General features: G+C 38.3%; 1 protein-coding gene and 1 long non-coding RNA gene across 2 annotated transcripts; both read left to right on the top strand.

Moving 5' to 3' along the window:
* Positions 1–30004: 30004 nt before the first annotated feature.
* Positions 30005–30822, top strand: LOC106967073 (ATP synthase F(0) complex subunit C2, mitochondrial-like). Its single transcript, XM_053204271.1, has one exon. The coding sequence runs from the start codon at positions 30158–30160 to the stop codon at positions 30767–30769; it is 612 nt and encodes a 203-aa protein (XP_053060246.1). The 5' UTR covers positions 30005–30157; the 3' UTR covers positions 30770–30822.
* Positions 30823–39744: 8922 nt separating this feature from the next.
* On the top strand, positions 39745–45284 carry LOC128312020 (uncharacterized). Its single transcript, XR_008290778.1, has 4 exons — positions 39745–40076; positions 41071–41304; positions 42256–42432; positions 43962–45284. It is a non-coding gene; the product is annotated as an uncharacterized LOC128312020 (long non-coding RNA).
* The last annotated feature ends 26805 nt before the right edge of the window (positions 45285–72089 follow it).

The raw sequence follows: 72089 nt of genomic DNA on the forward strand, positions 1-72089 counted from the left end.
TCAGTTAAGCGTCCCACTTCAGCTCAGGTCATGATATCACAGTTTGTGAGTTCAAGCCCTGCATCGGCACAGAGCCTGGAGCCTGCTTTGGATTCTGTGTCTCCCTCTCTCTCTGCCCCTCCTCTGCTCTCTCTCTCTCTCTCTCTCTCTCTCAAAAATAATAAACATTTAAAAAATGTTGCAGATGTTCAAGTATTAAAAAAAAAAAAGAAAAAAAATTCAGTGAATTAGCAAACTGTGAAAACTCACTATTATTTTTTGTAATTCCTGCTAAATATATGAGCCCAGTTCCCAGGGATAAAGTATACATTTATTATAATAGATATAAGGTGTAATGTGTGATGTATTTGTGTGAGAAATTTCCCTTTGTTCAAAAGATATTGTTACTTTCCTTTTATTCCTTTCCGATAACCTTCCCTCCGTGATGTAACAGAGTTGGGACTAGAGATTCCCACGGTCTTAGGGGAGGCAATGGATGGGTCAGAATGCCTCCCTCATGAAGTCACTGCCCTGTCATGCCTACAGAATTGTAGCTAAAGATCAACAAATCCCTTAGTGCACATCCCCAGAAATGTGATGTCCAAAACTTCTTGCAGTCGAAAAGAAATTTATCTTGCTGACAAAGAGTAAAGATAAATTTTGTTTGCATTATTTTAGATAAGGAATAGCTGAACAGCGAGATAAATGTTTGGCTGATCTTTGTCTCTTGATGTCCTAAAGTATTAATATCATGAAAATATTAAAAATATTTTGGCTACAGTATCTGTTATCTGGTTATCTCGGATTTTGACAGGGCTCTAAAGCAACCTATTTCACTTCCCTATTGCAAGACAGATGTAACTATAATGATAACAGTTGATGCTTGATTTTTGCAACAACACATCACATTTTTTCTCCACACACCATGATGGCGTGGAATTTAAGACCAATTTTAATAACTGAATGATTTGAAATGTCTTGCAATGCCATAAGTGTAAAAAAAAATATTGGAAGTGACTTCTGTGTAGCTAGCTAGTATGTAAAAACCATTCTTTTAATTTTTTAGGTATTTTATATTTTTATACATCCATACAAATATGGAAGATCATGAAACTGTCCTAAAATAAGCATCAAAATATAAGATTAAAAAAAGTGGGGGTGGGAACCATTGCACACATTTTATAACCAACCAAGATCATCTTTAAGCTCAAAGCCAAACATGCAAATTCTAACATTTTCCCTAAATCTGCTACATAACCAGGAGTCTTTTGGAAAGACTAAAAATAAGCAAAATGTGAAAAAAGAAATAATTCTGAATTCCTCAGGTGATAGCTGGGTTCAGAAGAACCCCAAGAAATTTAAATTCAGCTAATGGGGTTACAGTGAACCATCCAGAGAATTAAAATCCTGACGCTTCATCAATAGCTTTTCTTCCTATTTGAAACTATATCCCTGTTGCCTGGTTAAGGTTCTTGCATTTTTAAGAGGCTCTGGCAGGTGCTTACATTATGCACATTGCAGTTTAATTTCCATCTGGGTGAACAAGAAGTCAGCTGCCTGGAGCTGAGGCATATTTGCTGTGAACACAGGTAAATTTGTTTAAAGTACTCTCAGTGTAAAGAGAATAGGGGCTTAGATGGGTGATGAGGGGGCACAAAAAAACTCACCAGGATTAGAATTGATGGGTTAGGCAAACATTCTTTATAGCATTTGATATTTGCAATATGGAAATGAAATGAAGATCGGAAGAAGAGCCTCATGGACTTCTGAAAACTCAGTATCTCCTAAACTTCCTTTAAACCAAAACATCTAAGTTACATTTCTACGTAGTTAGAGTGCACTAGGTTCCATATCACTATGAGATATTTTTAAACACTCTATAGATAGGGTTTTGTGACAAGTACTGCTTTGACAAGAACTGTCGTATAATGAAGGTCACTCCCATAAGAGACTTGCTGAGGAAATAAGTCAAGAATCCAGGGGCACCTGGGTGGTTCAGTCGGTTGGGAGTCCGACTTTGGCTCGGGTCACCATCTCACAGTTAGTAAGTTCGAGCCCCACTTTGGGCCCTGTGCTGACAGCTCAGAGCCTTGAGCCTGCTTCAGATTTTTTACCTCCCTGTCCCTCTGCTCCTCCTCTGTTCACGCTCTGTCTCTCTTTCTCTCTCAAAAATAAATAAACCTTAAAAAAAATCCATTTTGTGAACAAACTTGCTTTGCCGAAGGAGTTACTAAAGTTCAGGATGTGTAACTGTGGTTTGATGAGTCACAACTTTAAAATTTGCCCCCAAGGGGGGGAGGAGGGGAGGGAGATTGGCACGGCATAGTCCTGTCAGCAGCTAAGTAATGGGAAAATAATATCATTCCTTTGCTCAAAATACCTGTATTTTTCTTTAATCGTCAGCTCAGGGTTAACATGGCAGATGCTTAAAATGGAAACATGAAATCTACAAAAAAAAAAAGAAACTTTTTTTCAAGTGACTCATTTCACTTTAAGGAGAAATAGTAGAATAAGCACATTTTTCCCCTTGGAAGGGCACTCAGAACTGCTTAAAGTGCTTGCGTCTTAAAGAGACTGTAGTGCTTAATAAATTATAGTAAAGGTAGTTCAAGTATCTGAACATACTATGTTTTATTTCTGCCGGTTTTGTGGAGACTTAGAAAAGACTTTAAGACTGATGTGAAGGGTGAGGCATTCTCTGACTTTGAGCTTCTCTCTGTTGACGCGTTAAGACCTATTGACGTGTTAAGACCCAGCTCAACAGCCAGTCCTCTACAACATAAGTTCAAATCTCTATAGAAAGGAGTGCTGGCTTCTCTGGAAAGCAAACTGCATATTGGTTAGATCTTGAATGCAGAACCGGTTCATTTGAATCGTCAGTATACCTGTTTCTAATATTGTCTCCTTCCTCTATTAGACTAAGTTTCTTCAAGATGAATTCGTATTCACACCCAAATCATCCACAGGGCTTTTGCACACTGTAGGAGCACACACCCAACAATTAAAACAGTTTTTCTGTCATCTGGCAAAATGATTCGGCCTCCAACCAGTCATGTGTTAGCTCTCCAAAAAAAATGTTAGTGGTCCCAAGTTCTAGATGCTCTCTCGGGCGTGGGAACTTGGTTAATAACAACGTGAAAATATACCACCCTCCCAGAACTTACAAGCTAAACACACAAGTTGTTGCACTATGTTGGACAATCTATTCTGGAAAGGAAGCTTACTGTTCTTCTCCCTATGGAATTTACAAATAGTCTACTCTTAAATAGTCCAGATTTTGAAATTGTACTTTTGCCTCATGAGATGATTGCAGTCAGTAGATCATAAATGGAAGATTGCCTGATGGCTTAGGTCATACTCTTGCAAGCATAGACAGTATCTTCCATAAAAAAAAAGAGAGAGAGAGAAGATTGATAATATAAGGCAATAATAGTCAAACCTTTGAAGGCATCAAAATTCAATTCTCTGCCCCTTGTGGACATGCTGTGAAGAAATCACATCTACCCTTCCATAATGTCAGTAGCAAAAACGTTGTGAGAAAAGGAGACCTTGCAAAAGCCATTCATTTTTGTAAATGTTTATTTATTTTTGAGAAAGAGAGAGACAGAGCATGAACAGGGGAGGGGCAGAGAGAGAGGGAGACACAGAATCTGAAGCAGGCTCCAGGCTCTGAGCTGTCAGCACAGAGCCCAATGCAGGGCTCAAACCCATGAACTGGGACATAGTGACCTGGGCCAAAGTTGGAAGTCAGATGATGCTTAACCGACTGAGCCGCCCAGGTGCCCCACTGAAAAAGCCCTTAGTAGCTTTATGCCCAAGGGTGAAAGTCACATTCAGGAGGAATAGCTTGTCCTACATGGGCCAATAAAAGCAGGAGCAGTACAAGAGGAAGATTGGAAGACAAACCAACTAAAGCCAACTGAAGTAGCTCTCAATGGTAAAGGGGCAAAAGGCCAGACTGTTCAAATTCTGTGTAAAGGGCCAGATAGATACTAATAAGGAATTCCTAATACTTACCGAGCTCTTCTAGTGAGCCACATAGGCTTTACTAGGGAGGGTTCTCAGAACTCACCAAGGGGAATACATAGCATTAGGAGCAAGGGAAACTTCTCAAATAGCTTGTATCATTTTACTATTTAATTAACCTCTCCTCAATATTAAAATAACCTCTCAATATATACTAACCTCTTATTAATATAAATAATATTGTTGACTTTTGTTTGGGGATTATTTAGGATTGCTAGTGCAGAAGCTGAACTCTCACAAATTTAGTCAGAAAGAGAGAAGCGTACAAGAAAGACACTAGGGTATCTTTGCAACTCAACCATAGATCTGGCCCTCAGACTCCTAGAACTACGAATTAGAGAGGTATCTGGGTGGCTCAGGTCATGATTTCCCAGTTCACAAGTTCGAGCCTCACATCGGGCTCTGTGCTGACAACTCAGAGCCTGGGAGCCTGCTTCAGATTCTGTCTCCCTCTCTCTCTGCCCCTCCCCTGCTCTCTCTCTTTCTCTCTCTCTCAAAAATAAATAAACATTAAAAAAAAGAACTAAGAAGTTGAATGCTATTAGAGGTTTCTTTCTCTTTCTCTTATCTCTGCACTGATTAGAGTAGTTTCTCTTGTAAGAGAAGGAAACTTGACAGCCAGCATTCCTGTCGTTCACACTACCTGATGCTTCTCTGCCAGAGAAACATTGTTTCTTCTGTTTAGGAAGAAATATCCTGGAAAAGTGTTCTGATTGGCCTAGTTTGGATAAGAAGCCTTTATGTAAAATAGTCCACTGTGGACAGAGAGTTGATGTACTGTGACTGGAAGACCTTACTAGAGCGTGTTGGTTGGATTGATCCAAATGAAGATACAATTGGCCTTAGCATCAGGTGGAACACCTCTTAGACAAAATAACAAATGCCCACGGCCTTCCTCAGTACCTCCTTTTATTGTCTGGAAAGGTTTAAAATCCTTAAGCTTCAGTCTAAAATTGGCTGCAGGAATGTAGCTGAAAAAAGTCTTCTGTAATCTACACAATGACTTGTGGGTAATAGGGAATTTTAAAATATGTAAACGTTTTATACATTGCTCCCATCACATAACAATAGGCTCAGAATAAATTCTTCCTTTGGTGCTGACTTAACCTGAAAAATATCAAATCCCACTTACAGTATAAATACCATCTCATTGGCATTCAAGCATCAAGGTTAATTGGTTTAATGTTTATGCATTCGATGTTTTTGCAAAAGTTGTTCTTGTCACAAACAGCTATAACATGACAAAATTTGAAAACTTACATAACTAGGGCCTTTTTTCTTTTTACCATTGTCATAGAATTTCATTTCCTTTATTATATAGCTTAGTGAAATATCGTAAAGATGGGACAAATATGGCCCACGACCACCAAAATGATCTTTTTGTTGCTCTTTCATTTTTGTTACTCTGATCACATTCCTTTTCATTTCATAGTACATCACTGTTTGCAGGGTCTCATTACATAATTTTCTCATTTTACCATGCTTGACTGCCATGGACATTTTTAGCTCAGCTCAATCCAACATAACATAACCTTTGGGTTAGAGATTGATTAAATAAAATATGCTTTATTGTAGAGGAATAGACAGAGATAAAAAGAAGGTTAGAACAGAATTTTCATGACCTTCCAAAAGATAGACATTCAGATTGCATGTCCTCAAAGGTACCAAATTTGAGACAATTTCACGGCTGATTTGCAGTGCCCTCAGTCTCTGCCAGTTTACTGCTTAGCTTGGTGGCCCATTTGTAGTCAGAAGGGATGAGAAATTTCAACTAAGGTTTATAATCTACCCCAAATTCTAGAAAAATCCATCCTGATAATACAGACACAGAATGCTTAGGGATATCCATCATTTTATACTTAGTAAAAGCACCATTTTTCATATGGAATCTGGGATTTATGCTCAGATGAGTTCTTAGACGTCACACTTAAGTCAATAGTGCATTTTCCAGGGATGCTTGACTGGCTCAGTCAGTAGAGCATGCAACCCTTGATCTCATGGTTGTAAGGTTGAGCCCCATGTTAGTGTAGAGATAACGTAAAAATAAAATCTTAAAAAAATAGTGTATTTACCAAAGGTACAGATTCAAATCATTTTGTAGTTATAAATCTATGTAATATATATGTCACCAATAGCTCCAGAAGAAGGTTTGATCCAGGTTCTGGAAACTAGAAAACACTTGCCCAAAGCCTTGGAAGCTTCATGGGCAAAATTGCATTTAGATTTCCTTTAATAGAAAAACAAAATCTAATGAAATAATTGTTTCGTTTTCAGAAAACAGAAAAATATTGTTCCATTAAAAAGAAAGCAATAGGGGCATCTGCATGGCTCAGTTCATTGAGCGTCCGACTTCGGCTCAGGTCATGATCTCCCAGTTAATGAGTTCGAGCCCCACATCGGGCTATGTGCTGACAGCTCAGAGCCTGGAGCCTGCTTCAGATTCTGTGTCACCCTCTCTCTCTGACCCTCCCCACTCATGTTTTGTCTCTCTCTCTCTCTCTTTCTCCCTCTCTCTCATAAATAAACATTAAAAAGAAAGAAAGAAGGAAAGAAAGCAATATTGGGACATCTGGATGGTTCAGTTGGCTAAGCATCTGACTCGATTTCGGCTCATGTCATGATCTCACAATTTGTGGTTCAAGCCCCATGTTGGGCTCTATGCTGACAGTGTGTAGCCTCCTTGGGATTCTTTCTCTCCCTCTTTCTGTGTTCGTCCCCTGTTCGTGCTCTCTCTTTCTGTCTCTCAAAATGGTTAAACTTAAAAAAAAAAAAGACAGTAATCTTTTTGTGAAGATCGGCACCATGAGATTTCTAAACAACATCCCTTATTTTAAAATTTTCTTTTTCTTCCAATGGTCGATTTTTTTCATGTTGTTTTTTTGATTCCCAAAATAGTGATCCTCTTTCACATACATTCATAGATGGTAATTTCACTATTATAAAGGAAAATGATGATTTCAGGTAGAAGTCTGTAGAAGAAAATAGGTGTGGGTATGTGTATATATATTATACATATTCTATCAATGCCAAGAATATATTATATTATAATAATTATTATATAATTATGAAATTTATTATAATTATTAAATAATTATATAATTATTATATAAGGATATATAAGGATATAAGGTTATATAAGGATATAAGGATTATATAAGGATATATTATATTACAATAATTATTATATAATTATAAAATTTATTATAATTATTAAATAATTATATAATTATTATATAATATATTATAGCATATAAAACATAATACATAATATATATTATATTATATTATGAAATTATTCCTATTTTTTAAGTTTATTTAGTTATTTTGAGACACAGCGCGCGCGAGCAAGTGGGGGAGGGGCAGAGAGAGAGGGAGACAGAGTATCTCAAGCAGGCTCCACACTGTCAGCACAGAACCCGACGCAGGGCTCAATCTCATCGACCGTGAGATCAGAACCTGAGCTGAAATCAAGAGTTGGAGGCTGAAGCAACTGAGCTACCCAGGCACCCTGAAATCATTCTTACTTCTAATTGACCGCTTAAGCAACCTCCCTATTTCATTAAGAGCCGATTGTCTTAGTTCTGTTCCTATTCTTCCAACGAAAGCTTATTTTACAGTTTCAGGAAGAAATTCTTTTCCTCACTATCATTTTCAAAGAAAAACACATTCTTATTTAGAATTAGAAGAAAAAAATAGAAAACCTTAATTATGACTTAAGAAGATTGTGCTGAACTTTTTCATGAATTTGGTGTGAATATATAGTTACTTGGGTGATTATCTATGTTATTACATGTTTGGTATCTATTTCCCCCAACAGACTGCAAGTTTCCTCCTTTATTTCTTTGTTTCATTTCCTAGCACAGTGTCTAGCGCATAGTAGGCTCCCAATAAGTTTCTTAAATGAGTAATGAACAATGAGCTACCTCTATATTAGAATGAGCTAATTTGCCCAAAGAATTAATAATAAGTAATCTGACCGGACAAGCTGGCTTACTCACCATGATTGGGAAGTCAATAGTATTCTCTTACACTGGCCCAGAGGAAATCTACTGGGAAGGCTTGTAGAGGATAAAGGTGAGCCAATACTGACCATGACATAATACAATGCAGGTTCTGTGACTGAACAACAGATATGGAAAACTGATCTCTTAAAATCAATTCTAGCTTCAGCTCAGTATTCTCACATTTGTCTCCCTTTCTTCATCTTCAGATGAAATCCTTCCCTATTAATTAATGATCTGATGACAATAATGAAGAATGGCTTCCTTGTCTAACAACCCATTGCAGACCTGTTGTTAATTAATATAGTTTGTAGTGATCTGAATGGGATTTAGAATGATCTCACCGTGAGGAAAAATAAATATTTAGGTATAAATAAAAACCAAAACAGGACTGGGAGGTAGGGGAAGGTGGAGAGGAACACACTAAGGGTGAAGCTAACAAAGAAAATAAAAGATAAAAGAAGCATTGTTAATACCTGCCTGACTTGGATAAGTTCATGAGTAAATAAACTTTACATGGGTCTAGTGCACAGCGATTTGAAATTGAATGAGTAAGGAGGAAATTTAATCTTCCGTGGTAAACCTGAATTAACCCCCTTTGTTTCTTTAATGCTCTGGGCTACTGGTGATATAAAGGACATCTAAAATCAATCGGCGGTTTTTCACCACCCATGACCCTGAAATTCTGAAACATAAAACTTTGCTGAGCATTTGCCGAGGTGGGCGGATGGCAAGGTACTGACGTGATTGTGTTTATTTATACAGTTGACAAGCTGACATCTTGTGGTTTAAGACTGAAACTCAATAGATTCCAGTCTCTAGTGTACAGATGGCATGTACTAAGATCTCTGAGGCATGCTTGAACTTTCCCCGAAAGGGCAAATTAAAACCAAGAACGGTAGAGAGGGTTATTAGCAGCCCTGTGTCTGTCTCTGGTAAGTTTCAGAAAATAATCAGCTCTCATTCTCCAAGGTCCATACGTTGCGTGATCCACGCTGCGTAGTAGAGATGTTTTACGTTCTATAACAAGGTTTGGTCATTTAAGTTGTAAAGCTCAATTGGTTCTGTTCTGCTGCAGTAGAGGTGTGTGTGTGTGTGTGTGTGTGTGTGTGTGTAACATTTTACTCAATGTCAAAGTTCCTAGATAGCAGTAACTTACATTTTCCTATTATTTTTGACCAAATGATGATTGAAAGCATTGCATTTGAGAAACCCTAAACACATTGAGGTAGTGGACTCAGCTACTGGATCTGGATCAAAAGGGACCGTAGTTATCACATTGGGTTCATTTTATTTTCACGTCTGCATAGAAGCTTCATTGGCATTTGGTTGAACAATAGCATGTAGATTTTTCCAAGAATAATAAGGCAAAATGGCAATTCAGAAAGGTAGATCTAATCATGGTTACTATTCAATTTAAGGCCATTTTATTTAGAAAATACATTACAACTATACTTACCAAAACTAGGAACGGGTGTTTATGAGTAATTTGCCACATTTATAAGACATCTCAAACAGTACTTCAAACTACTTTGTTGAATGGAACATATATGTGTATGTGTATTTATATATAAATCTATCTGTCCACTTATTTTTGAGTGTAGATGTAAAGTTGTCTTCATGTCACTATGCCAGTAAAGTGTATCACTGATTTTATGGAGCTTTATCATTTGTTGACTGCCTGATTCTTGAACTGAGACAAAACTACCGTAAGAGTAAGGATATTAAAAAGTGCCTAGGAATATTATTCAGCCATCAAAAAAGAATGAAACCTTGCCATTTGCAATGATGTGGATGGGGCTAGCATATATTATGCTAAGCAAAATAAGTCAGTCATAAAAAACACAAATACCATATGATTTCATGCATATGTGCAGTTTAAGAAACAAAACAGATGAACATGGGGGAAGGGGAAGAAAAGAGAGGGAAACAGACCATCAGAGTATCCTAACTACAGAGAACAGAGGGTTGATGGGGGGCGGGGAATGGGCTAAATGGGTGATAGGTACCAAGGAGGGCATTTGTGATGAGCACTGGGTGTGATATGTAAGTGATGAATCACTAAATTCGACTCCTGAAACCAATATTACACTGTATGTTTGCTAACCAGAGTTTAAATAAAAATTTGGGGAAAAAAAGGAGAAAGTGCCTAACATTTTCCTCTCAGACATAAAAATATTTTCTAAATCAAAGACATAGAAGCAAAATCCTTCCTACTACATACATCTGTCAGTGGTAAAACTCCCTATTGGTTTAATAACTTCAGCAGTTACAAAACTTTTTTACATCTATTTATTCCATTCTCACAATGATGCTGCGGGAAAAGTAAGAGAGATGACATTATCATCGTACATATTTCAAAACTGAAGCCCAATGAAGTTGAGATTTATCTACTTAAAGTCAGTGGTTAGTACATAGGGGAGTCAGGACTTGAATTTAGATCTTTTATTTTCTTTGAGTGCAGACCCTGGCGCCTACCTTAGCTTAGACATTTGGAGCCATAAAATTATCTAAAATTCTAGTTTATAGACTGATAAACCATTATAAGAAGCAAGATTACAGATTGACAATAAAATCCAAAAATGAGATGGGAATATGAGGACTTGAGTGACGATGGACCTGTATACAGTTACCATTTAATGCTGAAAAGTCATTAGTATACCCTCGTATCTATTAGTCCCCATTCTCAAAGTACATAGAACCACAGGCATCCACTTTGTTTCCCCTCTTTTGGGAGGGTGTGGGAAACTCAACAGGACCTACACTTAGGTTCTAACTGCTACATCATTGTTTAATTTCTGGTGTGATGCCTGAAAAACCAGCTCTCCTGGAGTTTGCACTCATGGTGTGTTCATAGTATTCAGTTTTCTTTCTTTTTGGAATTGTGTCTTTCTCAGTAATTTGTCATAACTGACAGTTGAAACAAAGCAAGGTGATGAAATGTTGAGACGGTTTGATTTATTCATTGTCATCATAATGAAGGGAATGCAGTGCATTCAAAAAACCTCCCAGCAGAATACTAAAACATGAACTAAGACAAATAGATAAATGTCATGGTTTACTCTGATCTCCAGTTCAGTGAACTTCTAAATAGTCTGCCACTCTGTATCTGAGATGTATTTAAATTACTGATGATACTATTAATTGGAATTCATGTTTTATCCATCTTTCTAGAAATTTAGAAAACGTTATGATGTAAAATACTTTGCTTGCCTTGATGACACAAATGACATAATTTGGTAGAAATATTAAAAATTCAATCTTAAAGACCTTACTGTTAAAGAGTGAAAAATAAATTAATTTTCATCATTCTCAAGCTACCGATCTTAGATTTAAAAAAAAATCGCCAAGGTGATGATGCCAAAAAAAACAAAAAACAAAAAACTTAGAATTTCTATAGATTCTGCGATTAAAATATAGAAATGATTTTTAAGAAACAAACTTTAGAAAACCATGTATTTCTTCTTTAAGGAAATGAACTTAGGGAGGATAAAACAAAATCCAGTTTACCATACATTTATCACTTTCAAATGAGAGATTTAGAAACTTCTGATGGGTTCTTGGTAGATTTTTTTTTTTTTTTTTTTTTTTTTTTTTTTTTGCCCTAAGCGTGTGGTCACTCCATAGCACAGTTTCAGAAAGAGAAACAATGCAATTGGGAAATGTTCCAGGAAACATCCTGTCCCCTTTCACATGACACATGATTGGTGTTCGGGTGGCATAACTCCTCTCTGAGCATATGGCAGGACATTTGCAGAAATATAAGGAGTAGGAGTCTACAAGTCCTTTTCGAAAGTATCTGGATTGTGGATGGTTTCCTCAGGTGTCACGGGCACAGAAACCTGCTTTAGTGAGTAAAGACAAATGTTGGGGCTTGCTGCCACTGGCCTGTTGGAGGGCCGTAACAGTCAGCCAAGGCAAAAATTCCATCACACGCAAAATGCAAACATCATGCCAGAGTCCTGAATAGAGTCATTAATAAGATTATTAAGAAAGAAGTATCTTCATTCCCTGTGGGTACAGTGTTAATTACAAGTGCCCATCAGTGTGGCTAACTTTTTTTTAAGTTTTTATTTTTTTAAGGTTTTTCATGTTTATTTTTGAGAGAGAGGGAAAGAGACAAAGTGCAAGTGGGGGAGGGGCAGAGAGAGAGGGAGGCACAGAATCCGAAGCAGGCTCTGGGCTCTGAGCTGTCAGAGCCTGACGTGGGGCTTGAACTCACAAACTGCGAGATCGTGACTTGAGCCGAGGTAGGCCACTTAAGTGACTGAGAGGGTGGCTAATTCAATGGGCATTATGTGAGTCTTACTTATTACCAATAGAGTTGTAAAGGTAAAGCCTGTTCTGTTCCCTTACTATTTTGATGATGGGCCTGGACCCAAAGAAAAACTCATATGTTAGTAACTGATTTACCTGAACGCTACCAATATGTAATGAAACATCGAATTATGAAGTGTTTTTATTAAATCATTTTTTACTGAGACTGTAACTTACAGTGCTAGATAAAAAACTATAAGTAGCAAGGAAAACACAAAGAATCAAACAAAAATAGAGATCATGCATGATCCAATTTTACAGAATCAGTCATTACAAAGTACATCTATAAGCAATGGGGTTAAGTGAAGATTTAAAGCTAAAATTAATTAGGGAGTGCCTGGCTGGCTCAGTTGGTACAACATGGGACTCTGGATCCTGGGGTTGTGAGTTCCAGCCCCGTGCTGGGGGCAGAGTTTAGTCAAAAACAAACAAACAAACAAACAAATAAATAAATAAATAAATAAAACTTAAAGCTAAAATGAATTAAACTGCTTCCACTCGTACCTACTTCTCTTATTTCCCAGACTTCTTTTTTTTTTTTTAAGTTTATTTATTTGTTTTAAGGGAGCTAGTAGGGGAGCGGCAGAGAGAGAGGGAGAGAGACAATCCCAAGCAGGCTCCGCTCCGTGGATGTGGGGCTTGATCTCAGGAACCACAAGATCATGACCTGAGCCGAGATCAAGAGTCAGACCCTGAACCGACTGAGCCACCGGGGCACTTCTGAATCTCACGCATCTTATGTAGCGCCTGAACATTTTCCACAGAGAAATCCTGTCTTCCGTTCAAAATCAGCTTTCATATTTTCTGTCTTTCAATTTTGCTTCCTGTCCATCTTAAATATTAATGGGAAAAGATAACATTTATTGCTCACATAAGCACTGTCCAGCATTATGCAAAACATTAGTAACATGTATTATCGGAGGTGATTGTCCTAACAGTCTGCAAAGGGGATACCATTGTTCTCCTTACCTTGCAGGAGGCCTCAGGCCTCGAGTTGGTTAAATAACTTGCTGAAAGTCTCACAGTCCCTAAGAGGAAGAATTGGAACTTAAACTTCGGGCAATTGTTCCCTAAAAACTGTGCTTTGAAAAACTGTGCGGTTAGCCATCCAGGAGCAAGGTCCTTTCTTATAGAATTTGAATTTGAATCTGAATACAATTTAGTGTTAAGTGGGCTTCAAAATTTATGAGAAAATCAACTATACCAGGGGAGTAAAACTATCTATGTTTCCTGCCACCCCCCCCCCCACAGTTTTTGTTTTTCTTTTTGTGTAGCTATGTTTTTTGGAGGTCCTTAGGCAAGTGACTCTACATCATTTACTTCATCTCTGAAACCGAGATGGTGTCACTGACCTTTTTGTAGCCATCCAAGATGTGCGAAAGTGATGATACACATTTTAAGAATGATGAGGAGCAAATTACCGTAAGAGCTAACAGCAGAGATTCTGGAATCCAATTGTTGGACAACAAATCTGATTTGTTACTTACTAGCTATGTAACTTTTAGCAAGTTTTTAAATCTCTCTGTGCCTCAATAACCCATCTGTCAAATATCCATAGCAGTTAGTATTCCAGGTAGTTTTTAGTGGATTATAGGAGAAAATCTGTGTACAAAGTTTAGCGTAGAGTCTGGTACGTAGGCATCTCTTGATGAAGATCAATTTTCATCTCCTCACATCAGATGAACTAAAGACTAGCTTGTAAGAATAAGAACAAAACTGGTCCCTAGTTAGACCATATTAAGGAAAATAGTTTATGTAGTTTTAAAACAGGACAAGTTTAGGTTTTCACTTGAAAATGGTTCTTTGACCATTTTTGCATTTTCTCATAATGAAAATGAAATTATTTGGTGGAGTGGATTCGCTTTTTTATACTTCTTCGATGTTCTCTGAACCTCTTTCTGTTTTTAAAGACACAGATTCAATTTCCCCAGAAGTTTGACCTTTAAGGAAAACAGAGTAGACGAGATGTGAAGAAGCCGAAAGAAAATAAATGAATTATCATTCCTTCTCCCAGTCGTGATTATGAGTGGTCATTCAGAACAAGCAAAATGTTTATAATACTATCAGAAGACCGTATGTCATAGAACCAGAATGAGGGGAGTATCGAAAGTGATTCTAGGAAAAATACTGAAGAGGAGGGAGCAGCCTGGTAGGGAGAATCACCAATGATGCTGCAGTCATATTGGTCCTCCTGGAAGCCAGGGAGGAGGGAAGGACCACAGTCAGGGCTTCGGCAGGTGTGGTGTTTAACACTGGGCACTGGAGGGAATACGAGGTCTGTGGCTGAGCTCTAAGCCTGTCACAGCACGTTTTCCATTTGAGTCCATGTGCCGTGAGGGCACTTCCTGTGCCGGTTGCTACAGGAATAATTACCCTATAGAACTTCGAGAATCCAAAGCAGATGATTGGCAAAGTAGACGTGCTGTCGTCTTTGTGCGGTTGCTCTAACATCCTTAGGACTCAGAAGGAGGTAAAAATAAAAAGCATCATAACTTAAACTGAAAAATTAGGACTGTGGGCTTCGTAGTTTAACCAAGCATCTCATTTCAACACAACAGAACAGTCAAGTGAGGGCCATTCACAGAAGCCCTCACAGTGACCAGCAAATGCTAAAGAGAACAGGAAGTAGGGCCCATGACAAGTGGAGAGATGTCTGATTTGAATCAAGAAGCTGAGGATAAGTAGATCTTTGAAGAGATTATATCATCCTGTAAATTATCTCTTTTAAGTTTGTGGTATATGACGGGATAGCGCTACCTGAAAAAAAGTACTCAAAACAATTAGGCTTTTTTCTTTTTGCTAACACCATATGTACTCTGATTCTTTTTAAATTCTTTTCCTGTGCGATTTATCATATATAAAGAAGATTTTATAAGCTACAAACTTATGTGTCCATGTATGTGTATATGTAGGTAGATACTCTATTCTGCTCCATCTATATCTTGATCTTTTTCTTAACCAGCACCAGAGACTCTTAAATTCTAAAGTTCTGTCCTGCATGTGGATATTAGAGAGGATGATCCCAACATCGTCAAGTCTCTCTAGACCAAGACACTTTGATGATATTTAGCAGTTAGGAAACAGCTAGTCACATCTCCCAGTATGGCATGATAATTTATGGAACAAGTCTATAATAGGTATTGGGGAGTTTTAGTCATTATGAAAAAATAGATGACAGAGTTACAAAAGGGCCTGAGTTGCAATACTGTGTATCTGTTCTATAGTGGCTATTAATTTTCCTTTGACTCATTTGATATTAAAAGCTTATAGTTCCAGATTAAAAAATAAACAGCCTTAAATTTAATCTACACGTATGTATCCGCAAGTTAATCAGTCCATGTTAAGTGCACCTACTAGGTTTATTTCAAGGATTTCAAGTAATGCTGTCAATGAAGAATCTAAGATAAATATATGGGTGTAATGAATGTTTATAGGCAGTGATGAACAGGTCCATTCCTAGTTCAAAAAATGGAAGAAATTAAAATGCTAAATGGAAAATTCTAAATAATATTTTGTTACACATACAGCATTGTCCTAAGTTCTAGGGTGTAAGATTAATCCTGTTGGCAAGAGTCTAAGAATCAGGTTGGAAAAATGGACTGTCCTTCATATATGAAAACTTCAACAACCAACTAAACCTGAATAGTAAATGTTTAATGAACAGGATTGTTCTTTAGAGGGAGAGGTGTTGACCAAGAGACGGGGGCCATCGGGAAGGACTTTATTGAAGCCCTAAAACAGAGTAACACTCGCATAGGAGATGCAAAATGGTATTCCAGACATGGGAAGTGTCACTAGCCAATATAGAGAGACTAGAATGTTCATAGAGGACTTGCCGATTGTAACTTCAAATTATATGCAAAATATGTACACTTGTGTTACAGAAATATATGCGGTATATGCTTATGCCATTGTAGGGATCTTCTGTGGGTATATGGACTAGCTGAGCCTTGTAAACTGGATGAGGAAGTGATATCCCTTAGGCAGTAATGATATCAGGCTTCTGCTCATCCAATTTTAATAACTTTTTATAATGTTTATCAAACCATGCTTTTGTTAGTTGTCCATCTAGTGTTCCTTTAGAAACACCTTGGTATATTAGCCATCATCCTAGATCCCTGAAGGTTTAGTATTGCCCTTGCTGTCTGCTATTCTGGAATCCTGTTGTGCCCACTGACAACAGTTCTCTAACGATATTATCTGTCATCAACCTTGCTGAGCTGCTCAAACATGCCAGTAACCCCATCACGAGCATATTCTTTATGAGCTTAGTGATGACAGCATTTCTCTGGCCCTTCCAAGAGCATTCTCTGGGTTCCAAAGAACCCAGCCAGTTGGTGGGCTCTAAGGGTTATACAATAGAACCATTCTAGCATATTCACTCCTCTGAGCCTTTTGATCTTGTCCTCAAAACTCTGCCATGGCAGTTCTGTCATTTAAACTTAATTTAATATGAGTCTTTGTCCCCCCACAAGCTTCTTGCAACCATCCCAGCAGTATATTAGGACCATTCCAGGTGCTCTCATCAGTCATGGGAGAATGCTCTCTTATTGGCCAATTCTCCTTTATTAAGCTTATTTTTCACCACCCCCACCCCCTGCCCCAGTCCAATGCTATCAAGATCTACTTCCTGGCATGCTCTCCCAACCCATAATTTCTTTTGCTACGGTTAATCACGTACTGAAATTCCTTTGGTGAATAATTCCTTTTTTCCTCCAGCAAGAAAGCATTTCCCCAGCTGGCCCCTGCTGAGATGTGATCCTAGTTGCTGAACTAGAAGACAGGAGAGGAAGTGGGTCAGATTTTGAAGAGAACAATTATTATCTTCCAAGGCATCTGTCTCAGTTGATGTTTTGGCATGGTCTTCAGGCAAGAGGAGGCTGCTTCAGCAAAACAAAGTAGTCCCTACCTACAGCTCCAGAGGGACCCTCTGGGGGTCCCCCTTCTTGAGTACATCCATCCATATGTCTCCATTCAATGCCTTAAGCCATGCTTCTTTCCTATCAGGGTTTTGATTTTAGCATTAAAGACTTGCCAAGGTTGTGAATTCAGTGTGCATTATACTCCTATTTTTACAATAAAGTGCATGTTAAATAATAGAAATAATAGAAAATAGAAAATAAAAAATGGATTTTATGTATTTATATACAAATAATTTTGTATGTTAATATATGTATATATTTCATTATTATTTACATATTACTATAGTAAATATATAACTATATTACATATAGTTATATAATATAAATATATAAGTATATATTTACACAGAAATGTAAATATATAAATAAAAATAAATATATATTTTTATGTATATATATATATATATAAAATAATTTTAATGTTCTTTAATGAATTATAATTTAATAATATTATATATACATAAATTGGTTTCTGCCCTGGGGTCCTGACACAGAGCTCCTAAAACTTTGATTTCCTAAGTGATAAGAGCACTAGGAGCATCGTTTGTTCTAACCTTTGTTCTTTGAAACCGGTTCCTGACGGGGCTCCCAAATCCCTTGGAATTTACTAGGTGACAGCAGTATCTTCCTTCTGATGAGGTGACTCCTGGTGAGCTGCTAGATAGGGTTGGTCACCAGAAAGACCCAGCCATGATTAGAAGCTTGGAGTCTTCAGCCTCATTCCCCATTCTCCAGAGAGGGCAGAGGGGCTGGAAATGGAGTTAATGATAGATCATTCTGATGTGATAAAGCCTCCATAAAAATCCCACCAGGATGGAGTTCAGAGAGCTTGCCTGTCCGTGAACACACAGAGGTGCTGGGAGAGTGGTATACCAGAGAAGGTACCTCCCACATACCTTGCCCACACGTCTCTTCCATCTGAACATTCGTCTGTGTCCTTTACTAAATCTTTTATTGTCTAATAAACTATTAAACGTGACCATGTATTTCTCTGAACTCTGTGGACTAATCTAACAAATAATAAAGTCCAAGGGGGAGGAGGCTCTGGGAACTTCTGATTTGTAGCCAAAGTGGACAGAAGTTGTGGGCAACCTGGGGACCTACTACGTGCAATTAATTGGCACCTGAAGGAGGGGAGAAAGTGTTGGGGGCTAAGCATTTAGTGTGTGGGATCTGGTGCTATCTCCAGGTAGATGGCATCAGAATTGAGTTAAATTGCACTTCATCCAGTTAGCATCAAAGGGAATTCGTTTGTGTGGAAAAACCCCACACGTCTCACACATCTGGTGTCAGAGCATTGTGAGTACAGGGGTCATGTGAGAAGGAAAGAGAGACACCCGGGAGGAAGAGTGGGTTTTCCCTGTCCTGTGCATCATCCAAGCACCAGCTCCATCTGCCCTCTGGTGACAGAAATTGCGGATTTCTTGAAATGCTTTCCTGGAGGCTAACTTGCACCCGGTGCCCCTGGTTTGCGATCAACCCATCTGAGCATGCCAGTTTTCTTCCTCAAAATAACAGCGGCACTTAGCAACAGCCAGCACAGTCCTTTTCATTGCTGACCACCCCCCCCCCCATACCTCTGAAATGCTCAGTATCAGGGTGGCTCCTGCCACCTGTATCCTATCCCACCTTGGCACTGGTGAACGTTCTACCAATTGTAACGTCAGGGTGAGCGGGAGGTTCTTTAAGTTATTCATCTACAACAGTGGGATCCCTGGTACCATCCAGCTGGCAAGTAATCCAGTTCCAGAATCACATCCTAAGGGTATGCTTCTGAGAGGGGACAGGATACGGGACCCCAAAACATGCCACTTCAGGGTGTGGATTATCTTGAGCTGAAGGCAATCAAGGCCTAAAAGACTTAAGGTTGTTTCTTTGCTTTTACCTCTTCCTTAACTGCCTAAAAGAATTTAGACGCCCTATACCAGAAAGAGAACTATTACCAGAGATAACGTTTTATCAGAAAGACTTATCAGCTTGATGGCATGGCAAATACTTGTTTACCAAATACTTGTTCTTCCCATCTTCCTGTGAACCATCTTCCTTCCCTTTGAATCCCAAAGCCCCGTCCCTTCTCCTTGGCTCAGGAAGACAAATAAGCCTCAGTGGCTTGACTGCCTGACAGCCTGATGTCTTTGGGGTTTCCATACCTATGAAATTAAAGGGTTTTTTCTCCCCCTCCTCTGAAATTATCTATTTTCAGCTGGGTTTCTGAATTAGTTTCCTAGAGCTGCCATACCAAAATTTCACAAAATTAGTGGCATTAAAAAAAAAGAAGAAAAATAAAAATAAAACAAAACAGAAGTTTTTTTGTCTCACACTAGCAGAGGCCAGAATTCCAAAATCAAAGCGTTAGGATGGGTTCCTTCTGGGCGCTCAGAGGGAATTTGTCCCGTGCCTGTTTCCTGGCTTCTGGTGATTTTCTGGCAATCTTTGATATTCCCTGCCTTATGGACACATCACTCCACTCTCTTCACATGGTTCTCTCTCCGTTTGTCTCTGCAGTTACATGAGATTCTCCCTGTGTGTCTCTGTCTCTATCTCTGTGTTCCATGTTTCCCTCTTCTTATAAGGATGCTGATCATATTGGGTTTAGGGCCAGGGTTGGACACTATGGCCTCATCTTAACTTGAGCACGTCTACAAAGACCCTACTTCCAAGTAAGTTCACATTTACACATTAGGATTTCAGCATATTTTTGGGGAGATACACTGCAACCCCTAATGATGTCCTAAAGACAAATAAAGTTAATTCTTGTGATGAGATTTGTGCCTAAGTGGTTTATTAGCATATATTCGCAAGAAAATATAGTGGGAGAGTAAGGAAATGGGTAAGGGAGGAAGGGAAGAAGACCAATCAAGAGCCATTATCAAGCTCTGCAGATAACTTTTGCTCATTCCAGTCATGGAGTTCCGGGCTCTGAGTATAGAGGCGAAACTAGACTGTTTTCATCTCTGCACCCATCACTCACTCGTTCAGAGCTATGGCTGGTAGAATGTAAATATTCCAGGCATATTTAATTCTTGTTTGTATAGGAAAAGTAGCTGTGACAGCTGAAGAAAGCTGTTATGGGCTGAATTATGTCCTCCAAAATTCACATGTTGAAGTCTTAAGCCTCAAGACCTCAAGATATGACTGTATTTGGAGATAGGGCCTCTGAAGAGGTTAATTAAGGTAAAATGAGATCATCCCTAGTTCAATATGACTGGTGTCCTTATAAGAAGAGATTAGTACACAGACTGCACATGGACAGCGGGACAGCCATGTGAACAGACACAGCAAGAAAGTGACCATCTACCAGCCAAGGAGAAAGGAACTCACAAGAAGCCAAACCTGCTGGCACCTTGATCTTGGACTTCAGCCTCCAGAACCTTGAGAAAATAAATTTCCGTTGTTTAAGCCACCTGGTCTGTGGTGTTTTGTTAGCGCAGCCCTAGCAGACTCATGCTGCCAAACACGTGCGTGCAGGGTCGTGAAGTGAGAGCACAATGTGGGCAACTGTGCGTGGAGTGGAAGATAAATCTGAGTGCATGTGGACAGAGCATCCATGGTGTCTGCTTTGGCCTGGGGCCCTGACTGCCATTTCTACAATGTGTGCTTCCTGCCCCTAAAACTTTGGCTTTTGCTCCATTAGACATTCTGGTTTCCAGAAAGGACATAATAGAGGTTCTAATGGAACCTGAAGGTGTGACTCATCCTTTGTCAGTGTGGGCTCTGAGACATTTACTAAGGCTTGCTTTTCTATAATGGAGGCATAAACACATATATCTGGATCTTGGGAGATTCAGTTAAATGGATCTTATATTTCTTCACCCGGAGATAACAATGGATGGGTTGATGCAGCAATGGTGTAGGATGAGGGAAATGTATAGCCATATTTGAGGCATTATTATCTACAGATCGGAGAATACACTAAATAATCACACAAGACAGAACTTCTTTGCTTCCATAAAGGACTCATTGTAAGACTCAAATTACAGTCTACTAGGTTAAATCGAATTCGATGTTTTTGTTTCCAACTCTAATTAGTGTGTGTCACTGAAAAGGCATTCTACTATATAACACAATATTGACAATGCAAAGTTGATCTTACTTTAGCCATTTCTAATCATAGCTCTCTTGCTGGCACAATTTTTAACTTTACTTGAGGTTATAATTGTATATTTTCATTCCCTATGATAAAGATTTACTATGGATGTGTAACTCCAAAGTTAAATTACATTTTAAGTATCTTATTATACATTTAAAGAGGTAACTCAGCTCTCAAACTTTTGAGAGTAAGATATAGAAGTTGAGTTCCTTTTTCAGAAAAGGGAACAAAATAGTAAATGTAATATTATAATGCTGTTCTTTTTCAAATTAGGAATACTTTGAGTAAATGTGTACAGAATTGGGCATTTATATTTTTGATTCTGTCAAACAGAACAATGAATGTGAAATCACTTGGTATAATTTTTAATCATAGAAATTAAACTTTTTGCATAGGACTTTATAAGCGGTATAAGAAAATTACAGCTTATCGCCAGGATGAATCCATTTAGACCCATTGTTTATAGCCATCTAATGGAAAATATTTTATAATAACTCAACCTATGCTATAATAATCTTCAATGTATTTTCAAAGCTAAAATAAACATCTAAATACATTTTACAATATGTTCTATATGAATAGTTATTTTGATGTTAGTTTAACAAATGGTTTATTCATACCCAGTGTTAATTGACTTCTAAATCTATTAATTAAAATAGCAGAATTCCATATTTTAATACAAATATAGGGACAATTTTCCTCCCAGGGAGCCAAGTTAAGACAAAGATATTAACTTCTCAACTCAGCCAACCTCCGGTGAACACATATAGGAAATAATGGATTAAACAAAATTCTTAAAACTGAATAACATACAGGGCATTCGTTCGTGATGGAAGATGGAACAAGAATTGCATAACTCTCACATAATTGGACAAGCTATGGACTGATGGTGGAAATATTTTGTAAAAACACAAATTAGTATACTAATACTATCTCATTTAAACCTACTCTCACTCATCCCTACCGTCATCCTCATTTTCTCTGACCTGCAGCACCTCTCTCTTATTCTTCATCCCTCAATATCTCTGGTTGTCCATGGGCGAAACCACAGAGTCCAGTGGCTGGGAATAGTTACTCAGAGGACAGACATCCACCTACCTTCTCATCTAGGCAACCAATAGCAATCAGCCAGGCAGTAATTAGGGTACTGAAGATATACGTGTGAACAAAAATCCACTCACCTGTCTTCATCAACATCATATTTTCATTGGTGTGATAGACATAAGTAAATTAAGAAGCAAATAACGAGGGGTCCCTGGGTGACTCAGTTTGTTGATTTCAGCTCAGGTCATGTATCTATTGACTCTTGATTTCAGCTCAGGTCATGATCCCAGGGTCATGGGATTGAGCACCACATCAGTCTCCATGGTCAGCACAGGGCTTAAGATTCTCTCTCTCTCTCTCTCTCTCTCTCTCTCTCTCTCTCTCCTTCTGATCCTTTTCTCCTCTTGTGCTCGCTTTCTCCAAAAAATAAAATTAAAAAAAAGTAAATAACTAATGATCTTAAAATCTTGAATTTTATGGTGCAACTTTGAGTAAGTTATTTAACCTACTAAGCCTGATAATATTGTTTACAAATTGTGTGTGTGTGTGTGTATACACACACATATATACACACATACATATGTACATAACCTTCTTTGAGATGTGTGTTATATAATATTACCTATATTATATATAATATAATATGTTATATATAATTAGTCTGTATTAAAAGGGAATTATAACTCACAATTAGACTGGGCAAAGAGCCTTATGTAGACAGAAATCAAGCTCATGGAACTAAACATTCCTTACTCAGATTTTGGGTACAAATTGCCTCTGTTGACATGATCAATTATAAAGAAGTATATGAATTATGGATAATCCAGTGAACAAAGAACCTTGTTATCTGACGGGTTGGACTGAGGCAGTTTCCCCAGAAAAAATTAAAACGTGTCCTGTTCTTCATCGTTGGTTGCAGATTCTTTCTCTATCTTTCCTGACATTCAGTGTGAATGTGATCAAGACTCTCCAATGTATTCAATCATTTTACTAAGGAGACCATCATTTTGTGTTAACTCCAAATCTCAGAAACCTTAATTTTAAAAAAAGGTATTAAAATCATAACTGTATCTACTGTGTGAAATGATGTCCACAGATTTTGTCTTTTATTAATCATTGAGCTTCTGAATTACCTCAGAGTTCTTTCTTTTCCTTTGAAATTCCAACCAATCTGAGAGCTCTTAGAGGAGAGAAGGAGCCCCTTGTCTCACGCAGGTATGAAAGTCAGCCTTTGCTTGCTGACTCTCTACACAGTGGAAAGCTTTGTTTCTTCCGCTTTATCTCAAAAGCTTGTTGTGATGTTAAAATTAGATAATCCGTGCAAAATTCTTTGTACGCTGCTGAGTATATAGTAAATGATCAATAAATGTTAGCTACTATTATTATCTGATCCCTTTCTCTATCTTACTGGGCTTACCGTAGTTTTGAATCTTAACACTTTTTTGCCTTGTTATAGTTACAATAGCATCCCAAAAGGTTTTTCCATGTATAATATAACCTACTCCACCTTCCATACATGTTATGACTTGCCACCAGATTAAATATCCTGATTAATAACTCTGGAATTTCTGGAATTTGGGTTCCTGATCAAATGTCTTTCATAATTTCGCACCTTAATCAGGCATTCAGCACCTGCCACCACCTCAATCCACTTTGCCTTTCTTTATTTTATTTTATTTTTTTAATGTTTATTTCTGAGACAGAGAGAGACAGAGCATGAGTGGGGGAGGGGCAGAGAGAGAGGGAGATAAAATCCGAAGTGGGCTCCAGACTCTGAGCTGTCAGCACAGAGCCCGACACGGGGCTCGAACTCACGACCTGTGGGATCATGACCTGAGCCAAAGTCAGTCACTCAACCAACTGAGCCACCCAGGCGCCCCCACTTTGCCTTTCTTTAAAAAAAAAGTTTATCTATTTAATGTAGAGAGAGAGAGAGAGAGCGTGTGTAGGGGAAGGAGGATCAGAGAGAGAGAGGGAAACAAGGAATCCCATGCAGGAACCATGAGATGATGACCTGAGCCGAAATCAAGAGTCTGATGCTTAAGTGAGCCACTCAGGTGCCCCCACTTTGTCTTTCTAATTTTAGTTTCCCTTATGCTTTTACTGAACACTATATTCTGGTGCAAACAACTTGTTTGCTGTTCTCTTAAGTGACTCAACATTTCCTTTCTACCCACTCAATGCCTCATCCCCAAACGGCCCACATCCATAGCCCTCATCCTCCAAATGTCTCTTCCTCATAATCTACTCCTCTGAAAGCACATTTTCTCCCTTCTTTTACTTTCCTTATAGTCCTTATCAGTTCCTACCTCTCACTTTCTAGCATTGTTATTTGTGTACCTGCTTTATCTTTTCTAGTAGAGTGTAGGTCCTTAAAGGAAGAATCCATATCTGGTTCATATTTTCATTCCCAAAGTACCCACACTGAGTAAATATTTGTTGGTTAAATGAATGAATTAACTTTCCAGTTCTTCAGGCTAGAAGGTTATACATTTAACCAGCAGTTTAAACATCAAATATGAATCATATTTTACTACAAGGCTGGCTTCTCAACCAGAGAGGTGCTGACTTAAAATTTGTGATATGATTTCCAGAGAACAATGGAGACCACCCTGTTTCAAACTATCTTTCAACCCTCAATATCCTACTAGTAGAAAGCCACTAGGAGTTGATTTTCTTAGTCTTCTTGATGGCTTTAGGTCAGTTTAGGTTTCAAGAGACACCTACTTGCTGAATAAAATTGCTTGCTAGATTTCAGAACATGTAAGAGACAAGGAAAGGTAAAATGGCACTGAAGGTGGACACCAAATGGTGCAGAAGACACATTTTGCCTACAATGAACTTTTTAAATAGATAATCCTGTTTTAGTATTTGGCAGCAATCTAGTTTCTCAGTAGAATGTGTCATAGTTTACCCACCGTGAGCCTGACTACCAGCAACTTCCAAGAACCTGCCAAGGGCCAGAAACAGGAAGGTGTGGCTGTACCTGGAGATCATTGGAGGGAGTTCAAAGGCAGGAGAGAGTCAGTACGAAGTGGGGAATGGCAGGGCCAGGAAATAGAAGATGAGACTCGAGTAAATCATGTTGCTTCACCCATGCAAATTCAGAAGTCACTGCTGAGTCAAAGCAGACATAAGCACTCACATGGTACCTTGGGAAAATCCTCAGCCAAGGAAACAATGATGTTAAGTCAGGAAGAGAGAATCACTAAAGCAGGCTTGAGAGGGAAATAACCCTGTCAAACTGGAAGAAACACTGATAGTTGCACAGCAGCAAAGGAAATGCGTGAATAGGACCCACATGACCTCATGTTAGACATGGTATCGCTCCACCCTACTTGTACTCCTGCTTATTCCACACACAAAGGTCTTCAGTATGCCTTCAGGAATTGTTTTAATTATGACAGGCCCAGGCATCTCAGATTTCACTGACCTCAGACCATAGGGAAAAGAATACTAGAAACATCCCACTATTCCTAAAGGTAGGAAATACTGTCTTCCTAATCCTAAATCACGATGACAACAGTCCATCAACTTGGTTGGTGGAATATAATGACCATGAAACTTTCAGGTCATCTAACGTGCCTCACATGCATCTTAAGTCAGTTTTCAGCTACAATCGGGATATGGGGTCTTTGACCAGTGTTGTGCCAGGGTGTGTTCCCACGAGCTCACAAGAGTCAACTGTGCATATCTCTTCTCAAATCCGTGTTCGGTGAGTTTATGATGGTAGCTTGACATTGGCTATGGGGGGCAAATACTGCGAGCCTTGCATTTTTCTCACCCCTGGAGAGCTGGTTGTTAACCATTACAAGCACACCAGCACATTTGCACTGGTCTTTTTTTCCCACCAGTCCTCATTAGTGGTTTATTTCACTGCCCATGAAGCCATCTGGAGAAGCCACACCGTTGTCACTTTTCTTTTCTTTTTTTTTCTTTTGGGGGAGGGTTTCTCATTTAATCCTCCCAACAAATACGAGATAGAGTTTATCACCCTCACTTTCCTTTTTTTTTTTTTACTATTATTATTTATTTTTTTATTTAAAAATTTTTTTTAAATACGAAATTTATTGCCAAATTGGTGTCCATACAACACCCAATGCTCATCCCAACAGGTGCCCTCCCCAATACCCGTCGCCCACCCACGTTGTCACTTTTCTATGAGTTCAATAGTCGTGCCCAGAATATTGTTTCCAGATGTTTCAAAAATCTTCCAATCTTGGGATTGCCAGAACCCTCTTGGATTCCATGCAAAGATGGGGAGGATAACCTATCTCCACTCTTCATTTTGTCACCTGGGCTCTACGAAGTCTTAGCATTCCCATGGTTTCTCATCTATCTCACTGACTTCTCCATGGTATCTCAAGACGAATCCAGCAAGCCCTATAGGAGATAAACACTATTTCACCCCTTCTCTGATTTGTTTTACTCCTTAAGGGCCTCCTGCCAACTATGAAAATGTGTTTCTTTTTTCCTAGGGACAAAATAAAAAACTTGATGACAAGAGGGACAGATGGAGTCCAGCTTACCCGAAAAGCAAGGCTGCCATTTAAACTTATTTTTGAAAACTAGTTGTGCTAGATCTATCTTTTGCCTCCTTCCCCAGATTGGCGTTCCATCTTTTTTCATCCTGCTCTGTGTTCTGGGAAATTGGTACACAGAGGCTTCCTCACTGGCTCCCTTTCCCTGTAGCCTCCTGTAGAGTTAGGTCAAAGGAAAACGCTATCAGGAGATTTGGAAGTCATTGTTGAATGTCTTCTCCATACAGCTGTTCTGTCTGGGTTCTCATAACTATTCTCTCCCTTGTCCCTCTGACCCAGGGGGAAAAATAGCTCCTTGTTTGTTAACAGTCCCAGGAAGCACCACTATCCCTCACTGTCTTCCTAAAGCCTCACCTCTTATACCTTTTATTTTTTTTAATGTTTACTTATTTTTGAAAGAGAAAGAGCACACAAGTGAGGGAGGGGCAGAGAGAGACAGAGACACAGTATCCGAAGCAGGTTCCAGGCTCCGAGCTGTCAGCACAGAGCCCGACACGGGGCTTAAACCCACGAACCAGGAACCGTGAGATCATGACCTGAGCTGATCATGACCTTTTTTTTTTCTACCTTTAAAAAAAAAACCCAAACCTTCTCTATTAAAATCACATTAACTCTCCAGTTTGAGGGGCGCCTGGGTGGCTCAGTCGGTCAAGCGTCCGACTTCGGCTCAGCTCATGATCTCACGGTCCGTGAGTTGGGGCCCCGCGTCGGGCTCTGTGCTGACAGCTCAGAGCCTGGAGCCTGTTTCGGATTCTGTGTCTCCCTCTCTCTCTGACCCTCCCCTATTCATGTTCTGTCTCTCTCTGTCTCAAAAATAAATAAACGTTAAAAAAAAATTAAAAAGAAAAAACAACTCTCCAGTTTGAGTATGTTATCCTTTATTCTGCTGGCTTCCTGGCTGATATGCTATTCATACAAAAGCATAGCCCAATGAAGCTTAATGTTCTTCTCACTAAAGAAAGGTATTTCTATTTGGTATATTTACAAAACAACTCAAGTTGTTTCAGCAATTGAAAAGAATATTTGTGCCAAAGATAGCTGTTTATTTGACCTTAATTATTATATTTCTGCCCCACCTGTCATTTCATGAGATCTTGTCAGAGTTTATTAATTTTTTTTTAATGCATAACTCCGGGTGAAATAAATAAGTACTTGAAGAAAAAGTTAGGGATAATGAAGGAATATTAAGGACATGGAATCTTATAATACATGTAAAAATATTGTTGCTGCATATATTGGTGTGAGAAAAATCCAGTAATTTTATCAGAGTATGAAATAAATATACAGTGATGACTTGGAATAAGTTATACCTCACAAACATTCAGTTCAGTTACATGAAAGTGAAAATCTGGTGTGTAATTTTGATTTAATATGGGGAAGTGTTAGAAAATGCACTCTGGGGGCGCCTGGGTGGCTCAGTCGGTTAAGCAGCCGACTTCGGCTCAGGTCATGATCTCGCGGTCCGTGAGTTCGAGCCCCGCCTCGGACTCTGTGCTGATGGCTCAGAGCCTGGAGCCTGTTTTGGATTCTGTGTCTCCCTCTCTCTGACCCTCCCCCGTTCATGCTCTGTCTCTCTCTGTCTCAAAAATAAATAAACGTTAAAAAAAAATTAAAAAAAAAAAAGAAAAAAAAAGAAAATGCACTCTGATGTTAGCAGGACCTTGAGTCTCACATTATTTGGTTGAGTACATTCTGGAAAAATATTTTCCTACTCACCTATCTCAGAAAACCAACAAGTGGGACGATTCAAATGAGGAATTAACCAGGATATGTTTTAGACTGTCTCACCCTCTACCCCCCAGGCTGTCCTGACCCAGTCATCATACAAAGGTGCTGCTCTAAAGCTGAAGCAGTGTCCAGAGTAAGAAAGAAAAAGCACCCCCGCCCTGACCTGCAACCGGAGATTAAGCGCAAGGTGGTATGACATGACTGACTCATTGTGAAAATGTGGGAAAGGAAATATTATTTCATTATATGGTGTCCCAGTGACTACCCAGATTGTAAAACCTGTGTATTCAACTGAATAAGGATTATGGTACCTTAACATTTCCCTTCCTTATGACATGTTTTCTACTATCTTACTTAATCACTCTAAAGAATGTGCTCTCATAACTCTGTGTTTAAATGTAGTTAACAGATAACATGATAAAAATGGAAAACAAAACAAAACAAATAAGAACAAAAAAGAAAGAAAAAAGAAAATAGATTAAAAAAATGTGAATACATGAAAGGAAAGGCCTAACTTATTACCTTACCCATCCCATCCCCCAAAGAGCTTGACGTAATGATTTGAACAAAATAGGCCCTTGATACCTGTTTATTAAATTTAATGCAAATATTCAAAATAAAGTTAAAATCAGACTGGCTATTTCTGGAAAAGTTCCAAACTTAAGCATTTGGTTTTCTTTACACATAACAAAAAATTAATCTGCTGGTAGAATCTTGGCGACTCCAAGAAATCCAGTGAATCTCTCCAGATGCCCAAGATTACCTAAAAATATAGTCTTTAGAGCCATGACATAGGTAGTCATTGTCCCTGACACTCTCTTGCTGGAAATGTTCCTGATGAAATGCAATCTCATCCACCCTGTGTGACTAAAGCTATTAAAAGCAATGAAGAATATGGACAGGGTAAGCCATGATTAATTGCTTACTACAATGAAACTAATCCAAAATGTACATGAATCCTAAATTTAATGCTCATTATAAAAAAGGGATCTCTGCTATTTTAACACACCTACAAAGCCACCGATTCAAATATATTACCTTCCTAAAAATTTCCATTCATGAGCTCTCAACTCATGAACAGCAATAATTCTAGAGAAATTAAACAGTCTAAATTAATCAGGCATAAACCTTCCCAGGTTGTCATATTTATCTAGCATGAACAGTTCTAATGAGATCTAATCACACCGCTATATTTTTATTTAGAGTTGCATATAGAATGATAGGTTAAAATATTTTCTTGCTTCATTTGAGCATACAAAACAAAACAAGGCAAGAAACACATTCTTACGTATAAATCAAAACATCAGAGACCATTGAACCCAGAAGTGCCAGGACAAAGCTGAGAATCCGTACAGGGCCAAGGCTGTAGAAGTAGTTTCTGATAAAACTGAGGGGGTGATTCGAAGATAGAAATGGGAGAATTTGTAGCAAATTTGGTGATCTGGATTGGCCAAGGAAGACAGAAGACACCTGCAACCTAATTGAATTATTCGGGGTAAGACAGGCTATATGGTAGTTTGTAACAAAATAACCCCTGAACCCTTCTCTGTCTTCTCTGCACTGAAAATGTATACCTGTGCAAAGTTTGTCTCCACCCCCTTCTTCGTCAGGAGCACCGTGCTAAAATCACCAGAGACACTGACCGATGAGAGCCTCATCAGCCTGGCAGACCCAAATCTCCTGACCTCGCTTATTCCCAGCCATAGCTTCTCAACCAGCACCATTTTAAACGACATGGACATAGCAGCCAAGTTCACTGGGGCTGGGGCTTCCAAGGTAGGGGTGGCTGGCTCTGGGGCTAGAATTGGGACTATTTTGGGGAGCCTCATCATTGGTTATGCCAGGATCCCCTCTCTGAAGCTAAAGCTCTTCTCCTATGCCATTCTGGGTTTTGCCCTCTTGGAGACAATGGGGCTCTTTTGCCCGATGGTGGTCTTTCTCATCCTTTTTGTCATTGACAGAGTCATCTCCACCTCTCTGGGTCTTTCTCCAATGTCTCGTCTGCCCCGTATGTTCCCAGGCAGCCTGGGGAAAGTGATTGGCTCAGGGTTTGAAGAAGGAAGACAAATAAACACTGTATTAATAAGGGGGGAAATGACCCCAGAAAACTTAGGAGCTTAATATATAATAGTTGATTTCTTGGCCATCCAAGTAATATATAATTTGATAGCTCTCTAGAGCAGTGTTCATCCACTGATCCTTCAGATATCCAGGCTTTTTCTATTTTATAGCCTCACCATTGAAAATCCTTGGTTTCCAGGGTGGCTGTGTCAGGACAAAAAGAGAGCTGGGGAACATCTGGACCTTTCACTGTGGAGGGAGGCTCCAAAGTGGCATGTGTACTGAGGCACAGACCATAGACTTTGTCAAATATTGCATATGCTTTCCTCCATATCCCAGTCTCCATTTAGACTCCTTTGGGCCAGTGGGTTATGAGCAAAAATGGTGTGTCACCTCTGGGATGAAACATTGGGGGTGAGAGTCAGTATGGGGTTCTTCAAGCTTTTTCTCCCTCTGCTGTATGACTGCAGTTCCAAATGGTAGAACTACAAAAAAAAAAAATAAATAAATAAATAAAAAAAATAAAGAACCTTATCCTCAAGTAATTGGAAGGTAACTGCCCTAGGCAACTATCAGACCCATAGATGGCTTTGTGTGGGCAAGAGAGGAAGTAAAGTTGTACGTGCTAAATCTTGAGATTGGGAGTTTGTTTCCGCTAACATAACCCAGCTTATCTTTACAGATGCCCCAGGGAAGATAAGCTCTTCAGAACCAAGTCTTCCAATGGAGGGGGTTCTGTGGAACTATTTTCTAGAATCCTATTGTTGTTGACATAGGAGAGCTATAACTCAAAGTCACAACATCACATGAACAAGGATAATGTTATGGGACTAGAAATATGTCTATCCAGTTTAGAAGCAGCCATTCATTTTAAATGCAATGAAAGAGGTAGTTCTCCCAAGAACAGTTTTTATCTTACCCCTAATCATTTTTTCCCCACTGTTCCTTCAGGATCCATAAGAATCTGGGTAACATGGTTTTTAACTGATGGCCGGTAGATGTTTTCACAGAAGATCTGAGCGGCTGTTTTCTCACAGAGAAGAATAAAAAACACTGAGTGAAGAGACATTCAGGTCTTTTTATTAAAATAAGTCGTCCTATTGCCTTTTCTGACACATCAAAAATATGTTCAAGTGTATTTTGTAATTGAACAGGATATAGATTATAGAACTGTGAACTCCTAATCTCCTTATATTAAAAAAAAATGTTAGTATTTTTTTAATATATTAACTTTAGATGTGTTTTCAAATATTTAGAAGTAGAAAGGGCCTAACCCTCTCTAAGATTAGAAACAATTAGAAAGAGGGTGCAGAGAATGTAGAGTGGCCTCGAGAAGACAGTAGAAAGGCTTCTGTGTCATTCAACATCATCTATTTCAAGTTTGATTTCTAGGGATATACCAGAGAGAGCACTATTTTTAGCTGTTTATGATTTACCTGTCAATATTCTCACTATTCAGATATTGCCAATTAGCCTCATTAACGCCAGGTCAAAATCAGAGTCAGGGAACAGAGGGCATATCTGGGCCCCGAGGCATGACTTATCCCTTTAATCCACTCTCCTCCCCAGATAAAAATCTTTTCACAAAACAGTACTGATTTAAGCAATTTAGCTTATATTTGCACTACTCAAAAAATCAGGCTCTTTGATTCTCAGAATGAATGCCTCTTGGAGAATAACAGAGGGGAAAGTTGTATCTCAAGAACATTATTGGTAGCGTGAAGTAGCTAGTGTATTTTATAATTCTGAGATCTTTAACAACAGGGGAAAAAAAGCTGAAAGTTCTATAGGCACAGATTGAGTTTAGCTTGGGTCATGCCTCACACTTTTTGTATTTCCACCTGGATGATGGAGATCCGAAAGCCTGAGGTGTTTCCAACAAACAGAGTGAAGTCAACATAACCCATGCCACTCACTAACTAAATGTGCTTTCAGGCATGTTTGAAATAACGCAAAAGGTTAAAGGCAACAACATTTTTTTCTATGCACTGTTCTGGTAGAATTGCTTTCATCTGTCCCTGCTCAATGGCTATAAGCATCTTTCATCTGAGACATTGAAGTCTTGAGACATAGTAAGGAAGTGTTCATTGCAGGAGTATGTATTTTTGTCTTCATTACTGTGTGGGATTTGTTACCACATCTCTCATTTAGGGTTGGTTTGAAGTTAGACCTTGATCACTTCCAGATACCTTCCCATGAATGTTTTCCACCTGAGTGCACTTGTCTCTTTTGAAGTGCAAGAACTGGGAGTACCCTGGGTGAATGGATTTGGCATCAACAGAAAGCTGAGTTTTTTCAGGTGGCTCATTGGATAGAAAGAAAAGACTACAACTGTGGAAAAGGTATTTTTATTACACAACATGCAAATATTTGTATTAACTTGTAGAACAAGCTTGATAAAACACACCCCAAAGCAAGATAAATAACATACAAATAGCCTATTCTTTCTACTAATTCTAGCACAATAAAGAATGTTTTCAATTTCCTTATCATTACAGGGAGTATTCGAATAACAGCTTTTGTTGTTGTATTGATAAAATCTAAAGATGGCAATAATTGATATAATCTAAGGGTGATAAGAATAGGAATAAATCACATACAAAGAGGTGTTATACTGACATTAGTCAACAAAACATAATCTGTTTTCAAAAAAAATGAACATAATCTATTTATTATTGATAATGATAATAATAGCTACTTTTTAATGAATGGCTTAATAAATGTTTGGTGACAAATAGATTTTATTTAAAAAAATTTTTAACTACTTTATTGAGGTATGATTGACATACAAAAAATGGTATATAGTTAATGCCCACGACGTTTGGGTATAAGTATATATTTGTGCAAATATCACCACAATCTATGCCATAAACATGCCCATAACCACCAAAACGTTCCATATATATATATATGTTTAATTTTCCATTAGCCCATTTAATCCTCATACTGACCCTCAGCAGTCAGTAGGTATTGCTTTCACCAATTTACAAATGTGGAAAATGTACCCTGTAAGGAATACTCATTTGCCTGAAGTCAAACTGATTGAATGTTGTAGAGCTAGGAATGGGGCACAGGTTTTTAATACTTCAAAGACTCTTTATTTAACTATAATTATTATTATTATTTGCTTCTCAAACTTTAGAATATATTCAAAGAAAAAAAGTAAAAAAGTGTAAATATGTATGTTTGTATACATATACCTTATTTACAATAGAAATATTTTGAATTAAAATTTGTGAAGCATGTATCAATAAATAAAAATGTTTATAGTAGGATGGTAAGTGAAAAAAGCTCATTGTACAACACATAGTTGATTCGTAGCAATAAGTAGTAATTCTTCTCTGGACAGAGATTTGGAGACACATCAGTAAAAGAAAAAATATTTATAAAAGTGAAGTGTTTATAAGATTTAAGCATTTTAAGCTATCTTAACAGTGCTTTCACTGTCTTATATGTGGACAGTGGAACAAAAATAAATGCTAATTATCTTATTTTTAGAAATATAGTAATAGGAATTTTCATTCATACATTCAAATTAAAGCAAAAGTTTCAAAATAAAAAAAAAAAACCCTGTTCCTTTACTCTCTCCCTCGTGTCATGTTTCTTGTGAATCATCTTCTAGATTCTTAATGGTGAAAGGCTCACAGATATAAATTATCAATTGCAAGTTTAGACTAGTGTTTTGGAAAAGGGCACTCCACAATGGGTGGATTACCTAAACAACCTGAAGTGAGCTGAAGAAGGGCATCCACATCCTGGGAATTACAGTGACATTAAGGTGGAATAGAGGAGTATGGACAACTTCTGAGAAATAGGAGAGTCTTTGAAGGAACCAGATAAATAGCAAAAAAACGAGGGCCAAGACCTTGGAGAGAAGAGAGAACAGATATATTCAGTTCCTCTTTGCAAATTCACAAGCAGCAATGGAGAGGTCAAGATACCAAGGAGATATTTTATCTGTTTGTCTTATGGGGCTGAAGGAGAGGAGTGATGAGATACAGTTTGGGGACTCTTAGGAAAGAGAACTCTGGTAAACTTCCTTGCCTGTTAGCTTGAATTCTTATTTCCAAGAGCAATTTCTGAGGAATAGAGGTGAACTGGAAAGAGATCATGGAGGCCAAAGTGAAGCTTTATATCATGTCAATCTTTGGTTGGAACGAGGTAGTCATCTCCTACCCTAATAGCCTGCCAATGGCCAAATAAATCCACCATGGAGGCAATATCATCAAGAGACTTAAATTGTCACCTAAATGTATCATACTAAATTTCCAGCCTTTAATAACCAGATATGCTAGGGTACAAGACCAAGTAACTAAAAACCAAAAGAAAAAAGCTAGACAATAGAGAGACACAGAAGTTTTGGATGTTGAAATTTAAAATAGGTGAGAATAATAGTCTAAGAAATTAGATGGCAGAGATTTTCAATAGAATACTAGAAACCAGAAAAAAAGTCAAGTGAATATCTTCGAACAAAAAAAAAATAGCTAAGATTAAGAAATCAATAGTACTTTAATAACAGATTTTTACAAATGAAGAAAAGAGACAGGAACTGGGAGACAGGCCAAACAAAAATATCCCAAGGGGGTAATATGGATGGGAAAAAAATTGTGAAAACATACATTAGTGACATGGTGAAGAGGTCTAACATATTGTGAAATAAGAGTTCCAGAGAAGAGAGAGGGGGTGCTGCAATATTTGAGAATATAGTGAGCAACAATTTATCAAAACTCTTGCATGGCTTGGAAAAAGAGGATATATGTCCCAACTTATTTTATGAGGTTATTCTAATTTTGATATTAAAACCCAAGAAGAAAGACTACAGGAAATGAATATAGGCCCATCTCTTTTCTGAATATGTATGCAAAAATCACAAACAAAATGCAGGCACATTGAATGCAGAGATTAAAAAAAAGGATGATATCTATCATAACAAATTTGGGGTTATTCTGGGAATCCAACATAACACTCTAATTCACTAAATTAACAAAATGGGAGAGAAAAATTATCACAAATAGATGCAGATGTAATTTTATAAACTTTACATATACCCACGACACAGAAAACCTCTCAACAAAGTAGAAGTAGAAGAGAGGTTATTTACTATAATAAAGTTTATGTAAGGAAACACTACAGCAACCAGACATAATAGCAAAATATGGAAAGTTTTCCCTGAAATGAACAAGACGTGGAACAAAGGTGTCCATTATCACCATCGTTATTCAACATTGTCAGAGGTCCCAAGAAAATAAATGAAAGGCATATAAATTGCAGAGGAAGAGATAAAACATTATGAAATGCAGTTGACATGACAGTGCACACTAAAATTCACCCCCCCCTTAACTATGCCACCTATTATGATTTGTAAATGTATTTAGCAATGTTGTTGGGTCTAAGATAAAAAATATATAAAAAAATAAAAATAAAACCAGGTGTATGTTTCAGTAGAATTTTAGGACTGTATTCAAAGGTGAATCACAGAATTGTCGAAGTGGTGGCAGAATATAAATTTCAAAAAAAAAATGTAAGGAATAGAAGACATCGTGAGACATAAGCAATTTTTTACAACATAGAAAACATTCATTAACTAAGCCTTTGATGTGTCTCAGACACTGCATTGGACTTCAAAATGGTATGAAGTGAGGTAGGGGCGCCTGGGTGGTGCAGTCGGTTAAGCGTCCGACTTCAGCCAGGTCACGATCTCGCGGTCCGTGAGTTCGAGCCCCGCGTCGGGCTCTGGGCTGATGGCTCAGAGCCTGGAGCCTGTTTCCGATTCTGTGTCTCCCTCTCTCTCTGCCCCTCCCCCGTTCATGCTCTGTCTCTCTCTGTCCCAAAAAATAAATAAATGTTAAAAAAAAAAATTAAAAAAAAAAAAGAGCGTTGGGTTAAGAGATGTAACCAATTTCTGTAACTAGACACTATAATTAGTAGCTAAGATTAAAAATCAAAGACCTTGAACTAGCTAATAATTTTTTTTCATAAGCTGGAATTTGAAGGAGACTATATTTATAACATATTGGTATAAGTAAAAACGTGAGGCAGGAATCTTTGTTTTGTTCATGGATATAGCCCTTGAATCTGGTATAACACCCAACATGTAATAGTGCTCAAAGAATATCTGAGCTCCTCAGAATCTTACAAATTTCTAAACATTTTACTCAAATTAGATAAAAATGACAAGGACAAATATAGTTCTTATTTTGAGCCAGGTACGGTTTTAGGTGTTTCACTCATACAAATTCATTTAATTTGTATGAATTAGGTGCTTGTGAATTAGGTGCTATTTTTATTCCCATTTGATAGATGAGGAAACAGAAGCTGTAAGCAATGTGCCCAAGGTTACACAGCTAAGTGTAGGAGCTGGGATTTGAACTTAAACCAGCCGCCTCTGAGCAACGTGATCTTAAACAGTGTGCTGCACTGCCTCATCGGACCTTAGGAATGGTCTAATCTGAATTCAAGCCTCACCCAAGATCTCAAAGCATTATTGACACAGTATGTCAGATTAGATACTCATGCTTCCAATTCCCAGTGTCACATTCCTGCCCACTCTGTATTACACTGCAGCCCTTTACTTATTTATTTTTAATTTTATTTATTTATCTTGAGAGAGAGAGCTCACGTGCAAGCAGGGGAGGGGCAGAGAGAGAGGGAGAGAGAGGTAATCCCAAACAGGCTCCTCACCTTTAGCAAAAAACTCGCCGAGCAGCTCGAACTCACGAACCTTGAGATCATGACCTGAGCCAAAACTAGGAGTCACTCTCTTAACCTAATGAATGACCCAGGTGCCCCACAGTCCCAGTCCTTTAAAGGAAAGACTAACAATCCAGTCATGGGGAGGGCCAGAGGGAAGGGTGGTTAGAGATGTTTGTGCAGTTTTAAATAAATAATAGAATTAATGTAATGATATTTAACCATTTTTAAGGAGCTAGTCATTCAACCTGTTGGACACAACAGGGGTCAGATTAAACAAGAGTTCTTGAACAAAATCAACATGGTAAAAATTTGGACGTAACATGTTTAAATGAAGACAAGAATCCACCTATAAAAAGAAGAATCAAAGTGTAAAAGTTGCCAATATAGATAATAGAATCTTTAGGGCAAGTTCATTATCAAATAATGAGTCTTTGTCAAATAACTATCTAAATACACAAAACAAAAAAACGTATGAATCATAACTTCATTTAAACAGAGCTTATGCTTCTGGTTCATGTTTCTTATAAAATGAATTTCATGTGCAGTTTCCAAAAATTAAATGAAATTACTTAATCATTCAACTTCCATTTTGATAACAGTATTGATATAGAGGACCCACCTTAGCTTTTGTAGTAGCATATACTGATGGGAATCTTGATTAATAAGAGATTTGGATCTAGAGAATCTTTCCTTATACCTCCAAATGCAATCATAAGGCATTTTGTGTTAGATGTTGCAGTAAATGCAGAATCAGTGCCGTTAATAAAGCCACATTGTAGACAGATTCGGCTTATTGTTCCCTACTCAGCTTCTTGATGAGTCTCAGCCTCTGTCAGTTTCCCAGTGTTCTAGTTGGGTGACAAGACCACTGACCACTCCAGGTTCCCAGAACATTCTGCTGTAGGCCAGGCCAGCCAGAGCAGAGCAGAACAGCAGGCTCTCCTTAGACTTCTTAACATAAAGATCACAGGTTGAGTGACATCAGTGCCTTTAGCATGTGGCGAAATTAAGCAAGATTTTGTTCTCAAGTGCAGAGCATGGGAACGAGGAAGAGGAAACTTCTAGGTGAAGAGAGAATAATCTCATATACTTGACATGCTAGAGACAGGGAGAAAAACTGAATAAGGGAGTAATTCAGGAGAAGATAATTAATAATTACATGGGAAGGGCAGTTGAGAGATTAAGGCTGAAATGTCAGATTAACCACTTCTTGGTCATGTGAGTCTTAAGAAGTCTCCTACCTTCTCTGAGTAGTGATTCCTTCACCGGAATATGTGGTTAATAGAACTGAGGGTGAACATGATTCTTAGGAATTAAATAAGATAATGTCTGATAAGAGCCTATACATAGCAGATGATAAACATTTTTGAGAGAAATACTGAAAATGGGGTGCTACGTTTTGAAAAGTTGGTTTCATGTCATATGGACTTTTTGTACTTTTTAATTTTTCTGTGTTTCTCCAAATTTCTGCAGATGATAAGGATATGTACCACATACAACATAAATACAGACAAATAACCAAGCACATGGAGTTTATGAGAAAAGAAGAGATAAATAATGATAAACATATTATACCATATGTGTTTATGGTATACCATATTATATACCATAGTATATATGTACCATAGTAATGCTGTGGTCCATAAATGCTAATGATTTACCATTATTCCAACTTATTACTTAGTATTATAACTGACTCGCTGTTACAAAATTGTAATGTGTGCTATAAAGTGTCTTACGTTACTCATTCATGCATCTCAATTTGTCTGATTGGCCGATTGGCATATTTCCCAATCAAAACCTAGTTTTTATTTTGGTAGAAGTTACCACTGAGGTACAGGTCCTTGCACGAAATGAACCTACAAAGTCACGCTGCAGGGACAGGTGACAGCTCCCCCTACTGACCAAAAATGTAGACGACACTATGCATATTTAGACAAATATATACACATACACACCACACATATGCATGCACACGTACAAAAACACCACTTATTCACATCTTCACTCCTGCCCTACATATATAGGCTTAAAAAGTGCTGAGCATATGGCAGGTAAGTTGATATAATTGAAAGGCATCCTCTTTCTGTGAAAAGCAGGAGTGCACTCCAGGTGGACTAATTTAATAACAACCACATAGGGGTGCCTGAGTGGCTCAGTCAGTTGAGTGCCACGTCATTATCTCATGCTTTGTGAGTTCGAGCCCCGTGTCGGGCTCTGTACTGACAGCTCAGAGCCTGGAGCCTGCTTCAAATTCTGTGTCTCCCTCTCTCTCTGCCCCTCCCCTGCTCACACTATGCCTCTCTCTCTCTCTCTCTCTCTCAAAAAAAAAAAAAAAAAAACCTAAATAAACATTAAAAAAATAACAACCACGTAAATCTACATGTCAAGCACTAAGCCTAGATTTTAATTTCAACCAGGTAAGAAGTACTCAGGGATAAACATCTGCATTAAGCTTAAGTGCAGCTATTTTTTTTTTTCATACTCTTAATGGTTTCTAACTGTTCCAGACTCTTTTTAATTTACTGAGCTCTTCGACATTCAGTGGGATGCTGAGTGCTAAGGATACAGCAGTGACTCAAGCAGGCAAAATCTCTTCCTTCGTGGAGATTATATTCTAGTGGGGAGAAATAAACGTTCACATCAATTCACACTGATCTCTGAAGTCTTCAAGGTATTAAACATGTCAAACAAGTAGAAGTGAGTTTTAATTGTTCCTTTAAGGGAACTTGGAAATGTGAGTTTTAATTCTATGACTGCTTAGGCACTGTAGCTGACCTGCTCCTTAGGAAATTGATAGCTCTATTTCTAGTTTCCTGCTGATGTTTTTAAGTAAGTTCAAAGTGCTAATAGAAATATTATGAAAATCAGATATTATAATATGAAAAATGTAAAAATCAGTGGTGCCCGTGATACGGAATTCAGTGGGAGATATGCCCATGCAAGGGCACTTAACTGCTCTTTCTTTAAGACCTTGATCCTTTCCGTCTTCCAGTATTTGAGCCCTCTCTATCACTAAATTTATCATTCTCCTCATTTACAGGGAGTTACGGAGAAATACTAAATAAAGCATGATCTGCAAAATCCCCGTAATCCTCAAAAGAGCAGGAAAGATCGCCAAAACAAAAATGCCTGTGTGCAGACCCTAGTGGGGGTTTGTGTTTAAGGTTACCTTCTGTTCAAGCTCTGTTTTTAAGCTACTCAGATTAGACTTTTGAAGCCGAAAGGTTACCTTTCTGAGGCTGATATGTGAGCATATTAATTAAGTCCAGAACTGGCCACAACTGGCCGTTGCGTTACCATTTAGTTTGAGGCTGGCGTTGATTACCATTGGGGCAGATGGTGACTCACCACCTGCGCCCGAGCACGTGGGAGGCAGGAGACCAGTGCTCTCAGCTGCTCCTCTGTTCCCAACAGCAGCACAATAAGAAATGGGTGGCCTTGACCCCGTTACGCGTTCTTCTCTTCTTCCTCTGCTATTTTCATTCTCAGTTGAGAAGAGAAATGGTTCAAAACTGTTTGCAGCAAGACTCTTGAGGCAAACTAAAACATGCAGTGGATACATTCTAGTACTTTCTCAGCCTCCAAGATTCTTACCCTAGTGCTAAAGAGTTACGCTTCATGCGACTGCCATGACTTTATTCCAACTTTTTTTTTCTTGTTTGCAGAAAGCTACTGTTTTAATCATGCACTTGTATTTTTAAAAGCCAGAAACAGCAGTTGTAGGTCATTTATAGAATTCTATATTTCTTCGAGTGTCGTGTTGCTGTTTGGTCTCCTGGAAGAGGAAACAAAGACTTTGCAGCCAGAGCTCACTTCTGAAACTTCTTCACACTCTGAGACAGTCCCATGTTGTGTGACAAAGAACTCACCACAGAGATACCTGATGGGAGAATTAGGAGGTCAGGCACACAGGTCTCACTGGCTCAAATCATGGTGTCAGTAGACCGGCATCCTTTCTGGCAGCTTTCGGGGACACTCTGTGTCCTACCTTTGGCAGCTTCTAGAGCTGCTCCTATGCCTTGGATTGTGGACCTCTCCCTCCAGCTTTGAAGCCAGCAACATAGTATCTTTCCGACGCCTCTTCCTTGTCACATCCCTGTCCCTGTCTTCTGTCTCCCTCTTCCACTTTTAAGGACCTTTGTGATTACATGAAACCCACCTCCCTAATCCAGAAGAATCCCCTTAATTTACGATCAGCTGATTAGCAACTTTAATTCTATCTGCAATTTCAGTCCCCTTTTGCCATGTAACCTTAACTTATTCACAGGTTTAGGGGGTTTAAGACATCCAGTGGGAGAACATGTTTGGGATGCCTTATTCTGCCTGCCACAGAGATAGTGGGTGAGTAATGCTTACGTAAAGTTGATAGTGTAGGGTAAGTTTATATATCCACATAGCCACACTTGAATTAAAACCTTCAACCTCACCTCCAGATCATGGGGTGATTTGACAGCTCATTTTGGTCACTATTAATTGGACCAAATGCTATATCTGAATTGTTCATCCCTGTGTTAATAATTCACTCAATTTATATTCTAGCATGCAGACATGATATTAATATTAGTCCTTAGAAATCCACTTTAAAATTCCTGAGAATGGGGCCCCTGGGTGGCTCAGTTGGTTGAGCGTCCAACTTCGGTTCAGGTGATGATCTCGCAGTTCACGGGTTCGAGCCCCGGGCTGGGGTCTGTGATGTCAGTGCAGAGCCTGCTTTGGATCCTCTGTTCCCCTCTCTCTGTCCCAGCCCCACTTGTGCTCTCTCTGTCTCAGAAATAAATAAACATTAAAAATATTTTAAATTTCTGAGCCCATAATCGATGTTAAAGTATCTTTCTCTATCATTTGCATAGATATAAAAAGACAACAAAAATGCTTGAGCGATGAAAAATCCTTGTTCTGCTTTTGCCTTCTTCCAAGGCAAGCAGGCTCTGAGGAACAAAAATGACTAACTTATGGAAGAAAAGAAAAATACTCTTCCCCAAGCAAACAAACAAACAAACAAACAAGAGAAATAGGAGAGAGAAAAGGTAGGTTTAAAAAAAAGCATACTTTACTATTCATGGTGTGAGGCCAGCAGAGTTGCAGTGAGAAGCTTGTATATTGGCTCCTTGCTATGGCTCAAAAGTCTAATTTGCTCAAAAGTTTAATTTGCAGGGGCGCCTGGGTAGCTCAGTCGGTAGAGCATCTGACTTTGGCTCAGGTCATGATCTCATGGTCTGTGAGTTCGAGCCCCATATCGGGCTCTGTGCTGACAGCTCAGAACCTGGAGCCTGCTTCAGATTCTGTGTCTCCCTCTCCTTCTGCTCCTCCCCCGCTCATTCTCTGTCTCTCTCTCTCTCTCTCCTTCAAAAATAAATAAAAAAACATTAAAAAAATTTTTTTAAGTTTAATTTGCAGTTTTAGTGAATAATAACTCCTCATTTTTCCAACAGCAATTGATGAAGCAAAGTGCTAGCTTCTGGGATTATAAAGAGGAATGAGGCAGGGTATAGGCATAAGGACACATAATTTGAGTGCAAATGGAAGTGTGTTAAGAAAGGTATTTGTCGGGGTGCCTGGGTGGCTTAGTCGGTTGGGCATCCGACTTCGGCTCAGGTCATGATCTCACAGGTCGTGGGTTCGAGCCTCGCGTCGGGCTCTGTGCTAACAGCTCAGAGTCTGGAGCCTGCTTCTGATTCTGTGTCCCCCTCTCTCTCTGCCCCTCCCCTGTTCATTCTCTGTCTCTGTCTCAAGAATAAATACACAATAAAAAAAAATTTTTAAAAAGAAAGGTATTTGTGGATTTTTAAGGAAGCACCAAGAAAGGGGACCTAGCACATCTTGGAAAAGAAAAACAAAAACAGATTCAGGAATAACTTCCTAGCACATAGATGCCTGAGCTCAGTACTAGAGCATAAGAAGTATGAGTCATGTTGTGGGATAGTAGAGTAGCCAAGCCAGACTAGGAAAACCGTGAACTAAGGAACAGAAAGTGATGGAGCCCCTTGTGTACCAGGACCTCCAGGCTTCTCATGCTCAACATGGTCAGCTTCTCATTCTTCAAGATTCACTTCAAAAACCTTCTCCTCTGGGAGCACGTGGGTGACTCCGTCAGTTAAGCGTCAGACTCCCGCTCAGGTCATAATCTCAAGGTTCGTGAGTTCGAGCCCTGCATCGGGCTCAGATCCTCTGTTTCCCCCTCTCTCTCTCTGCCCATCCCCTGCGTATGCTCTCTCTCTCCCTCTCTCAAAAATAAACATCAAAAAAAATAAAATTTTACAAATTTAAAATAAAAACACCTCCTCTGAGAAGTCTTCCCTAACCCACCCTTCTTGAAACATAAGTCCCCAGTAATTCATTATCATAGCACCCTATTTACTTCTTTACTGGTGTTTATTACGACCTTTAGCCACGTTAATGTATACGTTTGGTGTTTTGCTTCTCTTCCCCCTTACTAGGATGTAAACAGTCAGACACTACCACCATTGCATTTTTCTAGAATGTTTCATTAATGGAATATTCATTGCGATAATGAATATTTTTGTGATAATTGCTTATATTCTTCATCTTATTTCAGCTGCCAATGAACTGCAAGAAATCATAGTGGAGCTGGAAAAAGTCCAGGAAAATTTGAAACTTGCGCATGGCCATCCAAATGCAACAGTGTCCCCAGGGAAGATAATATCCTGGGATTTTGCTTGTAGAAGCAGAATGAGAGAGTATAAACAAGCTTGGAAATGTAATCCTTTCTCATGGCTTTAGGATAACTAAAATCATTTTTAGCAATGTTAATCTGGTCACCCTTCGGGTAAATATCCTTCTGATATTTGCATTTGTAATACAAGAAGGCAGATTAAAAAACTGAAACCATCGTGTTACTTGACATCCATGAGGAATATATTTGAAGGCATTTATTTCATGGATACACAAATGCATACATGCCATTTTCTTTTACAGGTCTATTTTTTTCCCCTCTGAAAGCTCTTTAAAAAATCACTTCACAATGTCATGTTGAGATATAAGTTCTACCTGTAAGGTAAAGCACATTCCCAAGATAAGTGACTCCATACGTTTGAAAGCTGAGATCGGTTCTTCCTGGCTTTTCTGGGAAATAGTCAGACATGTATCTTCCAATTTAGAGTTCTACCAAATCATTGGTTATAACTAGACAAAACCCCATCTTGGGTGATAATGCTTTAGGCCTGACTTAAAGCAAAACTGCAGAGGGAAAGACTTTAAAAGAAATAAGACAACAAGACTATCATCATATTCATAAGAGTTTCGAGTAGTATTTTAAAAGCAACAACTCTGAAACCTAAAATAATTTTACACACACACATAAAATAGTGTGTGTATTTGTGATACATATGGATAGATAGATAGATAATATATGTTATATTTTGTGTGTTAAGGAACAACTGTGTTAGTTTATAGATACTCACTCCTCAACCACCCCCTCTTATATATGCACGTTCTTAGATAAATAATCTGCTGTTTTGGATTTTTGACATGGCTGACACCCCCTCCCATGCTGAGTTATGGCTGTCATAACTGACTACGGACAGCAAAAGCCACACTCAGATGCTGACTCACAGTTACAGTCCTCTACTCGTCTCTCTCGGGCTCCATGTCTGGGTCCTTAACATTTGTTTTTACTGGAAGAGACCCAGTCCTGAAGCAATTCCACACATGGTTGGCCAATTTTAGCCATCAGTCCTGTCACCTCTTTCTTACTGGGTTTTGGCTTCTCACTTGGCTTAGAACACTTAGAATGTTCTTCGTCTGAGGGTAAGAAACTGCTCCTGCCTCAGGCTGCATTGTCACAGGTTGAGCTAATACCTGCCCACGTTCCCCATCCCACGCACACGCACACCCACCCCCCCCCCCCCACACACACATACACACACATGCTTTCCTAGGCAGAAATAAGGATTTCATTTCCCAGGATTATTTTTTTTAGATTTTATTTTCTTTCCCATAGCTGGTAGCTTACAGGCTCAGGTCATGATCTCACAGCTTGTGAGTTCAAGCCCTGCATCAGGCTCTGTGCTGACAGCTCGGAGCCTGGAGCCTGCTTCGGATTCTGTGTCTCCCTCTCTCTCTGCCCCTCCCCCGCTCACACTCTGTCTCTCTCTCTCTCTCAAAAAATAAATAAACATTAAAAAAAGCATTTTAAAACTAAGACAACATGTTCATGTTTCACATGAAAGATATCATCTCTCATTTTTTTTTATTTAGAAAAAAGTTGGTAAACAAGTAAGCAAGAAACATATAGCTCAAACAGATCTTTTAAAAAAGAAAAAACTTAAAAAAAACTCCTTTTTTAAATTTTAATAAGATGCCTTGTTCAAAAACAGAACACTGCATTTTGCCTTAAAAAAAAAAAAGAAAAGAAAAAGAAACACACAATTATTTCTATTTCCAGTTGCACTGGACACAGTCAGAATGATGGAGAAGGCCAAGCCAGAGACTGTCACCTCCTTCATCAAGATTATCCTGTAAGAGTCCAGAAAAACTGGAGGACATTTCGCTTGCAATCTTTTCCTCATCAGAACCCTTTTCCCTCAATTATAAGGATTATAAACCAATCTTCAATTACTAATTACTTATTGATTTTCAGTGGTGCAATAGAATCATTCGTTGTTTCACAGACTGCCATTAATTCCCTTGCTATATTTACATTTTTAAATTCACTTCAATGTAACAAATGTTTATTTTAGTCTTACCATCATGACCTCTGATTACTTCATTGTTTACGAGATTCCTGTCTGTAAACAGTATCCAACCTCCTGATCTTAACTGTTCGGTTCCCAAGACCTCATGTGGTAGTGAATGAATAGTGTGGCAGAGATTTGTCATGGATGTTATGGAGAAAGAATGTTTCCAATCCCAGAACTGTGGGTACTTATCTCTGATACAAGAGAGAACAGGAAAATAACTCTAAGAGAGGAAAAAGTATTGTGAAAAATAATCACGTTGGAACCAAATAGTATTTCTGAAAATGCATGCAGCATCCCCAAAATGCATCTTGAAATGAATTAAATATTTGTTAATTCTTAAACTTCCTAGTGACTGATGAATTACCAGGGATTCCATAGGAAATATTTCAAGATGACTTCCAAATGAAAGAGTTACTAAGCTAAATTCAAAGCTCAAGAAACTCATGAAAATGTTCTGAGAAACGCTTAACTTTGGACTTTGCAAAGCTTGGAAGAGAATTAATTTTAGGACAAGAATTACATTAAAGTATGCAATTATAAACATGAATTTTATTTTAACATATTTTATCCCCCCAAACCCATATTCTTACTCCATACTTCTTTAAAGCACTGATGTTTCAATAGCATCATAGCAAATTAAACATGAGGACAGTTGGCTAAAATCATTTAATCTTACTGGAACAAAATATCAACTGTAAAGGTGAATTGTGACTTAATGAATAAACAAAAATATGACTCCCCACTGGCTGCAAAAATAATGGCTGACAATCTTCCTGTTGTAGAACATTTAAGAATCTATGCCACTAAAATTTATGGTGATATAGTGATGTTTCTCTAACATTTAGATCATTAATTAAACATAATTAGTTATGTTTCTTTATGGGAGAATAATTTTATCTTTAGAAGACAAGCGGATAACTTAGTGGTTGGTCGGGGTGGCCTGTGTTTTACTTTCATGATATTTGTGGATAGTCAAAGTCCAGGGAAAGAATATGGTGGAAGAGTGTCTCAGAATTATGATGGAAAATACAGAGATGCCTTGTGGATGCTGGGATAGGGCAGTTGGAAGTCTAGAGGGACAAATATTGGAAAATCCTGGAGAATCTAGCCCTCCAGGGCACGGTTTATACAACGCTCTCATTCTGTTCTAGGAGCGAGGAGTTTATGTGACTTATAGCTAGTGAATGCTGAGCTGGAGTCCCTGAACTCATCTGGTGCTTTTCAGGTACCTCTTATTTCTGCCCATCTCTTCAGAACAGACCGGTATTGCAAGGAAACATTAACAGATGTGCAGGCAGGCAGCCCTCTGTTTGCCTTCCCAAACCTGAATTCAATTTATGGCAAGAAAAAAATGAATCAAATATGAATATTTCTTATCTTTCATAGGAGTAAAGCATTGCTAATGTCTTTATTTGAAAGATGCTCAGTACCTGGTAAAGTAACATGGTGACAGTTTAATATAGACTTTCTCTTGTGCTCCTTACCGTCATCAAGGCTGTAGTTCATGTGTGTAGCACAGTTGATTAGAACATTGGGATAATCGCGGGTTTGATTTCTGTGTGGGGTGCATGCTGTATATCCCTCACTGGCCTTTAATTAAAGCAGCTAATTATCTTTCAAATGCTAAGGGCAAGAAAATTTTGATGGATTGTTACTTTAAATCTTGACAACTTACTGAAAACAGATGTGGAGTTATAATGGCCCCTATCAACTGTATCTATAAAGTATAAAGGATCCTATTGTTAATATCAGTGTCTTAATAAACATTTAAATGTCGTGATTCTGTTTTGAATTTTGTGCTTGCCTTCTCCCCCCCCCCCCCCCACTGCCCCAGGGGTTAAAGATTAAAATTGAACAGATTAGTGCCAGGTTAGTGATGAAGTTTGCTCTCAGACGTTGCTGTATATTACTCAGATTACCTAAATACAGGAGTGGTGAGGTCTAGAATCCGAATAATTTAAATGGTGGGAGCATGGGGCCTCCTGGGTGGCTCAATCCATTAAGCATCTGGTTTCGGCTCAGGACATGATCTCACAGTTTGTGAGTTTGAGCTCTGCATCAGGGCTCTCTGCTGACAGCACAGAGCCCACTTTGGATCCTCTGTCCCCCTCTGTCTTTCTGCCCCTCACCCACTCACACACGCGCATGCTCTCTCCCTCTCTCAAAATAAATAACTTAAAAAAATAATAAATGGTTGGAGCATAGAGAAAACATCCACGATGAAACATGTAATGAAAAATCTCAACAGCAGGCATATGTTGGAATAAAACAGTGGAATTTTTTGTTAAAACATATGTCTACATGTATTTTCAAAACTCATATCGTAACAGGAAATGCAGGCAGTTTTAGCCTGCAAACTCTTTTTCAGCCTTAAACCTCGGAAACATAAAATTTGAGAAACGATCTTGACTGTTTCCAAAATGCGAGTAATAATTCGCTAAGAAATAAATCAGAGAATAAAAATGGTGTTACAACAGCACATAACTAAATCAGAACAAAACGGAGCAATTCCCTCAAGTTACGTGGGCTGAACTGGTGTTTCTGCAGCGCTGAGAGATGCGAACACTGGACTGTAGCATGAAACACACGTGGTCCCAGCTCACTTATTTGAATTTATTTTAAAATTTACAAACCGACGTTTAACTGCCATGTAACTCTAAAACATAGTCGGTGTTCCATGCACCCTGGGCTGGGAGAATAAAAATGTCACAGAAGCCTTGAATCTCAGAGTCATAAGGAACTTCAAATGACATCGGATCCAGTGATTTCCCTGACTCTTGAATTCTTCTCATAACTTCCCAGCCTAATGACCATTTAAACTTCGTCCATGTGTCTGATGGTGGAAGGGAATTTGAATAGTGGTTAAGCAGACATTTCAAATCTTCTGTCAAAAAAAAGCTAATCAGTTGTAGCAGGTCCACATTATATACTGTGAAGTCTCAGATGCCCGGCAAAGAATCTGTTATCCACTCACAAAATGATGCTGAGGTATATGAGCACAAGAAAACAGATATTCGCAGGTAGAAAAACACTTGGTTTCATCAGGATTTTGTAAGGATGGACCAGTGGATCATGGAAAACACTTTGAAGAGTTATGAATTTATGAGACACAATTCCTGAATTTTATTTTTTATATCATTCTCTAGGTGATAAAATGATTGCTTTTGATGTGGAGTCTAGCTTCTAACAAATCCTACCTCACTGGAGATTTGCATAAAGAAGACTTTCATTTGCATAAAGAAGATATTTCATGAGATATCTGAAAGCAAAGCAAAGAGAGGAAGAATAGTGTGAGAGCTCAAGTATATTCCTCTGCCTTTTAATATGCATTGCCAAGTTTCCTACAACTATCTTACTTTATTTTTATTTTATTTTATTTTATTTTATTTTATTTTATTTTTGAATCTTAACTTACTCAATGTTGGGATTTTAAAAAATCTGACAATTTAAGCTCGTGACTAGTAAAGGAACACCCTATCCTAATAAATCTAAAGACGCAAAAGTATTATTTTCTAAGGAATAATTGGGCCCCAAACTTTTAAAGCGGTTTCACTTAATGGGATGTTACCTGTTACTCGGATTGCATTAATTCCAGTATGAAAATGTACTGTTATGATCTTCAGAGCCTTTATGACTTTCTAAACTGTGCTGTTGATGAATTCGTGGCACATCTTTTCAGAAATCTTATGACGACTAAAACTCGGTTGATTCCTCAAGACCTAGAGAAATGAACACTGGATTACGTTAGAAATAGCAAACTCCCAGGGTGCCTGGGTGGTGCAGTCGGTTAAGCGTCCGACTTCGGCTCAGGTCATGATCTCACAGTCTGTGAGTTCGAGCCCCGCGTCAGGCTCTGTGCTGACAGCTCAAAGCCTGGAGCCTGTTTCAGATTCTGTGTCTCCCTCTCTCTGCCCCTCCCCTGCTCATGCTCTGTCTCTCTCTGTCTCAAAAATAAATAAAAATATTTTTTTAAAAAATTAAAAAATTAAAAAAAAATGGCAAATTCCCTAAACACCCTGTTGCAGGCGTCCTATAATTACTGACAGGTAAGATGATTTGTGGTATTCATTCTGCAGTAGCCAATTCCGTAATATGTGTTCTGACTCTGTTTACAAACTGGCCCACGTGGCACTCTTATGAAAAATGGGTTTTTCCTAAAGTTGTGAGTTATTTAAAGAATAAAACTGACTTTAGATCCATTCACAAATATTTGTTGAATATTTTACTACGTACCAGATGCTGATTTGTTAATCAGCTTTCTTGTGGTATAATTTCACTAAAATGAACTCTTCAGTAAGATGAACTTTTTTTCTATTCAAGTGACCCCTTTAAGTGTGTGGTTCACTGAGTTTTAACAAATGTATATGCTGTGTAACAAACACCAGATCAAGATACAAACATTTCATCATTCCATTCCCTTCTCTAAAGAACCATTGATCTTGTGGTTATATAGGCCTATTCTGGAATTTCATGTAAATGAATTATTCAGTAGCTCCTATTTTATATTTAGATTTTTCCCTTTTTTACTCAGCATGATGTTTTTAGGAATCACCCATATTTGTTTAATTTCAGGTCATTCCTTTCTATCCTACAGTGTTTCTGCTGTATGGATAGGCCACAATTTGTTTCTGTATTCACCTGTTGTTAGGCTATTATGTAAAAGTGGTTTTTATGAATATATCTTTGTATAGACATATGTTCTTATTTCTTTTCAATAAATACATACGAGTAGAATTGCTGGGTTGATGCTGTTGTGAGAAAAAAGAATAGGGTTTCTTCTCTCATCAAACTTACATGCAAACTTAATTGGATTTACATGAAGAGTCATAGACCCTGGGTTTTTAAAAATTGAACTGAAATACAAGGCATATTGATTTTCTATTGCTTTAAAACAAATTACTACAAATTCAATGGCTTAAAACAACATGCGGTGAATGTCTGTTTCTATGATTCATGAGTGTAACCTAGTTGGATCTCTGTCCAGGATCCAATATAGTTGTAATCAAGATGTTGGTCAGGATGTGGTCCTTTCTAGAGTTTGGGATCCTCTTCCAAATTCCTGTGGCTATTGGCAGAAATCAGGGTTCTTTATGGTTGTAGGACTGACGCTCTTATTTTCTTGCCAGCTGTTATCAGGGAGCTGAGCTCAACTACTAGAAGCTGGTCACTTCCCATGTGACCCTCTCACAGACCTTTCACAATATGGAGCCTGCTTCCTGAAGGTCACTATAAGAATCTCTCTTATTCCTAGGAGAGCCCCAGTCCATCTTTTGGATGGTTCATCTCATTAGGGCTGGCTCACACAAGATAATCTCCCCCTTACTCAACTCAAAGTCACCTGATTATGGACCTTAATTATATCTGAAAACTCCTTTTGCTGTAAAATGTAACATAATCATGGGAGTGATACCTTATTTTCACAGTCTTGCCTACACTCAAGCGTAGGAAATTATACAGGGCATATATTTAGGGTCAGGTATCTTAGGGGTTATTTTAGAATCCAGTCTACCATACAAGGCAATACGTTGGATTTATTCAAGTTTATTGACTCTATTTCTATACTTCTCTTAACTTGAGTGTTTATTTTTCTGAGCACAATAAAGTAGTAATTTTGTCACACAAGGGAAAGATTTAACTTCCATTGCCCTAGAAGGATCATGCCACATGTGTTTTTGTTCTATTATAGAGTGTCTACTTTAATCATTTCAAAATAGCCACTTTGAGGAAAAAAATCTTGTTTTTTGAATCTGAGTAATTTACTGACTATAATAACAGGGTTTTTTTATGATATTAAATGCCTTTGATTTTGGATTTGTTTGTTTCTTTTGAGTCATCATCTGAAAGTTATTTAAATGAGTTTAAGTATACTCTTAGATATATCTTACATTAATCCTGTTCTCCTTTAGAATGGGACAAATATCTAAAGACACCACTCAAAATAGATGGCCCATAAAGCTGCAGAAGAAATAGTAAAGGAGCTAATGGAAAACTGGAAGGATAAAACAGTAAAGAATTCCCCCTCTCAATATTAAATGTAAACCAGGTCAAACTCTTCTTAATTTGGACTAGAATGAGATGGTGTAGTCTGTAATAAGCAGAATTGTTAATAACATCGGGTTAAGCGTATACATACAACTCAAAAGCATGTCTGGTGAGTCGCCATCAGACACGAGAGACATATCCCAAGTAACTTCTGCAGCTTGGTGGAGATTTGGGAATGCTTCATTAATCTGTTCAACTAATTCTAAGTGCTGTGCCAGATGTTAATTTTAGATATTTGGAATATAACACCCAAACTCTTCAACACTGAAATAAATGCTATTTTGTAACTTTCTGTGCTGAATGCTGAGGGGGGAAGGATCTTTCTTTCTCTCTTTCTTTCTAGCATTTTTTAATGTTTGTTTACTTATTTATTTATTTATTTATTATTTTTTACCATTTAATTTAATTAATTTATTTTTTTAAATATACATCCAAGTTAGTTAGCATATAGTTCAACAATGATTTCAGGAGTAATTCCTTGATGCCCCTTACCCATTTAGCCCATCCCCCCCTCCCACAACCCCTCTAGTAACCCTTTATTTGCTCTCCATATTTAAGAGTCTCTTATGTTTGTCCCCCTCCCTGTTTTTATGTTATTTTTGCTTCTCTTCCCTTATGTTCATCTGTTTTGTATCTTGAAGTTCTCATATGAGTGAAGTCATGTGATATTTGTCTTTCTCTGACTAATTTCGCTTAGCATAATACCCGCTAATTCCATCCATGTAGTTGCAAATAGTAAAATTTCATTTTTGATTGCCCAGTAATACTCCATTGTGTGTGTGTGTATGTATATATATATATACATACACACACACACACACACATATATATATATATATACACACCACATCTTTATCCATTCATCCATCAACGGACATTTGGGCTCTTTCCGTACTTTGGCTATTGTTGATAGTGCTGCTGTAAATATCGGGGTGCATGTGTCCCTTCAAAACGGCATACTTGTATCCCTTGGATAAGTACCTAGTAGTGCAATTGCTGGGTCGTAGGGTAGTTCTACTTTTAATTTTTTGAAGAACCTCCATTCTGTTTTCCAGAGAGGCTGCACCAGTTTGCATTCCCACCAGCAGTGCAAAAGAGATCCTCTTTCTCCACATCCTCGCCAACATCCGTTGTTGCCTGAGCTGTTAATGTTAGCCATGCTGACAGGTGTGAGGTGGTATCTCATGGTGGTTTTGATTTGTATTTCCCTGATGATGAGTGATTTTGAGCCTTTTTTTTATGTGTTGGTTGGCCACCTGGATGTCTTCTTTGGAGAAGTGTCTATTCATTTCTTTTGCCCATTTCTTCACTGGATTATTTGTTTTTTGGGCGTTGAGTTTGATAAGTTCTTTATAGATTTTTGGATACCAACCCTTTATCTGATATATCTTCTCCCACTCCATCGGTTGCCTTTTAATTTTGCTGATTGTTTCCTTTGCTGTGCAGAAGCTTTTTATTTTGATGGGGTCCCAGTTGTTCATCTTTGCTTTTGTTTCCCTTGCCTCTGGAGACGTGTTGAGTAAGAAGTTGCTGCGGCCAAGGTCAAAGAGGTTTCTGCCTGCTTACTCCTCGAGGATTTTGATGGCTTCCTGTCTTACATTTAGGTCTTTTATCCATTTCGAGTTTATTTTTGTGTATGGTGTAAGAAAGTGGTCCAGGTTCATTTTTCTGCATGTCACTGTCCAGTTTTCCCAGCACCACTTGCTGAAACGACTGTCTTTATTCCTTTTAGCATTTATTTTGAAAGAAACGTTTAATGCATATGTGATGATTTAATATATGTATTCATTGTGAAATGGTCACCATAACCAAGTTAGTTAATGCATTCATCACTTCTCATAGTTACCATTTCTTTTTCATCATATTGGAAAAATATTTCATCTTATGCCAAGGAGAAAATATGAAGTCAGAAACCCAAACAAATGCATTTGTAGAAAATTCCATTATCTATATTAAAAAAAGAAAGTAATTATATAAATTATTGAACAAAATATTTCACAAAGACAGCATTTATGCTTGATTTTAGAATGTTCTTAAATTGTATTACCAGGATCTAATCTCCCTGGTTAAAAAACTCCAATTAAAACAGCAATAGAAGATTATGAATTTGTTTAACCCTTTGGAAAGTCAACTGAAATAAATTAGCCAAGGGTAAAAGATTCCACTATAATGAAGTGATAAGAAAGTTGGCTTCCCCATTCAGCAGACCTGCTCCATATGACTCCCTGCATACCCCATCCTTCCCAGTCTCTGGAACATCATCACAAGGGCGCTTTCTGCACTTTATAAATTTGATCCAAGTTGAGGCAAAGACAAAACCAAGTCTTCTTATATTTATTTTTTATCCTTTATGATGACTATGAAACATAGTTAATGGGCAAACTGAGATATCATAATAAATAAAGTAAAACAAAAGAAAACAAAACTAAGAAACCAACAACACTTGAAATCAAAGCAGGATTATCCAACTGAACTGGAAGGATCTTCAAGGATTGTCAAGGGCACATGAATGGGTGGTTGAAATTTGATTTCAATTATCTCAATTGTCAAGTATCTTGATATTATAATGCCATAGGAATAAAAACATACACAAACTGAATCTAAAATGTGCATTTGGGGGTGCCTGGGTGGCTCGGTCAGTTAAGCGTCAGACTCTTGATTTCAGCTCACATCATGATCTCACAGTTCGTGAGATCGAACCCCATCATGGGCTCTGGGATATGTGCTGACAGCGCAAAGCCTGCTCGAGATTCTCTCTTTCCTCTCTCAGCCCCTCCCCAACCCCCATATGCATGCACTCTCTCTCTTTGTCTCTTACAAAATAAATAAACTGTAAAAAACTGAAATGTGCATTTGAAAGCTAGATAGCCCACCTAACTAGCAGTGACTTTGAATGAGTTAATTAACTTCTGTGTGTTAAAATATTTGCCTGTTAGAATGAGGGTAAAAGAGTACCTTCCACTTAAGTGGAAAGATAAGTGGAAAGATTTTAGGGGTGTGCCCGGTTAAGAGTGCATGCCCAATACATCTTAGCTATGACCATTATTTTTAAAAATGTTTATTTATTTTTGAGAGGGAGAGAACACATGTGCACAGGGGAGGGGCAGAAAGAGAGGGAGACAGAGGATCCAAAGAAGCCTTGCTCTGTCAGCGCAGAGCCCAATGTGGGGCTTGAACTCATGAACAACTGTGAGCCCATGACCTGAGCCGAAGTCAGACGCTTAATCAACCGAGCCAACTAGGCGTCCCTATCACCATTATTCTTAAATCATAAACTTGGAACTGTGGTGAAAACACTGTAAACATAGGTAATAACGATTTTTTTCTACTATACTATATACATAATGCATTTTTTGCCATCTATCGAGACAGGAAATACTGATGAAATATTTTCAAATATCTTTTTTAAGAAAAAATATTTGAATTCGAAGAATGGAAATAGTAATCCTTTATTTGCTAATAACTTCATTTTTTCTAAATTTTTAATTTAAATTTTTTCTAAATGTTTAATTAAAAAAGCATTTATTAAGTTCCTACCATGTGTAAACCCCCTTCTCTGCCACTAAGGCTTTAGAGATGAATAAAAACATAGACTGTGTACTCAGAGGTGTAATAATATCAGAAAACATTTCTTGCACATCTATTTACTGCATGAGAAAGTGCTCTGCCAAAGAGTTCAGGTACATATGTATCATCTGTTCTCACAGCATTACTGTGAGTTGTATGATATTCGCACTGCCTTTTTCCAAGTGAGAATAGAGGGACTTGGGAAGCTGTGCAGACTCACAGCTCATTAGTGGACAAGTCGGGATTCAGTGAGGTCCAGGTGTGGAAATACTTAACATTCATATGAAATATTAATAATATTTTATATATAAAATAATTCCCTCCTGAATCCAATTAGCCATGAGTCATCAGTTTTAAGGTGAATACATATGACCTGACATGGACCTCTTTTTTCCTCATCTTCAGCCTGCCCACATGTCATAAAAGTGCTTGTTTTAGACTCTCATGTATGAGAATTATATTGAGAAAGTCAGAATATTTCTTTTTTTTTTTTTCAGGTTTATTATTTAGAGAGAGAGAGGAGAGTGCAAGTGAAGGGGTGGGCAGAGAGAGAGGAAAAGACAAAGAATTCCAAGCATGCTCAGCACAGAGCCGGATGGGGGGCTGGATCCCACAACCACGGGATCACCACCTGAGCAGACATCAAGAGTCAGACGCTCAACCAGCTGAGTCACCCAGGAGCCCCGAGAAAGTCAGAGTATTTCTAATAGGTAAAGGGAAATAAAGAGAAATGAATGGAAAAGCAACAGGATGGAGGAAAGGGAAGAAGGTAAATGAAAGGTTTGGGGAAAGATTCAGGTTTGGGGTTTTAGTTTCTTATAATTTGGGGTACTGTAAACCAACAGCCAGTAGATGGCGCAAGAGTATGCTTATTCCAACCTCCGTCAAAGTTGGCTGGGTCCCCTTCCTCCTGCTTACCAAAACAAAACAAAACAAAACGAAACAAAAACCCAGGACTGATCAAATACCGGGGGTCGAGCATTGAGTACTTGTTAGTGATGCTAGCTTTAAACTAGATTATATTTTCAACCATTTCGTGAAAAAGGGCACTGTTTGAAATGGGGTGAGTGCTGTTGTGAGGAAATGCTAGAATGCAATATGCCTGGTAATCTTTCTATTCAGTATTCTTCCTCTCGGGTGTTTTTTTTTTTTTTCCCCGTGGCCACTTTGTAAATACAAAGTCAATGCAACTTTAGAGATTCCCAGTTGCACGTAATAAATGCAATGCGAAGGAGGCTAAAAATGCTTATGTCTCAACTTATTTCTTGGACTGAAATAGAGAATGAAAACAATAAAATGTCAGTTTGAGAAGATTTTATTTTATTATTTTTAATTTTTTTAAGTTTATTTATTTGGAGAGAGGGAGCAGCAGAGAGAGAGGGAGAAAGAGAATTGCAAGCAGGCTCTCCACCGTCAGAGCAGAGCCCAACATGGGGCTCGAACTCACAAACCATGAAACCATGACGTAGGCCAAAATCAAGAAAGAGCCGTGGTTTAATCGACTGAGCCTCCCAAATGCCTGTAACATGATGTTAAGTAAGAATACCCTGACAGGTAAAAAGCAAACAAACAAACAAACAACTTTAAAATTTCTCAACCAATTAACACAGTCATACATTTCCAAGAAACTAATAAAGTTTGGTTTCTGATAAGCTAATAGCCATTTCATCTCTGACCCGGGTTTGTCTCTAACAAACACCTGCTCATTAAAGTGTCATCTGTCTGTGACCCATGATGCTCCCGGCTTGCTGAGGAATGGTTACTTGTCATTTTCAGGACAACAATATCTTTAATATAAACATATATGAATATTTGACAAGGCATTTATAAAAAGTAAACATATCTCCATTAGTTTCTTATCAAAGCGACATTCATTTGCTTATTATACCTGGCAAGATCTTTTCACCCTATTCTCACCTGCCCATGAGAGGCAAGAGAGGATTTCATCTTGTTAACTAAGGAGATGCAGCTAGTATAAAGGGTTTAGAAAGATTGCAAAAGAACATGAAGCATCCGAATATGTAGAATGATGTGATTTCTAAATAAATGAGTGGCAACATTTGTAATTTAAGTTTCCTTCCTCCTTCTGGTTTCAGATTTTGGGAATCAAGTAATGAAATAATGATTGTAGTAAGATGATAAAGTCCAGGCCACTGATGGAGGCTTAGGGCACTCCCATCACTCGCCCACAATTGGATGGTGTGTCAGTGACGGACCATGCCCTCCTTTATCGGGTGTTTCAGGTTACGAGGGAAGGGCACTCTTGTAGAAGTTGGGAAATAATATAACTGAGGTACTAGTTTGTGCTTGCCTGGGTAAAGATTAATTTGAGGATCAAATGGCAAAGTAAAAATTCAAGTAAATGTCATTATTATGTAACAAACCAAATCTTGTGAACTGAAGGATGGAATCTGTAGGTTGTAATATCCTTGTTACCTGTCTGCGTGCACTGTAGCAAATCAATCATATTTGGGCTTTTGTAAGCCAGGGTGAATCAAGAGACGTCCTTACAGCTGAGTTATCCAGTGAAATCGAGGAGTCATCCTTTGCAATGTTCTGTGTTAGGGTAGCAAGGAGGTGACAAGCAAGAACCCAGACAGGAATCTGTCTTCGGTCACACGGCTGTCTCCTTTAGCTCACTAGGTTCTCTCCAAATCTGCCTTATTTGAGTTCCTCAAATATCCATGGTGCATGCTAGCTTGTGGTTAGGAATTCTCAGTGAGTAATGTCTCTTCTTCTTTTTTTAAAGTTTATTTATTTATCTTGAGAGAGAGAGAACGAGTGGCAGACGGGCAGAGAGAGGGGGGGACAAGAGGATCTGAACCGGGTTCTATGCTGACAGCAGAGAGCCCCACGCGGGGTTTGAACTCATGAGCTGTGAGACCATGACTTGAGCTGAAGTCGGAGGCTTAACTGAGCCACCCAGTAATGTTTCTTCTTTTATTCTGCCTCAGCTAGAGCTAGAGCCAAAATAGGCAAGTACTTTCACTATCTCCGTTTTTAAGGGAAGGCAAGATTCCCCCCTGAGATTTGGCCCTTTGAAGAATCCCAGCATTATTGGAGGGAGTCCTCAGTCCCCCTCAGGGTCCTACCTCCTATTCACCTCTGGTGCCCTGCTTTGCTTCCTGTCCCAAGGCACACCGAGTACTCATTCACCCCTCTTCTAGATTGCTTTCTTATTATTTAAGTATCTATATTCCTACCATACTCCAAAAAGCTGATTGGTGAATTCTGTTGAAAATTGTCAATGTGCTTTACCAGAGAAGATGTTGTTAAATATCAAACCAACTATCTTGACCCTGTTTTTCATTTTCTTTGGTCCACATTGCTACAGCAAAACTAACGTTCCAAGATACTTTTCAGAAGAAGGTAAACTTATGACTCTCACACAGATATAAAAGGAACATGCACGAAAGAATTTCTTTTATTCGTATAATAGGAGAGAACCAGGCAGGTGTTATAACCAGTTCAAAGGAAAAGTCAAAACAGCACAAATTTGTATGGAGTAAAGTAATGTTGAAATGAATTGCATAATGGAGACCAAACTGTGGTTTTTCCACAGCCAATTAAGTCACCAGCAAACCAGACAGAAAATGTCAACTGAACCCTATCAGACCGGCCAGAATTTCCTTATCACTTGCCTATGGTTACAAAGAGTTACAAAAAATAGCCCAAAGAATGAACTGAGCTAGGGTCTGATCACCCAGAAATGTTGCCATAAAATGCACAGTGTTCCACTGAAACACATTTTTTTCTACACTAATCCTATCAAGGTCATTAATGACTTCTACGTGGAAAAATATAATATCACTGTTCAGTAATCATCCCACTTCAACTGTGAACAGCTTTTGACATAACTAATGAGTCCCTCCTTTTTGAAAAAAAATTTCCTTGCTGTCACCTTTGCTTTTATAAGCTCTTCTCCATCAATACTCATTGCCTAGGTGACTTCATCCAGTTCCAAGGGTTTATAAACCAACTATGCACTTAAAATTCCTAATATTATACCTTCAGTCCCATCTACTCCTGGGTACTCCTGACATACATTTTTAAAAATTCACATCTACTGTCAAATTGCCAAATAAAATTGTGTTAACTGAAACTGAACTTTGATTTCTTTTAATCTAACCCCTTTTCAAAACACATGCACACACGCACACACACACACACACACACCCCATCATCAGGCAGTTCTAGGCCCTCTAGCCAAGTCTGCAGTCATTCACGTGTCTCCCATGTGCCCGCCAGGCTCATTCTCCACCCTTCAACACCCTGATTCATGACAATGAAAGCTGACCTGTAGGAACTAAATCAAGGTTCTCTCTTGCCCTATGTGTGTGTGTGTGTGTGTGTGTGTCAAATTGGTTTCCATACAACACCCAGTGCTCATCCCAACAGGTGCCCTCCTCAATGCCCATCACCCACCCTCCCCTCCACCCCCCATCAACCCTTAGTTTATTCTCAGGTTTTAGGAGTCTCTTATGCTTTGGCTCTCTCCCTCTCTAACTTTTTTTTTCCTTCCCCTCCCCCATGGTCTTCTGTTAAGTTTTTCAGGATCCACATAAGAGTGAAAACATAACAGGAAACCATCAAAACCCTAGAGGAGAAAGCAGGAAAAAAACCTCTCTGACCTCAGCTGCAGCAATTTCTTACTTGACACATCCCAAAGGCAAGGGAATTAAAAGCAAAAATGAACTATTGGGACCTTATGAAGATAAAAAGCTTCCACATTGCAAAGGAAACAATGAACAAAACTAAAAGGCAACCAACAGAATGGGAAAAGATATTTGCAAATGACATATCAGACAAAGAGCTAGTATCCAAAATCTATAAAGAACTCACCAAACTCCACACCCGAAAAACAAATAATCCAGTGAAGAAATGGGCAGAAAACACGAATAGACACTTTTCTAAAGAAGGCATCCCGATGGCCAATGGGCACATGAAAAGATGCTCAATGTCTTGCCCTGTGTTTTGCCATGATTGGTTTCAATCAATGGGGAGCCTTTGCTGAAAATAGAAGGGAGGGAATAGCATTAGGTGAAAGCATTGATTCCCTTCTCTATATTGGTATGGGGCAGCTCTGGGCGGGTGTTGTCTTTACGGTTGGTTGGTTTGTTACAATTCCACTTAACATAGGTTTTTTTTACCGGACTTTGAACTTCCAAGACTGATTAACCATGTCTTTCCTTTATTCGCTCGCACCTATCCCTTGGGTCCACCTACACCCTGCTGACACCTTTCTAAATAATTCCTTTATTAAACACACTTCTAATGATCTTACTTTAATGTGCCATATCTTTTCTGATGAAACACTGAGTGATAAGAGCCCTCTGTTTCACATCCAGCAAATTCTCTGCACCTATTTTCAAAATATATTCAGAGTTTGACCTCTTTCTACTTGGAGTTCCCTGATCCACGCAGGAACTATGCTGTGTTATAATAGCCACTTCACTGGTTTTGCCCTAGAATCTGAAAACCCAGAAGAACATGCTATGGTAATTGCATAATTTTCTGTCAAAACATAAAATTTATTTTGCCTATGCTAATCTAATCTAATCTAATCATCTAATTAATGACCTCCACACAGCAAAAATTCGATGTCACTTCTCATCTTACTATCTGGAAAGTATTGGAGAGTCTGCTTTTAGACAACAGGCTTGAGCGATGGAAACTTGATCAAGGCAGAAGAATCCATGGCGACCCCCTGGCTGAATACAGATGGCTCCATCAGGTGCCCCACCTCAAAATATCCACAGGCCCTAACTGACCAATGGGCTACTTATCACCAGGCACAGTTACCAAGAAAGGGAAAATTCCATACTTTGCCATACCTCCGCACCTTCCCCCTTTAAATGCAGCCCCCATTCACTGCCTCTTGTCGCAGTCTCTCCTTTGCTACACTGCCCAGCCACCCTCTCGCTCCCTTGGGATGTGTTCAATAAGCTTTTATTTCTTTTGTCCTGCCTCAGGTGAATTCACTGACTGTGCTACTGGCTTTCACCAGATGGTCGCTACACATTTGGGGGCCCTGATCCAATCAGGAAAGACATCACAAGTATGTTAATAGCCTTTTACACTTCACCTACTCCTTTATACACCTGAGCATATTCTTGACTCAGGGTTTCTTTACTTGTCTGGAATGTGCATCCCCAAGATATCCATTGAGTCTCTAATTCCCTACAACCCTCTGCATAAAAGTCACCTCATAAGAGGGGACTTCCTTCACTGTCACGTGAAAGGGCATCCCCACCCTTTCTCTATCCTCCTTCCCCTGCATTACTTCGCAGGGCTCACCACTACTTGACATACTTTATATGGCTTATTTACGTATTTATTTTATTTGCATATTTGTTGATTTGTTCTTTCTTTTTTGAAATCTAAGTTTCATGAAAGCAAGATCTTTGTCTAGATTTTTTTTTCCCTGTGATGCTCCTGCCATGGGTGGGTCATAATCACACCCAAATCAATGTGTGGAGTGAAATGAAATAACACAGAGGTAACTTAGCAAATGATACAGAAATTATGTTTTGAAACCCTGAGTCATAAATGGTCAGTTTCAATCCTATTGGAGTCTCAACCCGTTTCTAACAGGAAGCAAAGGAAAATTTAATCTCAAATGTGATCAAATATTTGAAAGCCGTTGGTTGGTCTAAATGTTCCTTTAAAGCTGAAACAACAAACAAAATCAGAGTTGTGCAATGATTTGTCAGAAGGCCAATAATGAAGAAGCCAGTCAGCTGGATAAACAAGACGGATGTAAAAGAAACTCCATAACATCATTGTGCGTTCAAGCTGTATTTTCTTTGAATGAAAGAACTTAATTATGCTATTCATATTATAATTAGTGTTTGGTTTTTTAAATTAATTAAATTGCCTTGAATGAAGTAGTTATGGTCAAGTGAATTTCTCACCTCTCCATTAATTACAAAATATTAATATACAAATTTATATCACACAGGTACTAGAATATAAGTGCCCTTCATCATCCTTCCATACAACCGATTTGCTTTATTTTTACAGTTTTGTATTTGGCAGCCCTTCATACCTTTCACTGTATCTCTATCTCTTAAAACTCAACTTTCTAATGAAGCAATTTTGGTTTTATCCTACACATCTTGAATGAGATTTCAGCAACTGTGTTTTGTTCGACTCTACTCCATTGAGTTATTTTTCTCATGGTAGCAGTAGAGTGTAGCTTGGCATTTTCCTGAAGATTCCAACATCAGAGTTTTCTGGAAGAGGTCAAGTTCAAATTTCCGTATCCACTGTATTTGATAAGCAAAGGTAAATAAGACCCACTTAACTCTGCTAAAACCAAATGGAAATAGGGGAAGTTTATTGGGGTGAGTAATTGAAAAGGACCAAGGATAATGGCTTCAGATATTGCTTGTTCCAGAAAATCAAATAATAGACCTAGGATCTACTATGCCTCCATCTCTACATTCTGTTTGCCCACATGATGAGTTGATTTTCAGGTTTCTTAAGACAAGATGTTTTGTCAAAATCTCTTGCTCAGGAGGGAAAATGAGGACCACTTCCCAGTAGCTCCTGAAAGAGTCCTGAGATTGACTCTAATTGGACACTTTATGAAAATCAATAGCTTTTTCTCTGTCTTAACAATAATGTTTGAAACTAAAGTCGAAAAAAATATACCCATTTACAATGGAGACAAAACAATGGCATTCTTAGACCTAAATATAGCAAGAATAGTATAAGACATAAAACCTAAATTGTGAAATCCAAATGAGATACATAAAATAACCTGAATAACAATGAGCTATAGAAATGTCAGTACTTCCGAAATTAATAGATAAATGCTATGTAGTTCAAATTAGAATCTCAATGAGATTTTCTATGGAATCACATGGAATGCTTCTGGGATGTATGTAGAAGAATAGATCTGTAAAAGTAGTCAAGAAATTTATGAATATCGAATAAGAACAATTAAGAAAGCAAAGTGGGGGCGCCTGGCTGGCTCAGTCGGTTAAGTGTCTGACTTTGGCCCAGGTCATGATCTTGCAGTCCGTGGGTTCGAGCCCCGTGTCGGGCTCTGCACTGATGGCTCAGGGCCTGGAGCCTGTTTCGGATTCTGTGTCTCCCTCTCTCTCTGACCCTCCCCCGTTCATTCTCTGTCTCTCTCTGTCTCAAAAATAAGTAAACGTTAAAAAAATTTAAGAAAGCAAAGTGGAAGACTTCTGGATACTAGGATACCTATAAAGTCGCTGAAGTCAACAGTGTATGATACTGGCATAGAAATACATAAATATATTAGTCACATATGGTTGAGCATCCTCAGAAAGATGAGTATATATGTGGTTTTATCTAACTTAGAAAGGAGTGGCTAATCTCATAAATGATGCTAATGTGATTGATTATCCAGAAAGAAACAGAACTAGAGCTTTTTTTTTTTTTTTTTTTTTTTAATATTGGGAGGATCTGTAGGAGGCTATTTGTATAAATTTGAGGTGGGGAATTTAGGCTTTCCTAAGTATGACAGGAATCTCAAAAATCATAAAGGAAATGCTAGATTATCTTTGGCTATTTAAAAATTACATATTTTTATGGTAAGAGATACCATAAACAAAATGAAGAGAGGATTCAAAGATCTATTTATAAATCATGTGTGGAAAAGTTTCTATTGTCTTCAGACACTAGTTATTGAAGGAACATTACATTTAAAATTCACTGTGGAATTCATAGGGTCCCCTCATTGTCTATGTGACAGAAAAAGAAATTTAAAACTTTCTCAAACAAATTATTGGAAGAATTTCTGAGTTAAGACTTAAGCTTCTATCACCAAAAGAATACCTTTCTAATGAAATGGTACTTTCAGGAAAAATATGAAAACTAATCCAAGTCTTTACTTGAAAATAAGTGCATGCTAAACAGAATGGTATTAGTTGGAAAATATATGGGGTGAAATAGAGCAAAAGAAGCACAGAGGCCATGAAAAATAATTAGTAGGATCTGAAAACGTTCTCTCCTTGATTTTCTTTTCCTTTCTGAAAGACAAAAGTTTGGAAGGACAACAGACTTATACTTTTGACCAAGAAGGAATTTTAGAAATGTGAATCAATAGAGAGAACATTTTGTTTTTCGGTCCCAACTTTTGAGGTGAAAAGTAGCATTCCGAAAAATATAAAAGACTTATTCCGCAAGATCGACAGGTACAAATAACTAGTTCCACACTATCCTGGAATTATGAACAAAACACAGACATTGCAATAGCTGAGATATATTTTGAAGGCAGAGATTTTTTTTGATTAGTGGCGTAAATCCTGTAACATCTCTTTCCAAGGAAACTAGAAAAAGGTAGTGTTGGCAAAAACTACTTTCTCAGGAGGCCATGGTAACGGTGACCCCAGATCATTTGTATTTGAGGGGAGGTAGCAGAGGGTTGGAAGATCATTCACTTTTGAAGGACTTCAGTGGATGAATGCACTCAATCTGCCCTAGATTCATTTCATTAAGAGAGAATGGACCAGCTCACATTGCCAAAATCAAGTTCATTTAAGGTAACAGACCAGGGATGGTTCTGACCATCTGCCTCTTTAATTAGGGTATGTTTGCCATCACTGTAGCTAAAACAAAAATACAGAAAACAGCAATTGTTGAAGAGGATGTGGAAAAATCAGAGAACTCTCACCTTGCTGGCGGAGGTACAGATTGACAACAATCAAGCCGAAAACCTGGTTGGAAGTTCCAGAGGCAAACACATGAAGGTTTTATGACTCAGCAATTCCAGTTCTACATCTGTGTGGCCAACAGAAAGGTATACATATGTTCACCAAAAAATGTACACTAAAATGTTCATGGCAGCACTGATCATAATAAAGTCAAACCAAAAACTACCCAAGTGGCTCCTATCAGCAGAAAAAAATTCGTCAAGTATGGTGTATTCACCTAATGGAACACTATAACAATAAGAGTAGAATAAAACTATGCACTACTTGGGTAAGTCTTGAAAGCACAGGGTGTTACAAAGAAGTCAAGCCCAAAAAAGTACATGCTGTTTGATTCCCCTATTTATAAGTAAAAAACAGACAAACCAAATAATCCCGTTTGAGGCTGGGATAATGGTTACCGTTGGGGTACAGAGATCGGAACCTGTAATAGGAGGCATGAAATGATGGAGGGCTCTGAGATGCTGGTGGTGGTCAGTTTTTATACACTCATCAAACCTTAAATTTATCCTTAGTGTGCTTTTCTGTATGTATGTTATAGTTTAGTAAAAAGTTTCCCAGAAAACTCGTGTTTGTAGTATAGAGCAGAAAACGGGGAGGAAGAGAACAGAGCGAGTGCACTTTCTTTAAATGGAAGGACTAGTTTATAACCTTTTTAAAAAATTTTTTTAGTGTTTATTTATTAGTGAGAGACAGAGCATGAGCAGGGGAGGGAAAGAGAGAGAGGGAGACACAGAATCCGAAGCAGGTTCCAGGCTCTAAGCTGTCAGCACAGAGCCCGAGGCAGGGATTGAACTCACAGACCGCGAGATCATGACCTGAGCCAAAGTCGGACACTTAACCGACTGAGCCACCCAGTGGCCCCCTATAAACATTTTTAACCAAAAACACAAACAGGAGCTTCCCAGGTATACAGTAATTGGACTCACATTATCTTGCCCAATAGCTTGAGAAAAACAATTCTTAATTCAAAATTAAAGACAATTACTGTTCCTGCTCGAAAGAATAGTTTTCATATACTAGGCTCCATTTCTCAGTTTTCTGAAATACATAGAGTAAGATTATTGTTAACTAAGGAGAGATCACCTTATAAATCACTTCACTGCCCAGAGCAATTTTAATTTTGGAAAGCCTTCTCACACAATACTTTCCCATAGCCCATGAAGGCCCAATGAAGTGGATAGCCAATAAATACTTTGGGAATGATTCATCTGAGTACATGCTAAATGACTTTATATTCCAGACACTAAGCTAAGCACTGCTAAGATGATAGCCAAAGTTCTGCCTTCCAAAGTTGTCAAAACTCTCTTCCCGAGGTACTGGATTCTAAGCCGCCTGGTCTCACCTCCTCTGAGATGGCAAAACTTCCTGGCAACTCTCAACAGATAGATGGAGGTCAAAATGGAGGCAGAACACTTAGAGACACCCTGAGACCCAGTGAGGACCACAAAGTCTGGGATGCTAGAAAATATAGTAGAAAATAGGTCAAGTTAGTGCAGAGGTACGAAAGAGTAAAGACTCCTTAGGAGAGTGACCAGCTGTGCAAAGAAGTAAATTGACCGAACTGTACAAATGCATTTGATCGGAAAAGAACATTCATCTTGTCATGGACTTTTTACAAAAAGGAAATTGCAAAGGAATTTTTAAACATACACCCAACTTATTTGCATGAGAAGGGAGAAGAGGAAGCTTGAATTTTTATGACCAGTCTCAGAACAATTGAAATACGTATATATAACTGTGTTTATGCACACATATCTACATGATTATCAATACTTGACTCTACCTTAAACAGTTTTGGGAAGTCGGGAATGTATTTTAGTCATCTGTTTTATGCCTGGCATCTAAAGTGCCTGGCTTAGAATAGGCACCTGAAAACACTCATTAAAAACAAACCAAAGTGTTCTGTAGGTATGGAGAGCTTCTTAATCAATCAGTGGAATGATCCTTGACTTGTAAGGTTTTATATGGACAGTTTTATGTTTATTTCCTTATTCTCAGTTGCCAGACTTTTTTAAATTTAATTAATGCCAAACTTCTATAATCTCTTGTTGTAACTCAAAGTTCATTTGTCTAGTCGGAGAGTCTGAAAAGTCCCCCACTCTCTAGAGCAAATCCATGAATTTTATGATACATATCTGCCATCTTTAAACCTTTCTTCACTCTTTACATGAGTTCACAGAAGTAGAGAGAATTTAAAATCTCAAATAAATGTGATACTTTACCCAGAGCATGAGCCTAAACTGAAATAGGAAAAAAAAAAATCTGATTTTTCTTAGCATTCGATCTACATCACATCTTACTCTTCCCATATAACAACAAACAACACATTCAGTAAAAACGTACACACACAATCCACAAGGTACCGAATTTTGTCTTTATTATCCCCACACATGATTCATGGAACACGAGTATGCAGGTTTATACTATTGTTTCCATTATATGACGACAACCTAAGTACATTTGTCAAGCATCTCATTAATAAGCATTAAGTTGTTTCCAGTTTTTCAGTAACAGAAGAAAGCAAGCTGGGGTGGACAGTACGTGGGTGTGTGTGACCGTTGCTCTAATGAAATTGCTGAATATCGAGTAAGTGCAACTTCAACTCTATTAAAAACTTCCAAATTTCATATTGGTTGTACCCTCACACCCCACACAAGAAGGAATGCCAGTCCTCATTTCTCCACGTTCCACTGTTTTATACTGTCAGGCTTGTAAATTGTGACCTGTCTACTAAGCGAGAAATGGTAGTTTAGGGTCCTTTAATGTGCACTTTACCAATTATTACGGAGATTCTTGATTTCTCATGCTTCTTGGCTTTTCCTTTTCCATTTTTCTTTTCCTCCTACTCATTTGCTTTGCTCATTTTTGGGGGGTGGGGGGGTACTGCTGATCTTTTTCATATTGATTTGAATACATTCTTTTTGATTCTGGATACAACTCGCCTGTCTGTTATATGTGTTGCCGATATTATTTCCCACTCTGTGGCTTGTTTGTTTGTTTGTTTGTTTTGTTTTTGCTTTTTGTTTATTGAGCCTTTTGTGGAGCAGAAATTCTAAATTTCAATGTAGTAAATGAAGTAATCATTTTCTTATGGATTGCATTTTCTGTACCTGGTTTAAGAATGTTTTTCTTATTTTTATAAAAATACTTTCTTCAAACACTTCAACGTGTGGCTTGCTTTGTTTTCGTTTAGGACTTTGATCTCCCTGAAATGGATTTTCTGAACGATGTAACTTTGGAATGTATTTCAATTATTTCAAATGTACTTAGACGATTTCCCTAGATCCATCCTGCTGATATATATCGCCCCTAGATTTCTGGCACTAAGAGGGGTACGATGGGAGACAAAGAGGCCAAGTTCTAAGCTCGTGATCCTTTTTCAACTAGAAACATAATTTTATATATTAAGAGCTGCCAAGATTTCACGTGAATTAAGGAGTGTTCTCTTGATACTACTACCACCATGGAAACTATGCAAGCTTTGAATTGAGTTTGGTATAGATTTTCATCTTGGATTAAATTCTTACCAGCAGAATGATCTTAAATATATGACTTCATCTTTCCGAGCCTCCTTTTCTGCAAAAAGATACTATCAATGCCTATTCCATGGTTTGTGTTAAATTGATAATTTAAAAATGACGACTGCATTGCCCAATACAAATGTTCAAAGACTGTTAGAACATTTGCCTTGGCAGTGAAACAGCAGTAGCTTGAGAGAAGTAGAAACAATCAAGATGAATGCTCGTTTCACTAATTTTGGCAAAACATCATAGCAAAAATGAGAATAAATACCTCAGGTTTTGGAGAGCAGCAATGTGACTATCTCTTGAGATCATATGACCAGCTTTCTTCTGCGGCACCTAAGATTGGCCACGAGTGAAATAAACATGCCACTTTAGTCATCCCTGGCAGGGGTTAATCCTAGGGTAGGAAGTGTAGATTCAGAAATTATGCCTGGGGCAAGCTTCAGAAGATAAACCCCCTCTCTCTAGGACTGAGAGAAGGCTAGTTTCCTTCTTTTATACGAGCCTCAGAGTGTGCAAAAGCTGGAGTGAACAGTTCTAAAGGGGGTTGGGGTAAGGGAGAATGGAATGGCACCTGTCCACGGTAAGCAAAGAGAACAGGAAATTGGTTCAGGATGAGATCCTGGGCACAGACTGGGCTTAGGCAACAGGTGACAGGACATGATTTTGGGTGGGGGGAGGGTAGGCCTTTCCAATATCCCCAAACCTTCAAGTAAGCTTTAAAAACACCAGTAACTCTCAGTTGTGCCATTGAAAATTAGGTAAATCCCAACACTCATCCTTGGGTGTAAACATGACAGGGAGAAAGTAGTGACAGCTTCTCTCCATCAGAGTGTGTAGGAGATGTGACAGACGCCATTAGAAAACCTATGTTTCTGGTAAGTCAATGACATAGCTGCTGAGACCCATGTGCATTGACAAGACAAAGAGGTTAGAGTGAAAGAAACACAGTGACTTTTTGGAACAGATTTGAGTTGTTACTCTTGGAGAGTTTCCTAAATGTGTAGGACATACTTTGACACTGGTTCTGGGGAAAGAGATAGGGGGCTAATTTCCAGCTGGAGTCTATGGCCATAGAAATGTAAGAAAAAAAGGACTTAATTGATGAGACCTGCATCTTAGAGCTTAAACAAGTGTGACAAGGTTGAACAGATTTCCAGACGGAAGAGACGTAGGCTATGGGTGGAAGTGAAACTATGAGCAGAGGAGCCAGAAATAATATCCATAGTAGAAAATATCAGACATTTCCTTTCACTGAAAGGAACTTTATCAAGGGCCATTCATCGAGCAAACCATGTACTGATTGTCTACTAAGTGCCTAAAATAAAGTTGGACACTGTGGATACAATGGGGAGCCAAGCAGACTTGTTTTGTGGAACTTGCTGGGGAGACTGGCATTAAAATGATGAATAGGGGCACCTGGGTGGATCAATTGGTTAAGCCTCCAACTTCAGCCTACGTCATGATCTCACCATTCCTGAGTTCAGGCCCTGCGTCAGGCTCTGTGCTGACAGCTCAGAGTCTCCCTCTCTCTTCCCGCCCCCCTTCCACTCACACTCTGTCTCTCTCTCTCTCTCTCTCTCTCTCAAAAATAAATAAATAAATAAATAAATAAATAAACCTAAGAAAAAAATTTTTTTAGATGATGAGTAAAACCAGGTATTGGGGCAAGGGTGGAAATATGACCAAGAGAACATAAAATGATTTCAGCCTGGGGCAGTAAGTACCTTATAGAAATAAATGTCACTATAAAGTCTGGAAAACATAAAGTTTGTTTAGTAAATGCGTTTTAAGACATCAGAAACCCAGAAAGACTTTTATTAAGATTCATTAAAATACACTTTTTGGAACTTGGTCATCTCACCTAGCTGGAAAATTCATTTGTACAACATGCTTTCGTCCACAGGGGTAATGGATAAAGGTCATGGGATGTTGTATATGTATGTGTGGTGGGGCTTTAGATTGTCATATTGAATTGAGGTAAACTATTCTCTATAAACAGCTTGAAGCAAAGAAGAAGACCTATAAAGTTTTATGATTTTTATTTATTTTGGCTCTCTCAGTGTTAAAAATGTATACGATAGAAAATCAATTGCCTGCATCCTGCATTTTTATTCTTATCTTAAGAGAAAGTCAATGGTGTACTCCCTACAGAAAATTTGTTTCATAGCCTGTTAGGCCATTAAACAACTCCCGTTAGCCATTTCTGATTTAAGGTGTATATAGTATGGTGCTTTTATGTTTGTCGGTAAGTATGAATCTTGGGTTTTGTGGGGGAAGTCCTGTGTGAATTTGAAATACCAAGTCATGTATCCACATAGCTGGAGGCCCAGAAGCACCAGATTTCACAGCCCAATTAAGAATTATGCAGACAGTAGGGGCGCCTGGGTGGCTCAGTCGGTTAAGCGTCCGACTTTGGCTCAGGTCATGATCTCACGGTTCGTGGGTTCGAGTTCCGCATCTGGCTCTGTGCTGACAGCTCGGAGCCTGGAGCCTGCTTCCGATTCTGTGTCTCCTTCTCTCTCTGCTCCTCCCCCACTCACGCTCTGTCTGTCTCTCTCTCTCTCAAAAATAAATAAACATTAAAAATAATAAAAAAAGAATTATGTAGATAGTAAAATACCCTTCTGCCTCTCAAAATGGTTCTGATTTCTTAACTTGTTTTGTGGATTACTATTACACCTTGATTATGGGCTTAACGGGGACAAAATTGAAGAATTGTAATGCGGGAACATATAAATGGCTTTATAAATTTTGGTGCAAGATTTCTCCTTTGAAAATCACTTGGAACTAGACACATTCTATGCTCTCTTGCATTATGAAGTGGATAATGTTTCCAGGCTGATCTTCATTTTCGTAATGTTAAAAACAGCCCCAAGGGGCTACAAGAAAGGCACAAAGTTATCTATATATATTTTTGTGTAGCTGGATATATAATTCTTATAATTCTGCCTTTTTACTTTGTATAATGACTTTTGGGGCCTCACTCATCTTGGATGAATACATCCCTATACTATCAACTGCTCTATGGTCATAAAGAATTCTATGTGTAGTTTCCAGATAATTATTTAGAGTATTTATGTTAATATAAGTTATTTCATATAATATTTTGGTACACTGTGTCACTTCTGATTGCATTACATAAAATGTATTATTACTTCCA

Source organism: Acinonyx jubatus, chromosome D4 (genome assembly GCF_027475565.1).
Source record: "Acinonyx jubatus isolate Ajub_Pintada_27869175 chromosome D4, VMU_Ajub_asm_v1.0, whole genome shotgun sequence".
Classification (NCBI taxonomy): domain Eukaryota; kingdom Metazoa; phylum Chordata; class Mammalia; order Carnivora; family Felidae; genus Acinonyx; species Acinonyx jubatus.

What these genes read in the sequence shown, in the direction of transcription:
- LOC106967073 (XM_053204271.1), top strand. Translation starts at nt 30,158, where the DNA reads ATGGTAGTTTGTAACAAAATAACCCCTGAACCCTTCTCTGTCTTCTCT.